This window comes from Trichosurus vulpecula, chromosome 9 (assembly GCF_011100635.1).
Source record: "Trichosurus vulpecula isolate mTriVul1 chromosome 9, mTriVul1.pri, whole genome shotgun sequence".
Lineage (NCBI taxonomy): Eukaryota > Metazoa > Chordata > Mammalia > Diprotodontia > Phalangeridae > Trichosurus > Trichosurus vulpecula.
In genome coordinates, this window is record NC_050581.1 from 17,056,043 (window position 1) to 17,128,131 (window position 72,089).

At 38.3% G+C, this 72,089-nt stretch overlaps 1 protein-coding gene and 1 pseudogene across 1 annotated transcript; both read left to right on the plus strand.

The window, feature by feature from the left end:
• The first annotated feature begins 18,495 nt into the window (after positions 1-18,495).
• On the plus strand, positions 18,496-18,779 carry LOC118830666 (small ubiquitin-related modifier 2-like). Its single transcript, XM_036737566.1, has 2 exons — positions 18,496-18,649; positions 18,703-18,779. Exons 1-2 carry the CDS (start codon positions 18,496-18,498, stop codon positions 18,777-18,779), a joined length of 231 nt encoding a protein of 76 aa, XP_036593461.1.
• Positions 18,780-40,094: 21,315 nt separating this feature from the next.
• On the plus strand, positions 40,095-41,309 carry LOC118832035 (annotated as a pseudogene).
• The last annotated feature ends 30,780 nt before the right edge of the window (positions 41,310-72,089 follow it).

The following is a 72,089-nucleotide window of genomic DNA, read 5'->3' on the forward strand; positions in this document are numbered from 1 at the left end:
AACAAAGTTTCAACATCCAGGTTTACAAGCTGGAGGGCTCCTTAACTACAGCTGCCCGGAGTCTCCTCATCAACACCATCTCCAGAGCCCCGCACCAATGGCTCTCTCCTCCCTTCTTATAGGGCTTCAGACAATAAACATCATCTGAACCACCAGAGCTCAGGCTCTGGTGATTGGTTCTTGAGTTGGCCCCTCCCCTTAGGACTCTGAGAGGTTCACATCCACATGGATTACATTAACACCTAATGGGGTTTGGGCCTGGGGCTTAGCACCTAGTAAAGCTCACTGAGATAAATTGAGTCACTCAAAGAAAACAAAGGCCATTCTGGTTACACTCCACCCCTTGTTCTAGAATACATAATCTAATCAGCCATGTATCCTAGAACATACATTGTGATCCAATTACAAAGAAAACTAAAACATATCGTTCACAATAAAGCAAAACATATCATTCAGTGACATTCCCAAATATTGGTTTACAATTCAAATGTGACCCACCCCTAGGTCCGAGCAAGATAATTTCTTCAATCAATCATTCCCAAAATAATTGTTAACTATTCAAATGTCCACCCCTAGGTCAAAGCAAGTTAATCTCTTAAGCTCATAAAGTGTCCAAATAAAGTGCTTCTTCAGCAGCACACTGCCATGGCAGGCTTCCACGTGGCACCCAAAGTCCCAATTTCAAAGAAAGAGTCCAAACAAAGTTCTTTTAGGATCTTTTCTCCCCATTAAGTTCCAGGCCCCGGTTGCAAGTCCCGAGGGTCTGCTGGGCAATAAAGCCAACAGGGTGGAGTCCCTGGGGGTCCAAGGCACTTCCCCCACCCCAACGAAAACAAATCCATGCCGCCCTCCTGGATCCCAAGCAGCCCAAGCTGAAGGGACCAAAAAGGCAGACTCAGTGCCTTGCTGCAAAGTTTTCATCTTGCCCCAGGGCTGGATTTCAGGCTCCTGGGTTCCAACTCCAGCTGGCCTCACCTGGCTTCTTCTGGAATCCTGATGTAGGTGGTTCCCCATCTTTGTGCTCACCTCACCAAAGTCAGCTGGAAAGCAGCTCACTGCTCTCACCTTTACAAAGTTCTTATGCAGGAAGTCTCTTGGATCAATATTTTGGCAGCCGCTGTCTGCTTCTTCTTTCTCCTCACCAGCCCCTCCTTCCAAATCTGTAGGAAGGCCATTCTCCAACTCTCCAAGGGCATTCTCCACTCCTGTTTCAAAACTCCATAAACAATATAATCTCAAGACTTTCACCCTTTCAGCACAGTCCTCCAGGGCCAGGTTTATCAGCTTAAGCCCTGGGAAGAAGGGATTATCTCCTGTTCGGGGCCCCTGGGAAACCATGCCCAGCACTTCCACCAGCCTGTTTTCCTTCAGGACTTTGTTGCTCCTGAGGCTGCACAGAACCATAGCCACTCCAAGTAAAAAGAGCAATCCAAAAACTGGGAAACATTCAACCAACCCAGTACCCCAACACACCATGCTTCCTTGTTAAAGCCAGATACTGCCGACTATGCCATATGTTTCAACAACCTGGCTAGCACCTTCTGTGGGGGTATAAGATTCACCCACAGCCAGCACCCAGAAAGCTGCTAACAGCACAGGTTCTTTCGATCTGCTTAAGCAAGGAAAGCAAGGTGAAGGGGTTGACAAGCTTACTTTTAATTCAAATATCATTCAGTTAGTTCAGGGGAAAAAACCAGCACCCTGAACTTCAAAACAAAATGCAAACAAATTACAGACATCAACAGACTTTGTCTGATTCAAGTCCCAACAGATAGTTACCAGAGTTCAACAAAGTTTCAACATCCAGGTTTACAAGCTGGAGGGCTCCTTAACTACAGCTGCCCGGAGTCTCCTCATCAACACCATCTCCAGAGCCCCGCACCAATGGCTCTCTCCTCCCTTCTTATAGGGCTTCAGACATTAAACATCATCTGAATCACCAGAGCTCAGGCTCTGGTGATTGGTTCTTGAGTTGGCCCCTCCCCTTAGGACTCTGAGAGGTTCACATCCACATGGATTACATTAACACCTAATGGGGTTTGGGCCTGGGGCTTAGCACCTAGTAAAGCTCACTGAGATAAATTGAGTCACTCAAAGAAAACAAAGGCCATTCTGGTTACAATGTCTCTCTTGAGTTTTCTATTTGAAGATCAAATTTCCTATTGAGCACCAGAAAGATCTGGAATTCCCTTATTTCACTAAATGTCCATCTCCTTGCCTGAAAAATTGTGCTTAATTTTGCCAGGTAGATGATCCTTGGTTGTATTCCCAGCTCCTTTGCCTTTTGCAATATCATATTCCAATTTCTCCTGTCATTTAATGCAGAAGCTGAGAGAACATGGGTGATCCTGACTGTAGTTCCACAATATTTGAATTGCTTCTTTTTGGCTGCTTCCAGTATTTTCTCCTTGACTTCGTAATTCTAAAATATGGCTATAATATTTCTTGGTGTTTTCAACTTGGGATCTCTTTCAGGGGTTGATTGGTGGATTCTTTAATGACTAATTTACCCTCTTGTTCTAGGACTTCTGAGTAGTTATCTTTGATAATTTCTTTGAAGGTCCTGTCAAGGCTCTTTTTTCATCTTGTATTTCCAATAGACCAATAATTATTAAATTGTCTTTCCTGGATCTATTTTCCAGGTCACTTGTTTTCCAATCAGATATTTCACATTTTTTTCTATTTTTTCATTCTTTACATTTTGTTTGACTAATTCTTGATGCCTCATGGAGTCACTAGCTTCCACTTCTCAATTCTAATTTTTAATTAGTTGCTGTCTTCCTTTTGCTTTTAAGTCTCCTTTTACAGTTGGTTGATTTTACCTCTCAGGGTGGCATTTTCTCTATTTAGATTCTGAATCTCTGTAGCCATTTCGCGAATCTTATTTTTTAAGGGCTTGATTTCATCAGTGTTTCTTTTTTCCATTTTTTCTTTTACCTCCCTAATTTGGTTTTCAAAATCCTCCTTTAGCTCTTCCAGTAATGCTTTTTGGGCTTTAGACCAGTTCACATTCCCTTTTGAGGCATCAGATGTGGGTATAGTGTCATCGCTATCCTCTTCCAAATTGGTATTTTGATCATGCCTATCTTCATAAAAACAATCAATGGTTCTTGGTTTTTTTGTGTTCTTCTTCACATTGGTTAGCCTTTTCCTGGCTTTAAAGTGAGTGTCTGCTTTTGGGGCTCAGGGCTCTCTGTCCCAGGTTTCTTATTCTAGGGATTGTGAGTCAAGTTAGTGGCTTTGTGTATTATACCCTTCAGTTTCCTGAGGTGTGGGGGAGGGGTCTGGCTGCCTGAAATCTCCTCTTCCTCTGAGGCTGCTCTCTAGCACTGTTGCTCTTCAGCAATGGTCTCAGCTGTTTGTTGTTTGTGCTGGTGTCTACCACTTCCCCTGGGGGTGCAAGGGTAGATCTGGGTTCCTGGTGTTGATCCCCACTGGGTCTGCCACTCTGGGACTCAGGAACTCCCACTGCTCAGCCCCTGAAGCACCACTTCTGTTTCCTCTATTTCAATGTTTTTTTTTTTTTTTTTTTTTTTTTTTTTACTGAGGAAGTCTCTGGGTCAAGAAGGGGAGGATTAGAACGGTTTGCCTGGCCATTATGTCTCCCTGTTTCATACCTTTGGGTTGCAAGCCTCAGGAGTTGATGTCTCACAGCCGGTGGTGTTGCCCTGCTGCCTCTCGTCCTATGTTGGGAGGTCTGGGGATCTCTGCCAGCTTCGGGCATCCAGCTTTCTCCCAGCCTGTCTTGCAGGTTGATTTCCACAGAGGCTTCCGCTTTGGTGCTGTCTGGATCAGCGCCACAGGCCGAGTGTTCTCCCAGCCTACAGATTTTGTCCCCTCAGCCTTTTGGATTCTCCTGGCTTGGAAATTTGTCCCACTCAGACTGCTCGCAGTTTCTAACTTTCTTAAGTCTGCTCAGATTCACTTTTTCATAGGAATCTGACAGAGCTTGTGAGAAAGCTCTGGTAAAACGCTGTTTTCACATGGCCATTTTGGCTCCTCCCTCGTTCCAAGATATCTTGCTGTTTTATGCATACCCAATGAAGCCTGACTGAGTCTCATGAACCAATGGAAAAACATTTCCTTTGTAGTAGTATTTCATTTCGTCCATGGCTTCCACTCTTTCTGAGCTGTTTAAGGTCTTTTCACACCTAATTTAATGCCTTTGGTTGATTAACTGATTCAACAGAAGGCTTTACCTTGATTAAGAGATTTATTTAATTGGTGGGATGACTGAGTGATTCAATCATTCCCTTTCCCTTTGATCAACTTAGAAACACATTGAACATTAACTGTTCAAATTATTATATTACTTTGTCATTTAGCCTTTAAATTTTATCGAACTCATTTTCTAAAATCCAATAAATAATAAAAGAAAAATATACTTGTATCTTACCAAGAGTAAATTGAAGTATGTGTGTGTGTGTGTGTGTGTGTGTGTGTGTGAGTGTGTGTGCATGGTGTTTGTGTATGTGTGTGTTTATGATGGTGATTTTTTTAATTGTCTTCTATTTGACACAAATCAAGAAAAGACAGTGAAAGAAACCATTAATCATGATTTCATAATTAGTTCATCATTTCCAAGTTCTATGATTTAGTTTTTTCACTTAATGAAACAACTTTGTTTTCTTTGAAATAACTGAAGAGAGGATTCTGGGAAGATGGCAGAGTAGTTTAGAAAATTCCAAGCTATCAAGACTTTCCAGCACAAAAGAGTTAAAATAGCACCTTAGGACAAACAAAGTGTGGGTGGAAATAAAAAAGAATAGGGGCACAACCAGGATCTTCCTGGGACAGTTTGAGAAGATCTGCAGAAAAATTCCAGGAACAGGTTTGGTCCCTGAGACTAGTAAACACCTCCAGACAAGGTTCTCTTTTAACGAGGAGCAGGCAAGCTGCTTAAACTACTAGCAGCAAGCCCTGGCGTTATTTGTTTTGAGAGGCTTCCTGAGCCTCAGCCACTGGAACACCCCAGGATAGTGAGAGGACTCATGAGTTTTAGCCCAAGAAGACTGAGGGAACCTCTGCTGATGAGGAGCACTAGACCCAGCTGTGCTGCAAAGAGCAGTGGGGGTGAGAAGGAACCAGCACATACCCCGTAAGCATAGAAGCAGTGGAGCAGAAAGCCCCTGGCTGTGGGCACTTACAGGAGGTTGGAGGTTTTGCTTTGATTCCAGGTTAGAGGAAAGAAATGAAGATCTGGGGCAGGAGGCACCATTTCCCATACCCAAGGGCTAGAGGTGATTACAAAAATCAAGTTATTACAAAAGAAAATGCACAGGTAAAGAGGAAAGGATCCGACCATAGAAACCTATTGCCTGAATAGGGATGACCCAGATTCATTTTCAGAGGAGGATATTGAAGTAAAGAAATCCCTAAAGAGCAACATCAAATGGTCACTTGACCAAAAAAAATTATAGATGATCTTTAAAAAAAGGACTTTAAAAATCAAATGACAGACATAGGGGAAAAATTAAAAAAATAAAAATAATCCAAAAAAAAAAACCCCAAGAAGGTTATGAAAGGAAAGTCAACCAATCAGAAAAGGACATCCAGAACCTTAGGGAGGAAAATGACACCTTGAAAATTAGAATTGGGCAACGTGAAGCCAGTGAAATTATAAGAGATCAAGAAATAGTTTAACAAAACATGAATAATGAAAAAGATAGAAGAGAGAGTGAAACATCATATAAGAAAAACAACAAATTTGGAGAATAGATCGATGAACTGGGTAAGCAATGAAAAAAGCTAGAAAAAGAAGAAATTAAAAATCCCCAATTAAATACCAAATCAGAAATTTTGAAAAACAAAAGATACTAATGAAATTGAAATTAAGAAAAGTATTGAATTAACAAATGTAACTGACAGCTGGTTTTATGGGGGAAAAAACAATGATAATAAATCTTTGGTTAATTTGTTTAAAAAAATAAAGGAGAAAACCAAATTATCAGTATCAAAAATGAAAAGGGTCAATTCATCACCCATGAAAAAGAAATCAAAACGATAATTAGGAACCATTTTGCCAAACTGTATGCAAGTAAAACTGAAAAAAAAAACTTACTGAAATACATGGATGTTTGCAAAAATAAAAATTGCCCAGATTAGCAGAAGAGGAAATATGGTATTCCACCCCATTTCAGAAAAAGAAATTGAAGTAGCCATCAATGAACTTCCTAGGAAAAAAACAAAACAAAACTGTATGGCCAGATGGATTTGCATGTGAATTCTATCAAACATTTAAAAAATAATTTATTTCAATACTATAAAAACTATTTAACAAAATAGGTGAAGAAGGACCCCTACCAAATTATTTTTATGATATAAATGTGGTGCAGATGCCTAAACTTGGAAGAAACAAAATAGAGAAAAAATTAAATACCAACTTTTCTAATGAATTTAAGATTAAAAATTTTAAATAAATTATTAGTAAAAAGATAACAGCAAATTATCATGGGAAGGATACACTATGACTAGGTAGGATTTATACCATGAATGTGGGGCTGTTTCAATATTAGGAAAACTATCAGCATAATTGACCACATCAAAAATAAAATTTATATAAACCATAAGATTTTCTCAATAGTTTCAGAAAAATTGTTTTCACAAAATAGGATATTCATTCCTGTTAAAAACACTGGAAAAATAAGAATACATGCTGTCTTCCTTAAAATGACAAGAAGCATTTATCTATATAATAGGGATAAGTAAGAAGCATTTCCAACAGGATCAGAAATGAAACAATTATGTCCATTATCACCACTGTTACGCAATATTGTACTAGAAATATTGGCTTTAGCAATAAAAGAAGAAAAAGAAAGTGAAGGAATTAGAATAGGCAAAGGAGAAGCAAATCTATCAATTTTTTTTTAAATTTAAATTTATTTATTTATCATATTTGGTTTTCAGCATTGATTTTCACAACAGTTTGAATTACAAATTTTCTCCCCATTTCTACCCTCCCCCCCACTCCAAGATGGCTTATATTCTGGTTGCCCTGTTCCCCAGTCAGCCCTCCCCTCTATCACCCCCCTCCCCTCTCATCCCCTTTTCCCTTCCTTTCTTGTAGGGCAAGATAAATTTCTATGCCCCATTGCCTGTGTATCTTATTTTTTAGTTGCATACAAAAACTTTTTTTGTTTTTGAACATCTGATTTTAAAACTTTGAGTTCCAAATTCTCTCCACTCTTCCCTTCCCACCCACCCTCCATAAGAAGCCGAGCAATTCAACCTAGGCCACAAATGTATTATTATGTATAACCCTTCCACAATACTCATGTTGTGAAAGGCTAACTACATTTTGCTCCTTCCCAACCCATCCCGCTTTATTGGATTTTCTCCCTTGACCCTGTCCCCTTTCCAAAGTGTTTGTTTTGATTACCTCCACCCCCATCTGCCCTCCCCTCCATCATCCCCCCCCCTTTTATTTTATTTTTTTTAATCTTCCTCCCTCTTCTTTCCTGTGGGGTAAGATACCCAACTGAGTATGTATGGTATTCCCCCTCAGGCCAAATCTGATGAGAGCAAGGTTCACTCATTCCCCCCTCACCTGCCCTCTCCCCTCCTCCCATAGAACTGCTTCCTCTTGCCACCTTTATGTGAGATAATCCACCCCATTCTATCTCTCCCTATCTCCCTCTCTCAGTATGTTGCTCTCTCATCCCTTAATTTCATTTTATTTCTTTTAGATATCTTCCCTTCATCTTCAACTCACCCTGTGTCTGCTCTCTCTCTTTTACATATATATATATATATATATATATATATATATATATATATATATATATATATATATATAAACACATATATATATACACATACATACACATACATACATATACACATAGATATATACATACATACACATTCACTTATATATATACATAAACATATATATATATGTGTATATATATATATATATATATATATATATATATATATATATATATATATATATATGCATATTCCCTTCACCTACCCTAATACTGAGGTCTCATGAATCATACACATCATCTTTCCATGTAGGAATGTAAACAAAACAGTTCAACTTTAGTAAGTCCCTTGCAATTTCCGTTTCTTGATTACCTTTTCATGCTTCTCTTGATTCTTGTGTTGGAAAGTCAAATTTTCTATTCAGTTCTGGTCTTTTCACTGAGAAAGCTTGAAAGTCCTCTATTTTATTGAAAATCCATATTTTGCCTTGGAACATGATACTCAGTTTTGCTGGGTAGGTGATTCTAGGTTTTAATCCTAGCTCCATTGACCTCCGGAATATCGCATTCCAAGCCCTTCGATATCTTAATGTAGAAGCAGCCAGATCTTGGGTTATTCTGTTTGGGTTTCCACAATACTCAAATTGTTTCTTTCTGGCTGCTTGCAGTATTTTCTCCTTGATCTGGGAGCTCTGGAATTTGGCCACAATATTCCTAGGAGATTTCTTTTTGGGATCTATTTGAGGAGGCGATCGATGGATTCTTTCAATTTCTATTTTGCCCTGTGGTTCTAGAATATCAGGGCAGTTCTCCTTGATAATTTCTTGAAAGATGGTATCTAGGCTCTTTTTTTGATCATGGCTTTCAGGTAGTCCAATAATTTTTAAATTATCTCTCCTGGATCTATTTTCCAGGTCAGTGGTTTTTCCAATGAGATATTTCACATTGTCTTCCATTTTTTCATTCCTTTGGTTCTGTTTTACAATATCCTGATTTCTCATAAAGTCACTAGCTTCCACTTGCTCCAATCTAATTTTTAAAGTAGTATTTTCTTCAGTGGTCTTTTGGACCTCCTTTTCCATTTGGCTAATTCTGCCTTTCAAAGCATTCTTCTCCTCATTGGCTTTTTGGAGCTCTTTTGCCATATGAGTTAGTCTGTTTTTTAAGGTGTTGTTTTCTTCAGTGTATTTTTCAGTATTTTTTTGGGTCTCCTTTAGCAAGTCATTGACTTGTTTTTCATGGTTTTCTCGCATCCTTCTCATTTCTCTTCCCAATTTTTCCTCTATTTCTCTAACTTGATTTTCCAAATCCTTTTTGAGTTCTTCTATGGCCTGGGGCCAGTTCATGTTTTTCTTGGAGGCTTTTGTTGTAGGCTCTATGACTTTGTTGTCTTCTTTAGGCTGTATGTTTTGGTCTTCTTTGTCACCAAAGAAAGAATCCAAAGTCTGAGACTGAATCTGGGCACGTTTTCGCTGCCTGGCCATATTCCCAACCAACTAACTTGACCCTTGAGTTTTTCAGTGGGGAATGACTGCTTGTAGACTAACGAGTTCTATGTTCCACGTTTGGGGGGGAGGTGCCAGCTCTGTCAGACCCGCACTCCTCCTTCCCCAATAACCCCCAGTCCAGACTGGGCTTAGATCTTCAGCAGGCTATTGCACTCCTGCTCTGATCCACCACTTAATTCCTCCCACCAGGTGGACATGGAGCCGGAAGTAACAACAGCTGTAGCTGCCCCACCTCCGCTGCCCCCCGGGGCTGGAAGCCGAACCACGAACTCCTTCCACTCCTGCAGCTTTTCCCACTAACCTTCTCCGCAGTCTTTGGTGTTTGTGGGTCGAGGGGTCTGGTAACTGCCGCAGCTCACGTAGTCAGGGTGCTAGGGCCCCCTCCGCCTGGCTTCTGGTGTGGATGGTCCACGCCACTCAGGCTGGGCTCTGCTCCACTCTGTTCCCAGCTCCCAGCTCCCAGCTCCGTGTGGAATAGATCTCACCCAGAGACCATCCAGGCTGTCCTGGGCTGGAGCCCTGCTTCCCTCTGCTGTTCTGTGGGTTCTGCCATTCTAGAATTGGTTCAGAGCCATTTTTTATAGGTTTTTGGAGGGACTCGGATATGGAGCTCATTCTAGTCCTTGCTTACCAGCTGCCATCTTGGCTCCGCCCCCTAAATCCATGACTTTTTGTAGATGATATGATGGTATAATTTAAGAATCCCAGAGAATTAAAAAAATTATTTCAAATAATAAACAATTTTGGCAAAGTTTCAGGATACAAAATAAACCCACACAAATTATCAACATTTCTGTATATTACCAACAGTCCAACCACAAGAAACAGAAAGAAATTCCACTTAAAGTTACTGTAGACATTAAAACGTATTTGGTAGTCTATATGTCAGAACAATTCCAGGAACTATATGAACACAATTACTTTTTTTTCTTTTTTTTTTTTTATAAATTTCCTTATTTATTTTTAGTTTACCACACACGGTTCTACACAGTTTTGAGTTCCAGTTTTTCTCCCCTCCCTCCCCCCTTCCTCCCCAAGACGGCATGGAGTCTCATATAACTGTCATGTATGACTTTGCATTGAATTAATTTATGCACTAGTCAAGTCGTGGAGAAGAATTTTGACCAATGGAATGAATCATGAGAAAGAAGAAACAGAACCAAAAAAAAAAAAAAAACAAACCCAAAAACAAAAACAAAAGAGAAGCAAAAAAGGCAAGCATGTAGTGTGCCTCAGTCTGTATTCAAACTTCGCAGTTCTTTGTCTCGATGAAGATAGTATTCTCCATCGTGAGTCCCCTGGAGTTGTCCTTGCCCCTTAGGTTGCTGAGAAAAGCGCAGTATGTCAGGGTTGGTCCTCACGGAATCCATATATCTGTGGCTGTGCACAACGCTCTCCTGGCTCTGCTCTGCTCACTCAGCATTATGTCGTGTAGGTTTTTCCAGGTTGTTATGAAGTCTGCATCTTCCCCATTTCTTATGGCACAATAGTGTTCCATCACCTTCATATACCACAGCTTATTCAGCCATTCCCCAATTGATGGGCATCCCTCTCAGAAGGAAATTTAATAAAATAAAATGATGACTATCTGTTTACACAGGGTCATCTTGGAAAATGGTGAAGAGGATTTTGTTGAGAAGAATGGGAGTGGGGTGTGATTTCTGCTTCCAGGAGCCAAGATATCAGGGTAAAAAAAAGTTTTTTCACCCTTCCTTTTCGACTTCTGAAAGCCCAAAAATATTGCCTCAGGAAACATCTGAACCAACAAAAAGATGGGGTGCAGCAGTTCTGTAGCCCAGGAAGCTTGGCAGATTAATAAGAAAGCCCCTCTCTTGCTCTAGGGGAGAGGTAGCAGTACAGGACAGGAGGCATCCCAGCAAGCCAGCTGCGAGCCCCACCTCAGCAAACTATGAGGAGATCTTGAGACCCAGGATGATGGAACAGGAAAGTACCAAAACCAGTTGTTGCTGACCCCAGCTCAATACCAGGTAAGCTGCCAGACCCCTACAGCCTCCAGTTGTGAGCAGCTAAGGCCACAGCACATGAAGACAGTGACCAGGTCCTGGGATCCAAGGACAAAAAACCCTTGGGTCCAGCAGGAGAATTTGACTTTAAAAGCCAGGAAATAGGCAAATACCATGAACAAGAAGCAGAAATAGACAATGGTCATAGATTCTTACTGTGGGATTAGGAAAAATATCAGCATAATATTTGATTCCTCCTAGAGTCATTAGCTTCTACTTGCCAATTCTAATTTTTAACGAATTCTAATCTTCAGTTAGCTTTTGTATCTCCTTTTTCATTTGGTCAATTTTTCCTTTTAGGGAGTTATTTTCCCCAGACAGGCACTGTACCTCCTTTTCCATTTCGACAATTTTTTTTTAAGAAATTGACTGATCTCTTCAGTGATTTTTTTTTCATTTTCTCATTTGTATTTTTTAAATCATTGATCAGTTTTACTTCTAACTCTCTAATTTGACTTTCAAATTCCTTCTTGAGCTCCTCCAAGAATTTTTCGGGGCTTGAGACCAGTTCCTATGCTCTTTTGAGGTTTCAAATGTGGGTATATTGTCAATGCTGTCATCTTTTGAATTCGTATTTTGATCTCCCCCGTGTTAAGATTCAATGGTCTTTATTTTACTAGTTTGCTTCTTATTCATGGTGGTTGCCTTTTTCTTGGATTTTAAAATGGATCTCTCCTTCTCTGGCACAGGGGGCTCTGTCACAGGCCTCTTGTGGGAGCTAGGTTATTGGCTTTATATGCTGTAGCCTCTGGTTCTATCAACGATAAGGTACACACACACATGCACACACATACACACATATGTGTATGTGTGTATATATATATATATATGTACATATAGATAGACAGACAGATAGATAGATAGATAGATAGATAGATAGATAGATAGATAATGCTGCTGCTCACCTAGTGCTGAGCTGGAGCTAGCTGCTGTGTGCTGAGGGCAGTTCTTTTTGCATTTCCCCGGGGTTACACTGAAGCTTGCAGCATGGAATGTGAGGGAGGGGTGATCAGGCTGGTGGAAGTCACCTCCTTCCCTAGGGCTGGATAGGCTCAGCCACTCGTGGATGCTGGCACTGGTGTTTGCCAATTCCCCTGCCTATGCAGAGGCATGCCTGGGGTCCTGGTGTTGGTGCTTGCCTGCTCCACCCCGCTGGGGCTCAGGATCTTCTGCTGTTCTGGTGAGGTGGGGCTTCCTGGTACAACTCTGGTCCTGCCCAGGACCCCTTTAGCTACCACAGGAGGAACGCTTCCTTTCTATCTCCCTAGCCTACTGAGCTAAAATACTGCTCTTAGAGATATGGATGAATATCTCCAAAAACATAAATTGCCCAGGCTAACAGAGAAGGAAGTGAAATTTCTTAATAACCCCATATCAGAAAAAGAAATTGAGCATGCCATCAATGAACTCCCTAGCAAAAAATCTCCAGGGCCAGATGGTTTTACATGTGAATTCTATCAAACATTTAAAGAACAACTAATTCCAATACTTTGTAGACTATTTGGGAAAATAGGTGAAGAAGGAATCCTACCAAATTCTTTTTATGACACAAATATGGTACTAATACCCAAACCAGGTAGAGTTAAAACAGAGAAAGAAAATTATAGACCAATTTCTCTAATGACTATTGATGCCAAAATTTAAAATAAAATATTAGCAAAAAGATTGCAGCAACTCATTACAAGAATAATACTCTATGACCAGGTAGGATTTATTCCAGGAATGCAAGGCTGGTTCAATATTAGGAAAACTATTAGCATAATTGACCATATCAACAACAAAACTAGCAGAAACCATATGATCATCTCAATAGACGCAGAAAAAGCCTTTGACAAAGTACAACACCCATTCCTATTAAAAACACTAGAAAGCATAGGAATAAGTGGAACCTTCCTCAAAATTATCAATAGCATCTACCTAAAACCATGGACAAGCATTATTTATACTGGGGATAAACTAGATGCATTCCCAATAAGATCAGGGGTGAAACAAGGATGTCCATTATCACCCCTATTATTCAATTTGGTACTAGCAACATTAGCTGTAGCAATAAGAGAAGAAAAAGAAATTGAAGGAATTAGAATAGGAAAAGAAGAAACTAAATTATCACTTTTTGCAGATGATATAATGATTTATCTAGAGAATCCTAGAGAATCAAGTAAAAAACTACTTGAAATAATAAACAACTTTAGCAAAGTCGCAGGATATAAAATAAAGCCACATAAATCCTCAGCATTCCTATACATTACTGACAAAGCCCAACAGCAAGAGATAGAAAGAGAAATTCCATTCAAAGTTACTGAAGGCACTATAAAATATTTGGGAGTCTATTTGCCAAGACAAACCCAGGGCCTATATGAACATAACTATGAAACACTTTTCACGCAAATAAAATCAGATCTAAATAAATGGAAAAATATCAGTTGCTCATGGTTAGGCCGAGCTAATATAATAAAAATGACAATTTTACCTAAATTAATCTATCTATTCAGTGCCATACCAATCGAACTACCAAAAAATTTTTTACTGAGCTGGACAAAATAATAACCATATTCATCTGGAAAAACAAGAGGTCTAGAATATCTAGGATATTAATGAAAAGACATGCTAGAGAAGGTGGCTTAGCCACACCAGATATTAAACTGTACTACACAGCAGCAGTCATGAAAACTGCCTGGTACTGGTTAAGAAACAGGGGTGTGGATCAGTGGAATAGGATAGGTACACAAGTAGGTGAAATCAACAAGTTTAGCAATCTACTCTTTGATAAACCCAAAGAGGCCAGCTTCTGGGCTAATAATTCACTATTTCACAAAAACTGTTGGGAAAATTGGAAAATGGTAGGGCAAAAACTGGGCATAGACCAATATCTTACACCATATACCAAAATAAAGTCAAAATGGGTTCATGATTTAGGAGTAAAAGCTGATACTATAAGTAATTTGGGAAAGCAAGGAATAGTTTACCTATCAGATTTGTGGAAAAGTAAAGAATTCATGACCCAAAAAGAGATAGAGAGCATTACAAAATGCAAAATGGATAATTTTGATTATGTCAAATTGAAATGTTTTTGTACAAAAAAAGCCAATGCAACAAGAATTAGGAGGGAAGCAGAAAATTGGAAGAAAATCTTTGCAACTAGTATCTCGATAAAGGCCTCATTTCTAAAATATACAGGGAGCTGAGCCAAATATATAGGAATACAAGCCATTCCCCAATTGAGAAATGGTCAAAGGATATGAACAGGCAGTTTTCAGAGGAAGAAATTAAAGCTATCTATAGGCATACGAAAAAATGCTCTGGATCACTACTGATTAGAGAAATGCAAATCAAAACAACTCTTAGATACCACATCTCTCCTGTCAGATTGGCTAAAATAACAAAACAGGAAAATGATAAATGCTGGAAAGGATGTGGGGAAATTGGAACATTGTTGCATTGCTGGTGGAGTTGTGAGCTGATCCAGCCATTTTGGAGAGCAGTTTGGAACTATGCCCAAAGGGCTATAGAAATGTTCTTACCCTTTGACCCAGCAATACCACTTCTAGGGTTGTATCCCAAAGAAATCACACAAGCGGGAAAAGGACCCATATGTACAAAAATATTTATAGCAGCTCTCTTTGTGGTAGCCAAGAATTGGAAATCAAAGGGATGCCCATCAATTGGGGAATGGCTGAACAAGCTGTGTTATACGAAGGTGATGGAATACTATTGTGCTATATGAACACAATTACAAACCATTCTTCACACAAATGAAGTCAAAGCTAAATAATTGGAAAAAAATATCAGCTGCTCAAGGGTAGGTTAAGCTAATGTACTAAAAATGACCATCCATCCTAAATTAATTTACTTTTTCATTGCCATAGCAATCAAAATACCAAAAATTCTTTAATCTAGCTATATGAATATAGTAGTAAGACAAGATTTATGATCTCAGAGAGGACCATGGGCATGCTTGAATGGTTCAGAATCTCAAAGTATAAGGAATCCTCTACATAGAAGGCAGAGGAAGTATAACATGTATTTAGACTCAGGAGGATCAGATTCAAAGACTAATGCCCCTAATTTGATATTGTGGCAATAATACTCCAAAACCGATAAGCCCACTTCACTGTAGTAACAAGGAATATGTAATAAAATGTTATCCAAAGAACCAAGCAATACTGTAGCTTCACTTCTATTCTAGGGCCTTCCTACAAAAAGATCACTCACAAATTCTAACTCTCCACTTCAGCACTCTCTTGCAGCTCTGTTGACTCTTTGTTTTCTGATCTCCCCAACTCTCTCTTTTTTAGCACTCTCCACTCTGCACTCTTGATGCTGGTTCGCCACTTCTGAATCCTGCTGCTCTCCTCTCTGCTGCTCCCAGTTCTGCTCCGCTGTTCCCAGTTCTGGGTTTTCTTTTTATGCTGTCCTAGCTGTCATCTGATTGACTAGAACTCAGTGTATGTACCATTGGCTCTGTTCTTAGCAACTGCCCTTAGGGCCCTGAGGGCTTCATCCCCACATCTACTTATCACCAAGTAAGTACGGGGTTGGGGCCTACTTATGAACAAAAATATAATCAGGCCTTCCCACCTAGGTCCACCTGAGCCTTATTGAGTGGGTGGGGAAGATCTTTGATCAGATTAATTCTACAATAAAATAACAACAAAATTCATCTGGAAGAACAAAAGATCCAGAATAGCAAGGGAATTAATGAAAAGGAATGTAAGGAAATGTGACCTTGCCATCCGAGAACTAAAAGTAGCAATCATCAAAATTACTTGATGCAGGCTAAGCAATTGAGTGGTGGATCTGTGGAAACGGTAAGATACAGAAGCCACAGTAATCAATGACTATGGTAACCCACTGTTTGACAATCCAAACAAAATCCAAACAAAAATTACTTGGAAAACAGGAAAATGGTATGACAGAAACTAGGCATGGAACACACCTTACACCATATACCAAGATAAAGTCAAAATGGGTACACCATTTAAATGTAAAGTCTGATACTATAAGCAATCTAGGAGAGCAAGGAATAGCTTACCTTTCAGATTTATGGACAAGGGAAGAATTATTTATTTATTTACAAAAGCTAGGGAACACTATGAAATGAAAAATAGATGATTTTGATTACATTAAATTGAAAAGTTTTTACATGAACAAAGAAAATGAAACCAAGATTAGAAGAGAAGCAGAAAGCTGGAAAACAATTTTTACAGCAAATATCTCTGATAAATGCCTCATTTCTACAATATGTAGACAAGTAAGTCAAATTTATAGAAATATAAATCAGTCCCCAATTGGGCAATGGTCAAGGGTTATGAAGAGTCAGTTTTCAGATGAAGAAATTAAAGCTACCTATAGTAATATAAAAATATTCTAAATCACTATTAATTAGAGATATGCTATTTAAAACAACTCTGGGGTTCCACATCATACCTATTGGCTAACATGACAAAATAGGAAAATGATAAATGCTGGAGAAAATGTGGGAAAATTGGAATACTGATGCATTGTTGAGGGATTTGTGAAGTGATCAAACCATTCTGCAGGGCAATGTGGAACTATGGCCAAAGGGCTATAAAACTCTGACTCCACAATATCACTTCTGGGACTGTATACCGAAGAAATCATAAAATTTGAAAAAACACCCATGTGAACAAAAATATCTATAGCAACTCTTTTTGTGGTGGCAAAGAATTGGAAATTGAGGGGTTACCCATTAATTGGGGAAGTGGATGAACAAGTTGTGGTATATGAATGCAATGGAATTCAATAGTATTCCTAGCTCCATAAGAAATGATGAACAGGCTGACTTCTGAAAAACATGGAAAGACTTATAAGAACTGATGCTGAGTGAAGTGAGCAGAACCAGGATAACATTGTACACAGTAACAGCCACATTGTGTGATGACTTTGATAGACTTTGCTCTGGTAATGCAAGGATCTAAGACAGCTCCAAAAGAATTAAGATGGAAAATGCTATCCACATCCCAAGAAAGAACTATGGAGTCTGAATGCAAATCAAAGCATACTATTTGCTCTCCATTTTTGTTTGTTTCTTCTTTCTCGTGGTTCCTCCCTTTGGTTCAATTTATTCTTTACAACATGACTAATCTGAAAATGTGTTTAATATGAAAGTATGTTTAGAGCCTATGTCAGAGCACACACCATTTTGGAGAGGGACAGGGAGAAAATTTAAAACTCAACTAAAAATCTTATGGAAGCAAATGTTGAAAACTAAAAATGAATGAATTGATTTTAAATAAATAAAAAAAATTAATTATACTAAAAGTTATTGTTTTTGGTAGTTCACTGCTTGCCTTTCTAAATCTAAGAATATTTTTTTTTGCTTCAGACTTATTTGTTAAATAGTTCATTCATATTCTAGAGTGGGTTCTCTAAAGAGATTTACACATTTGATTACTTTTAGAACAGTCTCTATTTTTAGAAAAACAATATATTTCATGTCGGGATCTTTGAAATGAATATGGATTTAATACTCATAAGAGATTCAAGAACAGGTCCGCAGATCTCTTTTGTGTTTCACAAGAGGATTCCTCGAAAGAGGAATTTTCTTTCCCCTTTCACTTCTTACTTACTATAGGGCAAATTGAGTATGTTATTCCTTCTGAGCCAAATATGATGAGAGTAAGGTTCAGATAAGGATAATCTCCCTCCCTTCTTTCCCTCAACTGTAATAGGTCTTTTTTCCTTTTCATGTGATGTAATTTACCCTTCTCTGCCCCTCCTTCCCTCTTCTCTCAGTACAATCCCTTTACAACACTTAATTAGATTTTTTTATTATCACATCAAAGTCAACTTATACTTATGCCCTGTAGCTATGTATATTCTCTCTAAATGTCATAATAAAGATACAATTCTCGAGGATTACATGTATCATTTTCCCATGTAAGAATATAAACACCTTGCCCTTATTAAATAATAAGTTGGTTTTCCTTTTTTCTTTCCTATTTACCTTTTTACATCTCTCTTAAGTCTTGTATTTGAAGATCAAATATTCTGTTGAGCTCTGGTCTTATGATCAGAAAGGTTTAGCTCCTCTTCCTCCTCCTCTTCTTCCTCCTCCTCCATTTTCTTCTCCTCCTCTTCCTCACCATCATCACCATCATCTTCTTCCTCCTTCTTCTCCTCCTGCTCCTGCTCCTGCCGCTGCTGCTTCTCCCCCCCTCCCCGTTCCCTTGGAGCGGACGATCCTGGTGCCTCTTTTGTGTAGCCGCGGCTGAGGAGACCGCGGGACTCGCCATGGCAGACGAAAAGCCGAAGGAAGGAGTCAAGACTGAAAACAACGACCACATTAATTTGAAGGTGGCAGGGCAAGATGGTTCAGTGGTGCAATTTAAGATTAAGAGGCACACACCACTTAGTAAACTAATGAAATCCTATTGTGAACTACAGGGTTTGTGAATGAGGCAGATCAGATTCCGATTTGATGGGCAACCAATGAAACAGACACACCTGCACAGTTGGATATGGAGGATGAAGACACAATTGATGTATTCCAGCAGCAGACAGGCGGTGCTTTCTAAAAAGAATCTAAAGCTCTTCTCCAGAACTGTGCTCCCAAGGAAAACAATACATTCACAATTAGAAACCAAGATTTGGTTCATCCACATTCTTACTACTGCAGTATAGTTTTCTCTCTTCTTTGATTCCCTTCCCCCGTTCCTTTATTGTACATAAAGTAACTGGTGTATGTGCACAGGCATAATCCGGGTTTTTTTTTTTAACTAAATGGCCGATGGTATGTTTTGATCAACATCAAATGGCTATGGGGAGGGGAAAAAACAAACTGGTTCTGTGAAAATATCCCTTTTCTCCGTTAGTGGCATGCTCATTCAACTTTCATCTTTATATTCCAGTAAGTTATTTTGCTCTCACTGTTTAACAACAACAACAAAAAACCCACAAAAAATCCTTGCATATATTGTTTGATTGGATAATTTCAATGTTTTTCTTTTATCATTGTAAAACCAAGGACGATTTGATAACTTTTTTGTATGTAGCTGTTACATGTAGGGCAATCTCTGTCTCTCAGTAGGGATAAATTAGTATAAAGAAATTGATCCTAGATAGTTTTCCCTTCAAGTCAAACATCTTGTTGTTTAAATAAACTTCTTGTTTAAAATAAAAAAAAGAAAGGTTTGGAAGTGTAGTATTTCACTGAGTGTCTTCCTCCTCTCTTGAGAGATTATCCTGAATTTCACAGGGTGATTGTTTCTTGGTTGTAATGCAAGTCCTTTACCTTACAGAATGGCATATCCCAAGCCATCTCATCTTTTAATGTAGAAGCTGCAAGGTCCTCTGGGATCCTGACTGTGGTTCCTTGATGTTTAAATTGGATCTTTCTGATGGCTTACAGTATTTTCTCTTTGATCTGATCATTTTGGAACTTGGCTACAATATTTATTTTCAACTTAGAATTTCTTTCAGAAGTTGATCAGTGAATTCTTTCAATGACTATTTTGCCCTCTGGTTCTAGATCATGGGGTAGTTTCCTCGATGATTTCTTTCTTTTTCTTTTGATGTATGTTAACTTATTAATTTTAGTTTTTGTCATTCATTTCCACAAGTCGTTGAGTGACAAATTTTCTCCCCATCTTTCCCCTCCCCCCACCCCAAGGTGACATGCATGCTGATTATCCCTTCCTCCAGTCTTCCCTCCCTTCTGTCACCCCATGCCCCCACTTATCCCCTTCCCCATTACTTTCTTGTAGGGAAAGAGAGATTTTATATCCCATTGCCTAAATAACTTATTTCCCAGCTGCATATAGAAACAAATTTTAACATTTGCTTTTAAGAACTTGAGTTCCACATTCTTTCCTTTCTTCCCTCCCCCCATATCCTCATTGAGAAGGCAAGCAATTTAATATAGGTTAAAGGTGTGTAGTTATGCAAAACACTTTCATAGTAGTCATATTGTGAAAGACTAATTATATTTTGCTACATCCTATCCCGCCCCATATTTATTCTATTTTCTTTTTTGACACTGTCCCTTTTCAAAAGTGTTTGCTTCTGACTATCCACTCTCCTAATCTGCATTCCTGTCTATCATTCCCCTCCCTTATCCCCTTTCCTCCTTCTTTCCTGTAGTGTAAGATGCCATATTAAGTGTGTATGTTATTCCCTTATTAAATCAAATTCAGTGAGAGTAGGGTTGCCTCATTCCCCTTCACTTTTCCCCTCTTCACTTCCATTGTAACAACACCTTCTTGCCTCTTTTAGGTGAGATAATTTATCCCCTTCTATCTCTCCCTTTCTCCTCCCAATATATTCCTCTCTAGCCTTTAATTTTGTCTTTTACATATCATCACTTCATATTCAACTCACCCTGTGCAACCCTCTGTGTGTGTATATATGTATGTATGCACGCATGTATGCATATATATGTGCATGTGTGTATATATGTGTATATATGTATATGTGTCTGTGTATATGTATGTGCATACACACATATACACATATATGTATGTGGGTATATATGTATATGCCTATATGTATATGTGTGTATATACGTGTGTGTAATGTGTATGTGTATATATATGCATATATATGTTTATGTATATGTCTATGCACATATGTATTATGCATATACACATATACATATATATATACATGTGTGTATATACATATGCGTATGTATGTATGTATACACATTGCTTTCAACTACCCTAATAGTGAGAAAGGACTCATGAGTTATAAATATCCTCTTTCCATGAGCGAATGTAAGCAACCTGATTTCCATAAGTCAAGTATGATTTCTCTTTCCTGTTTACCTTTTCATGCTTCTCTTCAGTCTTATATTTGAAATCCAAATTTTCTATTCTGCTCTGGTCTTTTCATCAAGAAATGCTTGAAAGTCCTCTGTTTCATAGAATGTCCATTTTTTTCCCCTGAAGGATTGTACTCATTTTTCCTGTATACGTGATTCTTGGTTTTAATCTTGGCTCCTTTGGCCTCTGGAATATCATATTCCAAACATTTCAGTCCCTTAATATAGAAGCTGCTGAATCTTGGGTTATCCCTGATGGTGTTTCCACAACACTCCAATTGTTTCTTTCTGGCTCCTTGCAATATTTTCTCCTTGTCCTGGGAACTCTGGAACTTGGGTAGAATATTCCTAGGAGTTTTACTTTGGGGATCCTTTACAAGAGGAAACTGGTAGATTTTTTTTTTCAATTTCTATTTTTCCTTCTGTGTCTAGCGTATCACAACAGTTTTCCTTGATTATTTCTTGAAATATAATGTCTAGGCTCTTTTTTTTGATCATAGCTTTCAGATAGCTTCCATAATGCCTGAACTATATCTTTAAGTTTAAGAATTAAACTCCCCCTTTTCCCTCCTGCTTAAACTTGCACATACACCACATATATTCACATCCTGCATACTCATAGGGTGAATACCACCTGTAGCTGCTGTCTGCTAGTTTGAGGTTAAGGTGTTAGATTAAGAATACTCTGAGCTTTTTTACTCTGTTTGCTCATTTTTCTAGCCAATTACCTGACTTTTGATCTCCTCTCAAGGGAAGATTCTGCTTCCAGAGTGGGGAGTACTATAGTTAGGTGGGCTTATTGATTTTGGAATGTTATTGCCAAAATACTGAATTTGGGGCACTGGTCCTTGAGCATGATCCTTTGGAGTCCAAATAAATGTTATTTTTCCTCTGCCTTCTACCTAAGAAATTTATTATACTTTGTGATTCTGAACCATTCCGGCATGCTCATGGTCCTCTCTGAGGTTATTAATTTTGCCTTACTGTATTAGGAGGGCAGAGTTTATAATCTCAAAGAGGATCATAAACATGTCTGAAAGGTTCGGAACCGCCGGATATAAGAAACTCTCAAAGTAGAAGGCAGAAGAATCAAAACATATATTTAGGCTCCACAGTAACCAACCCATGAACCAGCAACCCCATTTTGATATATTGATCAAAAGCTTCCAGGCCCAATAAGTACACCTTGAAAGAGTAACCAGGAAGCTACAGAGAAGCATGATTGCGTAAAGCAAAATCATGCTTCCCCCTCTATGGTAAAAAGATTACCCACTGGCCTGAAGTCCTTGTTCAGCTTCCTCCTGTAGGTCAGCTCTGTCACTGGCAGCTCCTGCTTCGGCTGTGGCTGTGGCTGTGGCTGTGGCTGTAGCTATAGCAGCCTCTGGCTCCAACGGGAGCTGCTTTTAACCATCTGGCTTCTGCGGGGGTGTAAGGTACGCCGGGGAAAGCACAGGTTCTTTCAATCTGCTTAAGCAAGGTGAAGGGGTTGACCGCGAAAGCACAGGTTCTTTCCATCAGCTTAAGCAAGGTGAAGGGGTTGACCGGGAAAGCACAGGTTCTTTCCATCAGCTTAAGCAAGGGAAGCAAGGTGAAGGGGCCGACAAGCTTACTCCAGTCCAACATACAAACAGTATTCAGTTCAGGGGAAAAAGCCAAACTAGTCAAGGGCACTTGTTGACTAAGTGCTAAGGAGCCCATTTTTGGTTGCCAACACACTTACTCATATATCTGGCAATGAGGATTGGATCACAATCTATAAAATCTCTGTTTAGAAGCAGAAGGACTTCAGAAGAAGAAATGAATATCCCAGGATGGGAGGATTCATCTTATTCCACCCTAGCAAAGGAATGGGCTAAAGGAACTGGACTCTGTGAAAACTGGGAACTAAGGCTTCAGAGAGGAAAGATGTTTGCAAGAGATTAAAATTGAGCCAGGGGAAGAATAGCTGTCATCACAAGTCAGTTGCTTTTTTCCAATGAAGTATTTTACATTTTCTTCCATTTTTTCATTCTTTTGACTGTGTTTGACTGATTCTTCATGTCTCATATAGATATCATTCGCTTCTGCTTCCCCAATTCCAATTTTTGACAAATGTTTTTTTTTTCAGGTAGTTTTTGTACATCTTTTTCCATTTTGCCCATTTTACTTTTTAAGGAGTTCTCTTCAGTCAGTTTTTGTGTCCCCTATTCCATTTGGCCAATCCTACTTTTTAAATTTTGTGTTTGTCAGTGTGCTTTTTTACCCCTGATTTGGCCAAGTGTATTTTTAAAGACTTGTTTTCTACAGTCATTTTTTGTCCTTCCTTTTCCAAGTTGTTGACTCTTTCTTGCATACCTCTCATTTCTTTCCCCAATTTTATTTCTACCTCTCTTATTTGACTTCTAAAATTCTTGTTGTTCTCTTCCAATAAGGCTTTTTGGGCTTGATAACAGTTCATATTCCCCTTAGAGGTTAGGTATATTGACAATGTTGTCCTCTTCTGAATTTGTGTTTTACCTTTCCTCTTCCCCAGAGAAAGAATTTATGGTCTTGTCTGTTTCTGATTTTTGCTCATGATATTTTCCTATCTTCTGATTTTTTTGGAGGGGGAGGGCAGGACAATTGGGGTTAAGTAACTTGCCCAATGCAAGGTAGTAAATGTGTCAAGTGTCGGAAGCTGGATTTGAACTTGGGTCCTCCTGACTCCATGGCCAGGGTTCTACTCACTGTGCCACCTAGATGCCCCTAATTTTCTGGCTTTTAAAGTTGAGTTCTCCTACTGGAGCACAGCAGGGCACTGACCCAAGCTTCTTGCACTGGGAGCAAGTGACCTCATTACTGGCATTCTATGCTGGGGTATCAGGTGCTGGCAGCTGCAGGCTGTAGGGGTTTGGTAGCTTACCTGGTGCTGAGCTGGGGTCAGCAGCACTGATGCTCTCTGGGGGTGGAGGAATTGTTTGGCCCCTGGAGGTTGCATGTTCCCCTGTCTGCGCTAAGCTAGTCAGGGGTTCTTGTCATCGGAGCTTCCCTGCTCTACCCCCTGGTGCCCGGGAGCTCCTGCTAGTTTGCTGAGGTGAGGCTTGCTGCTGGTTTGCTGGGTTGTCTAAAGTCCTCTACTGCTCCCCTTCCACCAGTGTTAGAGGGACTTTTCTTCTTAATCCCCCAACCTTCCCAGGCTGAAAGACTGGCTCAAGTGTTCCAAGATTTTTTCTGGGGCAATATTTTCTGGAGTATTAGGAGCCAATAAGGGAGAGAGAGAGAGCACCTTACTTCTTTCTCCACAGTCTAGGCTCTGGGAAGTGTCTCAGTATATTTTCTGAAGGAGAAAAAAAAAAACAAGCCCCAAATGATAAACATTCAAGGGATATGAACAAGCAGTTTTCAGATGAAGAAATTAAAGCTATCTATAGTCATATGAAAAAATGCACAAAATGATTGTTTATTAGAGAAATAAAATCAAAACAACTCTGAAGTACCACACCATATATATCTGATTGGCTAATATGATAAAACAGGAAAATGATAAATGCTGGAGAAGATGTGAGATAATTGGAATACTAATTCAATGTTGGTGGAGTTCTGAACTGATACAACCATTCTGGAGAGCAACTCAAAACTGTCCAAAGGGATAAAAAATGTGCACACCTTTTGACCCAACGACGCCACTTTTAGGTCTGTATCCCAAAGAGATAATACAAATTGGAAAGTGACTCACAGGTACAAAAATTTTTATGACAACTCTTTTGTGGTGGTGAAAAACTGGAAATTGATGGCATGCCCATCATTTGGGGAATGGCTGAACATTTTGTGGTATATTAATGTAATAAAATACTATTATGTTATAAGACATAATGAGCAGGCAGACTTCAGAAAAACATGGAAAGACTTGAATGAACTGACACTAAGTGAAGTGAGCAGAATGGGGAGACAGTAACAGCCACGGTGTTCAATGACTAACTTTGATAGACTTAATTCTTCTAACAATGCAGGGATCCAAGACAGGTCCAAAAGACTCATGATGGAAAATGTTATCCAGATCCATAAAAAGAATCATGGAGTCTGAATGTAAATTGAAGCGTATTATTTGCTCTTTCTCATTTTCTTTTTTTTTTTGTTTCTTCTTTCTTGTGATTTCTCCCATTGGTTCTAATTCTTCTTTACAGCATGACTAATCTGAAAATATGTTCCATATGAATGTATATGTAGAGCCTATATCAAATTGCATGCTGTCTTGGGGTGTTGGGAGGAGAAGGAAGGGGAGAAAATTTAATCAAATTAAGAAAATTTAATCAAATCAAGAAAATTCAATTGAAAGCAAAGATAGATCTAATTAAAAGAAATAAGGAAGGACATTCTATCCTGCTGAAAGGCACCATAGACAATGAGGCAATACCATTATTTAACATATATGCACCAAGTGGTATACTGGGAATTCTTAGAGAAGTTAAGGGAGTTACCAGGAGAAATAGACAGCAAAATTATGCTAGTGGGGAAACTCAACTTCCCACTCTCTGAACTTGATAAATCTAACCTCAAAATAAGCAGGAAAGAAGTTAGGAGGTGAATAGAATTTCAGAAAAGGCAGATATGATACACCTCTGGAGAAAACTGAAAGGGGTTAAAAAGGAATATACTTTTTTTTCTTAGTGATACATGGCACATACTCAATAATTGACCATGTACTAGGGCATAAAAACCTGCAGAAAGGCAGAAGTAGTCAATGCATCCTTTTCAGATCATAATGCAATAAAAAATAATTGTAATAAAGAACCATGGAAAAATAAACTAAAAATTAATGAGAAACTAAATAATGTAATTCTAAAGAATGAGTGGACCAAAGAAGAAATCAAAGAAACAATTAATAACTTCTTTCAAGAGAATGACAATAATGAGACAACATACCAAAACTTATGGGATGCAGTGAGATCCGTTCTTAGGGGAAGTTTTACATCTGTAAATGCTTACATGAATAAAATAGATCAAAAGGAGATCAATGAATTGGGCATGCAACAGAAAAAGCTAGAAAAACAGGGGGTGGAGTCAAGATAGCTACCTGAAAACAGAGTCTTACCAGAGCTATCTACAGGTTTTGTCAGATACCTCTAAAAAAGTGAATTTGAGCATTTTTGAGAGAGTTAAAGTCAATAGTAGACTGAGTGGAGCAAATTTCCAAGTCAGGAGAATCCACAAGGATGACAGGACAGATCTGGGAGATTGGGAGAGTGTCCGGTGCCCAGAGCTGCACCAGACCACACCAAAATGGAAGCAGCTGCAGAAACCAGCCAACAATCCAGGCTGGGAGAAAGTTGGGTGCTCAAAACTAGGGGAGATCACCAGGCCTCCCAACACAGGATGGGAGTCTGTTGAATCGGGGGGAGGCAGCATAGACAATTAAGCAATATCATTATTTAACATATATACACCAAGTGGTATAGCATTCAGATTCTTACAGGAGAAGGTAAGGGAGTTAGAAGAAGAAATAGACAGAAAAACCATACCAGTGGGGGACCTCAACCTCCCCCTCTCTGAACTTGACAAATCTAACCTCAAAATAAACAAGAAAGAAGTTAAGGAAGTGAAGAGAAATTTAGAGAAGGCAGATATGACAGAACTCTGGAGAAAACAGAATGGAGATAAGAAGAAATGTACTTTTTTCTCAGTGGTACATGGAACATACTCAAAAACTGGCCAGTACTAAAGCATTAAAAACCTCACAATCCAGTGCATAAAGGCAGAAGTTGTCAATGCATCCTTCTTAGATCATGACAAAATAAAAATTATTTCTAATAAAGGACCATGAAAAGATAAACAAAAACTAATTAGAAACTAAATAACCTAATCCTAAATAATGAGTAGGCTAAAGAACAAATAATAGAAACAATTAATAACTTCATTCAGAAGAATGACAATAATGGAAATAATATCAACATTTATAGGATGCACCTATAAGGGGTTGGTGCCGATCCTGGGGCTGTTAGCACCCTAGCACTTGGCCTGTTTCCTGGGTAAACCAGACAGGCTTAGTAGGGGTGGAACAGCAGGCACCTGGAGGAAGGGCCTCTATCTTTGGGAAGCCCCTGTAGTCGTCCTACACATGCAGACAGAGCCTGTCCATGAGGGACACATGAGCCCAGAGGAAGGGACCCAGGTGGCCATTACCTAATGCTCTTGAACCATTGCCTAACGCAGTGCCTTGTTACTTTACTTACCGGGACATCTTTGATACTTTACGGGAACATCCGGCCTCGTGTCTCATGTAGCCCATAAAGCCTAATACCTAATACCATATTGCAACATGCCCGAGCATTCCCATGCCCTCGTAGATACAACATCGTAGTGCAACATCCCTCCTTGTTCCCATACCCCTACAGATACTGCCTTGCAACAGTCCTGATCTTTCCCATACCTGTGTAGATACCATAGTGCACCATACATTGCAACAATCCAGATCCTTCCCATGCCCATACTGATACCCATACTGAAACAAAGTGCAACAGTATACCCGTACTGCAACAGTTCTATCCTTTCCCACTGCACCATTTCGTTCTTTCCCATGCTGTCATCCTCACACCCATTGGCCACTTGCTTATGCTCACGTAGTGCAAACCCTATAAAAATGGATGATTTCTCCCAATAAATTGGAGTCGCTTCCACCTTGACTCCCGCCTCATTCATCACATACCGAGACAGGTCCTTGCCGGTCAGGGACCCCAACATGCAGCAAAAGCAACTCTTAGGGGAAGTTTTAAATCTCTAAATGCTAACATGAACAAGATAAATAAAAAGGAGATCAATGAATTGAGCACGCAACTGAAAAAGCTGGAAAAAAGAACAAATTGAAAATCCTCAATTAGATACCAAATTAGAAATAATGAAAATCAAAGGACAGATTAATAAAATTGAAATCAAGAAAATTATTGAACTAATAAATAAAACCGAGAGCTAGTTTTGTGAAAAAAAAACAATACAATTGAAAATTGTTTGGTCAATTTGATTAAAAAGAAAGAAAAGAAAAAAAAATTACGAGTATCAAAAATGAAAAGGATGAATTCACCTTCAGTGAAGAGACAATTAAAATAATAATTAGGAATTACTTTGCCCAATTGTATGCCTATAAATTGGATAACCTTAATTCTATCCAACATTTAAAGAACAATTAATTTCCATACTTTATAGACTCTTAGGGAAAGTATGTGAAGAAGGAGTCCTACCAAATTCTTTTTATGACACGAATATTTAAATTTAGAAGAAATAAAATGGGACGGGCCTAGTGAGGGGGGAGAGGACAAGGGAGGGATTTTTAGAGGGGAGAATGTGGGAATAGGTGAAGTGAGTTTAGATTAATGGAAATGGGGGGCTACGGGAGGGATCCTTAGAGGGGGGAAGGCAAGTAATAGGAGGGCTGAGTGGTTGGTGGAGGAGGGGGATAGGCAAGTAATCAGAAGACAATGTAGTGGGATGAAGAAAAGTAGAGGAGACAGGAAGGATAAGAAACAAAAGATATGTAAAAACATAAAATACGAAGATCAGGATTAGATTATGTATATATACGCATGTATAAATGTATGTATATATCTGAATGTGTATGTATGTATCAAGAAATATATAAATTACATTGTACACAGGAGAGAACAAAAGAAAAGACAAGAAAGCTAAGAAAAGATGTATAATTCTTAACACAAGGTGTATTATTTATCATATTTATCATTCTTGAAATGAAAATTTATTGTTATATATTTTGAATCCTCTCCTATGTTTTGCTATGCACATGACATGCTTTTTTACTTTATTCTTAAGTTTCAATATTTAAGTTTAGGATACGTTTTTGTTTATTTTCTCTATTTTGTGTATGTGTTCTGATAAAATATAATTCAAAAAAAAATGTAAACACACAAAACGACAAAACCCCCCAAATTTGGTACTAATAACTTAACCAGGAAGAGTCAAAAGAGAGAAAGAATATTATAAACCAATTTCCCTAATGAATACTGATGCAAAAATTTTAAATAATATGTTAGCAAAAAGATTGCGGACCTAACATGCTAGGGGGGTGGAGCCAAGATGGAGTTTGGAAAGCAGGGACTTGCCTGAGCTACCCCCAAGGTCCCTCCAAAAACCTGTAAAAATGGCTCTGAACAAATTCTAGAACTGCAGGACTCAAAAATAGGAAAGGGAAGCAGGGCTCCAGCCCAGGACAGCCTGGATGGTTGCTGATTGAGGTCTATCGCACACAGAGATGGGAGCGGAATAGAGCCCAGCGTGGGTGGCAGCAGGATCAACCAGATCAGGAGCCAGGCAGAACAGGAACTAGCGCTCTGAATCAGTGAGCTGTAGCAGTAACCAGATTTCTTAACCCACAAACACCAAAGACAACAGAGAAGGTTAGTGGGAAAAGCTGTGGGGACGGAGTGAAAGTTCAAGGTTCAGCCACCATCCTGGGGGCAGTGGGGGTAGTGCAGCTACAAAATTACAGCTGCAGTTGCTTCCAGCCACAGGCCCAGCTGGTGGGAGCGGGAGTGAAGAGCTTGCTTCAGATATGAGTCAGGTCCAGGATGCTGGTTCTTGGGGGGACGAGGAATGGCAGAGTTGGCAGTATAGAAATACCTCAGAAAACAAAGATGCATCCCCTCAAGCTAAGAACAAGGTACTCTTTACTCTACAAGCAGTCATACCTCGGTGAAAAACTCAAGGATCAAGTAAGTTGACAGGGAACATGACCAGGCAGTGAAAACAGACTCAGATTCAGTCTTAGACTTTGGAATCTTTCTTTGGTGGTAAAGAAGATCAAAACATACAGCCAGAAGAAGTCAACAAAGGCAAAGGACCTACATTAAAAGTCTCCAAGAAAAACATGAATTGCTCTCAGGCCATGGAAGGGCTCAAAAAAGATTTGGAAAAGCAAGTTAGAGAAGCAGAGGAAAATATGGGAAGAGAAATGAGAATGATGCAAGAAAACCATGAAAAACAAGTCAATGACTTGGTAAAGGAGACCCAAAAAATACCAAAAAACATACTGAAGAAAACAACACCTTAAAAAATAGACTAACTCAAATGGAAAAAGAGCTCCAAAAAGCCAATGAGGAGAAGAATGCCCTGAAAGGCAGAATTGGCCAAATGGAAAAGGAGGTCCAATGGACCACTGAAGAAAATACTACCTTAAAAATTAGATTGGAGCAAGTGGAAGCTAGTGACTTTATGAGAAATCAAAATAGTATAAAACAGAGCCAAATGAATGAAAAAGTGGAAGGCAATGTGAAATATTTCATTGAAAAAACCACTGACCTGGAAAATAGATTGAGGAGAGATAATTTAAAAATTATTGGACTACCTGAAAGCCATGATGAAAAAAAGAGCATGGATATAATCTTTCAAGGAATTATCAAGGAGAACTGCCCTGACATTCTAGAGCCAGAGGGTGAAATAGAAATTAAAAGAATCCACTGATTGCCTCCTCAAACAGATCCCAAAAGGAAAACTCTTAGGAATATTGTGGTCAAATTCCAGAGCTCCCAGATCAAGGAGAAAATATTACAAGCAGCCAGAAAGAAACAATTTGAGTATTGTGGAAACACAATCAGAATGATACAAGATCTAGCAGCTTCTACATTAAGGGATCAAAGGACTTGGAATACAATATTCCAGAGGTCAATGGAGCTAGCATTAAAACTAAGAATCACCTACCCAGCAAAACTGAGTATCATGCTCCAAGGCAAAATATGGATTTTCAATAAAATAGAGAACTTTCAAGATTTCTCAGTGAAAAGAGCAGAGCTGAATAGAAAATTTGACTTTCAAACACAAGAATCAACAGAAGCATGAAAAGGTAAACAAGAAAGAGAATTCACAAGGGACTTACTAAATTTGAACTGTTTTGTTTACATGCCTGCATGGAAAGATGATGTATATGATTCATGAGACCTCAGTATTATGGTAGCTGAAGGGAATATACATACATACATACATACATACATACACATATATACATACATTTATATATGTGTGTATGTATATTATATATGTATATATACAAACATACATGTGTGTGCATGTATATGTATGTATATATGTGTGTCTATGTCTATCAATATACATATATACATACATGTGTATATATATATGGAGAGAGAGAGAGAGAGAGAGAGAGAGAGAGAGAGAGAGGGAGAGAGGGAGAGAAGAGGAAGGGGGGAGGACACAAGGTGAGTTGAATATAAAGGGATCATATCTAAAAAAAATAAAATCAAATTGAGGGATGAGAGAGAAATATATTGAGAGAGGGAGAAAGGGAGAGACAGAATGGGGTAAATTATCTCACATAAAAGTGACAAGAAAAAGCAGTTCTGTAGGAAGGGAGGAGGGGGCAGGTGAGGAGGAATGAGTGAATCTTGTTCTCTTTGAATTTGACCTGAGGAGGGAATAACATGCACACTCAATTGGGTATCTTACCCCACAGCAAAGAAAGAGGAAGAAGATAAAAAGTGGGGGGGGGGGGGACGATAGAAGGGAGGGCAGAGAGGGGGATGAGGTAATCAAAAACAAACTCTTTGGAAAAGGGACAGAGTCAAGGGAGAAAATTCAATAAAATGGGGATAGGTTAGGAAGGAGCAAAATATAGTTAGTCTTTCACAACATGAGTATTATGGAAGGGTTATACATTATAACATGCATGTGGCCTACATTGAATTGCTTTCCTTCTTAGGGAGGGTGGGTGGGGTGGAACAGGGTAGATAATTTGGAACCCAAAATTTTAAAAACAGATGTTCAAAAACAACAAAAGAAAAGTTTTTGCATGCAAGTAGGAAATAAGATACACAGGAAATGGGGCATAGAAATTTATCTTGCCCTACAAGAAAGTAAGGGAAAAGGGGTTGGGAAGGGAGTGGGGTGACAGAAGGGAGGGCTGACTGGGGAATGGAGCAACCAGAATATATGCCATCTTGGAACAGCGGGAAGGTAGAAATGGGTAGAAAATTCATAATTCAAACTCTTGTGAAAATCAATGCTGAGAACTAAATATATTAAATAAATTAAATAAATAAATAAATTTAAAAAAAGAAAAAAAATAAGAAAAGAACAAACAGAAAGTGATTAAATATTTTTGCTTATTTTAGGATGGTGCCCAGGTGGGGGGAAAAATCTTCTCACCAAATTATGGGTCCCCCGAAGACCGGGTTTGCCCAAAATTGAAATCTTTATGTAAATTCAGTAGAACCTTGCAATGAGGAAGAGAGTTCCTAAAGGGCTGTTTGGCTGCCTCCAGGAGACAGTTTGCAGTAAAAGAGAAAAAGGAGCAGAGGGAGGATAAGAATCCCCTCACTCCCTAGAACCCTCTTCTTGCCCTCTTTCCTCCTTAGGCCTCTCAGTGGGCTCCCACCCTGGCATGGGCACAGGCTTCTGCGTTCCCCCCTCCACCCCCACCCCTCTTGGAGGTGCAGGGGATGGTGACGATTTGATTGATTGAGCTCAGCAGTCCAGGTAGAGCCCCACAGGCCCGCTCCCATCAGAATTAAAATAAGTTAATTAAGGATCAAGAGAATTTCCCTTTCCCTGGGGCTACTAAATTATTCCCTTTGAGGGAGGTTCCTCTCAGTCAGGGAGGATTAGGTTATGTTAATGCCCCAATCAGTAGCTCCAAAATTAAGAATTTTAAAAAAGGACATTAAGAAGCTTATAGAAAACCCCTCCAGGGCTGCAGAAAAATTTAATCAGTTTTTAGGACTAAATTTATATTCTTGGAGATAGGTGGTAGCTAGTTTAGATATCTTGTTCACAGGAGAGGAACAGGGACAGATTAGAAGGGCTGCAATGAAAGCCTTGGATGACCACCAGTTATCCCAAGGTGATCCGAGGGGAGAAGAAAAGTTCCCCCTACAAGACACTAACTGGGACCATACAATGCAGCCCACAGAGGAAACATGACAGAAAATAGGGAGATTATAATTCAGGAAATTAGTAATGCAGTACCTAAAAGTCAGAATATGAATAAAGTTATTGAAATTCAACAGGAAAAAGAAGTGACCCCTTTTGCCTTCCTAGATAGATTGAAAGAAAACATGAGAAAGTTTTGAAGACTAGAACTACAAGATCCCACTGCACAAAGCCTGCTCTGCTGGATGAATTATAAAAGCAAGTTATGATATGAAATAATTTTTTTCTCTAATTTTACTCATGACCAGGCAAATATTTTTAATAACTAATCCAGAGGCAACAATTGGCTCAGAAGAAGAGCTGTTCAGTGCTAATAAATAAATAAAATGAATTTAAGATATTAATGAATTAATATATATGTTATATATGTATTAACATACAAATACCAGAAGTAATAGGATCAATAATTTCTATATATGAAAATCTGAAAATGTAATTGAAGTCATCTTATTTCTAAATTGTATTTTTAGAGTTCTCTTAGATTGTAAAATTTGAGAGACTGCTGTTCAGTAGAAATGTGTTAAAAACAATTTTAATCTTGTTTTTGTTATATATGAATTGATCTTAAAAAAGAGGTGTGATAAAAATGTGATAATTTGAAATTATTATATTTGATTACAAAAAAGTAACATTACAGCAGACTTTCTTTTTGATATCTGGGTTATTTATGAAAATGTATGCAGTGGTTCAGGGTGTTAATCTCCACATGTTAATGAGATGAATGACTTCCTCTGTAAGAAGACTTAGAAATGTATTCACCTAACCTGATGAGTAGTTTGACATTTTAAATACATATAAAAGATTTAAGGTATTATTACATTCATATGGTTTAAATTTTGATAAGAATTGTACTATCAGAGAAAAAATGATGAAGGGATTAAAAAATTGTTATTGAATTGCTGAAATCAAATTTTTCTCAATCATGTACAGAAGAGTTTTGCCACTATTTGGCACTTTGTGATATCTAGATATTCTGTGATAACAAGGAATTCAGTTGTTATAACACTTTGTCAACTTGTGAAAAAGCAATTTTTCCTATAATCTAGATGTTAGGCTAAGAATTATGCAAATACATACATACGTACATATATATATATACATATATATATGTGTGTGTGTGTGTGTGTGTGTATATATGTATATATGGAAGCATGAACAAATTAGCATAGACTTACAAATCCTGTCTATATTTAAGTTCTTATAAACTCTGTGCAAAGGATTTAGGTGTTGTAGAATTCCTGTTGTGCAAATGAGAACCCTTGGAGTGTGATTTTCAAGCCTGTATCATCTAAAGATATATTTATGTATGTGAATCTGGAGGTTTATGGACTAATTTGTGATGGCACTGTGGGAATTTGTGAATGAATCCCAATGTTTAAAGCTTTATTTTTGATTTAAGGAGGAGAGGGACACATATCATTGTAGAGCTGTCCAATGGATTTTCTTCATGAAAGTATAGTGACTATTCCTCTTAATATCAGGATAGATTTTCAAGATAATTTATTACTAAATTAATGTAATGATTAGTAAAGCACAAGAGACTATATTATGAAGGCAGAATTTATGATTTCAATGAAAATCATATATATATGCCTGAATGGTTCAGAACCACAGGATATGAGGAATTCTCTAAGTGAATACCAGGGTCTATTCTCAGTGGGCCACATAGAATCAGTAGCATATCGCTTATTATATCCCTCAGTGGCTAACACCAACAGAGTAGTCTTGCTAGCACCATTCCTTTCCTGATGATGTTCCCTAAATGCTTGCTGAACTGGAGGATTGTGGCTGATACCTATAAATCTCATACAATCCATCCTATCTACTAATATTCCACTGGCCCCTTGATCGCTGAGTCTTACTATCCAAAATATTAACGGTTCGCCCATTCTTTGGGTGAATCTACTCAAAATGTCCGTGACCTCTTGCTGTGAAAAATCTTCCTGAATTTCCCTCATAACTGAACTGTCACCTCGGGTTTCTGTCTTCCTCCTTTGTATGGGACGAACATCTGTCTGAGTATTTAACCATCTCTCATCCTCCATGCAAGGTTATGACTTGAACCCTAGTAGCATTTTGTGCCTCAGGCCATGACATTGTCTCATTTTCTCTCCACTCCTTTCCCCTGCCACCATGGCAAGGACAAAGCAGGCAGTCAGGCTCGACCTGGGCTGAGTTGAAATGCACTCTTGGATTATTTGGCCTCCTGTTGCTCCTAGCCACATTAATGGAAAAATTCTCATTTGAATCAGTAGACTCTTGAGCAGCAGTTTGTTCTCCTGCTATCTGGGATTCCCCTTCTTGCCATGGCATAGGAGTGCCCCCATCTCTTTCACTTCATCTCAATCTTTCATATACTAGCCGGTAGGCTGATAATACTATCCAGCTTTGCCTAGATAGTGATGTCCCTGACTGAATTCCAACCTCTTGTAAACACCTTTCCAAATACCTAGGATCTCCTCTCTGGAGCCTTGGTTCCCAGTTTTCACAGGGTCCAACTCTTTTAGCCAATTCCTTTGCTAGGGAGGAATAAAATGGATCCTCCCACCCTGAGATATTCACCTCTTTCTCTGAAGTTCTTCTGCTTCTAGAGATCTTATATCTGGTGACAACATGGCTGCCTCCTCCTTGGGCTGCTTGGGATCCAGGAGGGAGGGGTGGATTTGTTTTTGGAACATAATGGGGAGAACAGACTCCAACAGAACTTTGTTTGGACTTTGGGTGCCAAGTGGAAGCCTGCAATGGTAGTTTGAGGAGAAGGAGACATCCCCAAGAGAACTCTATGTATTTGCTTGCTTGCTTTAGGACTTTACCAACTAGGGTACAGGAAAAAAGCCTGCAATGGATGCGTGCTGCTGAAGAAGTACTTTATTTGGACAGTCTGTATTATCTAAAGAGATTAACTTGTTTTGACCTAGGAGTGGGCATTTGAATTGTAAACAAGTATTTTGGGAATGAGTGATTGAAGAGATTAACTTGCTGGGACCTAGGGGTGGGTCATATTTGTATTGTAAACAATTATTTGGGAATGACACTGAATAATTTTGCTTTCTTGTGAATGATATGTTTTAGTTTCCTGGGTAATTGGATCACAATGTATGTTCCAGGATCTATGGCTGATTGGATTATGTATCCTGGAACAATGGGTGGAGTGTGTTGGTAAGCAAAATGGGCTCTGAGCACTCAGTTCAACCAAGTGCCCTTGAAGAGTTTGGCTTTTGTTTCTTTTGATTAATTCAGTGCATTTCATTGAATCTTACTAAGTGCTAAGCCCCAGGCCCAAACCCCTATTAGGTGCTAAGCCTATGTGGGTGTGAAGCTCCCAGGGTACTAAGGGGAGGGGCTAACTCAAGAGCCTATCATAGAAGCCTAAGTTCTGGTCATTCAGATGATGTTAGATGATATCTGAAATGCTATAAGAAGAGAAGACAGAGCCATTTGCTCAGGGCTCTCACTCTTGGTGGCACGAGCTGCTGCAGAGACTCTGGGCAGCTGTAGCTAAGAGCCCTCCAGCTCATAAATGCAGATGTTGGGACTTTGTTAAATTCTGGTAACTACGAATTGGGATTTGAATCAGACAAAGTCTGTCTGTCGATGTCTGTAATTTGTTTGTATTGTGCTCTGAAGTTCAGGGTGCTGGCTTTTTCCCTTGAACTAAGTGAATGCTATTTGTATGCTGAATTAAAGTAAGCTTGTCAACCCCTTAATGTTGCTTTCCTTACAAAAGCAGATGAAAAGAACCTGGGCTTTTGCAGCATGTTGATAGCGTGCTTGTTGTTGGGCTTGTGTTGGTCTTTCACCCCCACAACTGCTGCTAGTCAGATTGCCAAACAGAGACCTTGCTGGCTTGCTCTGAATTTTTAGCCATGGCCTAAGCAAGGGTTAAAATTAGTGTTTGAACTTATTATACATAAAAGATTTGATTGCTAAAGTATCTCTTCCAGACAGAGTATAAATAGAAAAGGGTAAAACAAGCTTGAGAAACAAAGATGTATTCTATTCAGTAGTGAGATACGAGTAAGGAATCTCTTTTGTTTAAGGCAGGTAAGAAGTTTGGGGACAAACGGGGGTTATCCAAGCCCCTCCTGTTCTTATGTAGTTGTGAGGAAGTGTTAGGAAGTATTTTAGAATATTGAAAAATTATGCAATTTGATTTGATAATTAATAGCTCAATTAAATTTGGGATGGCCTTATCTGAAGTATACTAGCCCATACTTATTTGCTATTTAAGACTTTATGGGACTGCAATTAAGTATTGTTTTAAACTCTTGTTGCAGATATAGGTGTCATAAAGCCAATAGCAGAATGACATGTGCTGCAGGCTGGGAACTGCTAAAGGTAGATATCTGTGCCTGGTAAGAGTTTTGAAGACAATCTTGTATACAACTTAGGTAGGATCTTCCTGACTCTATTTCCCAATTTTGCTATTTCCTTCTTTAAAAGGAAAATTCTCCACCTGGTTACTTTTAAGCCCTGCTTTCAGCATCTCATGACTATATGATGGGCTGTCAGAAATGACTCGTGTCTGGAATCAAACAGACCTAAGGAAGTTCTTTCCTTCTAGTAAGACATATGACATTGTCCTTTGTTTTACAGCAATTTTATATTATCAAAAAATTTTGTAAGCACAGTGCTAAATCTATTAGGTGATAGATGGATATTGGAACATCTTAGGTTAATATAAGACTGAGCTTTTAGGTTTCGGATTTTTAGCCCAAACAACTGGTTAATTAGAATTGATATGCGTTACCAGTATGTATAAGTATATGTTCCTGTATAAGCTAGGGTCCTTTATAAGGGCCTTATATAGAGTCTTGTATGAGTTATGTTCTTTTAATTCTTGGTAATGGTACAGAGACTATTAGGTCAAGGGCTTGTGAGAATATTATTTTGTTATTTGGTTAACATCATGCATGTCTAAAGTTTCGTTACAATTAGTAAAGTTAAAAGATGAATGGCTTGTGGTTTATTTTGTAAATGCCTTAAAAGGAATATGGCATGACTTTAAGTATATAAGGTTACATGTACTATGTCAAAGATTGATTATTTAATGTTTTTACATATGTACTGCAGCCTGTTGTCAATTTCTTAGTGAAATATCAACCTCCTAGTGAGGAAATTAATAATGGTTAATGTAAAGTATAAGAAGCTGGGTTCTGATGTGAATTTCTTAAACATGAAAATTGGTCAAGTTTCCAATTTTGAATTTGTAAAATTATCAGGATATAAGGATTAGAAATGGCACAGGGTGAGTTGAATACGAAGGGATGATATCTATAAAAATAAAATAAAGGGGTGAATATGTTTGGAGAATGAGAAAGAGTGAGATAGAAGGGGTAAATTATGTCACACAAAATTGGCAAGAAAAAGCAGTTTTATTGGAAGGGAAGAAGAAGCAGGTGAAAGGGAATGAGTGAATCTTGCTCTCATTGGATTTGACTTAAGGAGGGAATAACATACACACTCAATTGGGTATCTTACCCCACAGGAAAGTAGGGCGGAAGGGAATAAGAGAGGGGGGTGATAGAAGGGAGAGCAGATTAGGGGAGGAGGTAATCAAAAGCAAACACTTCTGAAAAGGGATAGGGTCAAGGGAGAAAATTGAATAAGTGGAGACAGGATAGGATTGAGGGAAATATAGTTTGTCTTTAACAACATGACTATTATGGAAGTGTTTTACATAATGATACATGTGTCGACTATGTTGATTTGCTTGCTTTCTCAAGGAGGGTTTGTGGGGAGGGAAGAAGTAAGAGAATTTGGAATTCAAAGTTCTACAACAAATGCTCAAAAGAAGTTGTTTTACATGCAACTGGGAAATAAGATAAACAGGTAATGGAATATAGAAATCTATATTGCCCTGAAAGAAAGTAAGGGGAAAGGGGATAAGGGTGGGGGAAAGTAAGGGGGAGGGTAGAAATGGGGAGAAAATTTGTAGCTCAAAATCTTGTGGAAATCAATGTTGAAAACTAGAAATATTAAATAATAAAAATATGAATACAGAAAAAAAAGGAAAAAAAAGGATGTGGATTTTGAACCTCTGTAGATATAGTTAAATATTCTAGTCTCAACATACAATTTTTGTTTTTGTTACACTTGCGTGTTTGCATGAGTTAAGAATTTTCCCTAGACATGTACTTATTACTCATCATAAAATAGATCCCTTTCACGCCCTCCTTGCTTAAGCAAATTGTCTGTGTTTATTCAGTGGAATTCAGCCAATCACTATCCAGTGATTATTTTAAATTTCTAACTGGGAAGAAGAAATTAGTTGCACTCCCATGGCTTTTTTAGGCAACATTACCGACATTGTAGAAAACAATATAGGGATAAAAAGTGACTTTAATGTCATAAACAATTCGAATTTAATGATAAAGTATAAGAAGACTTCTCTAATAAAATTGGATAATTCCTGTTTCCAGCAGTGTAATTTACAGGCAGTGCTGTTGTAATTTAATGATTATCATGAATGAACAAAGAGCTTAATATGAATTTAAAAGTAAAGATGTACCATTTTAGGTAGTCAATTAGATTCATTTCCATTAGTAATAAAATAATAAAACATGTGAACATTTTACCCTGGCATGTTTTAGTTCAAAAATAAGAATAAACTACTCTAGGAAAGATTTAATTACATTTGAAATGGATAGTTTATACTTTGTGAAATTGCTAGCTTGAATCTAAATAATAAGTGAACACTAATGAACTTAATGCCAAATTAGGGACTAAAAAAGATAAAAAAAAAGAACTTAACAAAATCTTCTCAAAAAATACCTTTAATTTGATGGAGATTTAGTAATTTTTTGGTATAACAAGAAAAGGGGAAAAAGAAATTTGCTAAATGCAGTAGCAAATCACATAATTTATTTATGCCATACCATTATTGCTCCCAGTCCATCTTTCTTGAGTTCCCTTGTTTATTTTCAATGGTTTATTTGAAAATACTTTAGGAGTGATAATGTGAGTCATGATGGTGGCAACCAGGCCCTGATGAACTATCTGATTCACTCACTGTCTCCTAGACTTGCCCACAGCTTTTGAGGACAGACTCCCTGCTGGCCCCATGCCTTAGAAGGAGAGGCTGCCCCACAGGGTGAATGTGATCAATCCCACAAGCCACTTCAAACTTTCTCGAAGTGGGCTGAAGAGACCAACAGAGCCCATAGGAATGATCGTGTCTGGGGGCAGTGACACCATACAGATCACTCTGAAAACAATCCAGCAACCGATCTTCAAGTTCCACGTCAACCCTGAGGAGATGCTTAAGGCACTGAAAGAGAAGATTGAAACTAAAAAGGGAAAGGATGCCTTTCCAATAGGAGGCCAAAATTAATTTATGCAGGCAAAATCCTCAAAGATGATACTGCTCTCAAAGAAAACAAAATTGACGAGAAAAACTTTGTGGCATTTGTGGGGAAAAAATCCAAAGAAGCACCTACTTCAACACCATCACCAGCTACAACTCAACAATCAAATCTTGCTACAACCGCTACAGTTAGTTCATCTATAGTAACATCTGTGGCTCAAGCCCCAACTCCTTCTTTCTTGGCTCCCACCACTATACCAACATCTGTCCCCCCCACTCCTAAAGAAGAGAAACCAGCAGAGAATGCAGTAGAAGGTCATATTGGTATTAGTCCAACATCTTCTGACAGCACACTGGGTGACTCTTATCAGGCAAACCTTTTTGAAATTGCAACAAGTGCTCTTGTGATGGACCAATCCTATGAAAATATAGTGACTGAGATCACATCAATGGGCTATGAGCAAAAGGAATTAATTATTGCAGCCCTGAGAGCCAGTTTCAACAACCTTGGTAGAGCAGTGCAATATCTCTTAATGGGTATTCCAGAAGATAAAGTCAGGCTGTGGTGGATCCCTGCCCCCCAGGGTGCCGGCACAGGGTCTGCTTAGTCTTCAGCAGTGGTAGAAGCTGCAGCCACATTAACAGCAGCAGCAACAACTACTACTACCTTTCAAGGACATTCAGTTGAATATTTATGAAACCAGCCCAGTTCCAGGAGATGAGAGAAATTACTCAACACAATCCTTCCTTCTCTCAGTCTTGTTACAGCAAATAGGACAAGAAAATCAGCACTTATTGTAGTCCTCCAATGCACTGCAGCACATCAGCCAACATAAAGAGTATTTTATTCAAATGCTAAAAGAAACATTTGAAGAATTTGGTGGTTAAGGAAAGGGAGGGGGCAGTGGAGGAAGAGCTGAAGTTGAAATTGGGCTCATTCAAGTAACGCCTCAAGAAAAAGAAGCTATTAAAAAGGTTAAAGGCATTAGGATTCCCTTAAGGACTTATTTTGCTTGCAAGAAGAATGAAAATTTGGGTGCCAATTTTCTTCTACATCAGAACTTTGATGAATATTGAAAGGAACTCCTTTTCAAATCTCATACTTCATACCACTGCATTGAACTGACTTTGTTCCCCAGGTTGTCGATCCATAACATTTGGTATAAGGTAATTGGGGGTGAGGTAGGAGGGGATATAAGCAATAGGGCAGGAATAAATACACTGCATGTCTGCTTATAATTAGCAGATGCAGAAAATCCACACAGGGTAAAATACTATATAAGCAAAAGTCAGCTTTTGTAGATATGTACGTCTTTCTATAAAACTATAGATGTTTCCTATGTTTTCTATATTTTTTTTAGTTTACAACAGTCGGTTCTGCATAATTTTGAGTTCCAGATTTTCTTCCACCTCTCCCCCTGCCTCCTTCCCCAGGACGGCATGGAATCCGATATATCTTCTATATATAACTTCACATTGAACTTATTTACACACTACTCAAGTTGTGAAGAATTATGACCAATGGAATGAATCATGAGAAAGAAGAAACAGAACTGAAAAAAAACCAAAAAACAAAAACAAAAGAGAGAAAAAAATGGGGGAAAAATGGTGAGCATAAAGTGTGCCTCAATCTGCATTCATACTTTATAGTTCTTTCTCCGGATGTAGGTAGCATTCTCCATCGTGAGTCCTTTGGAGTTGTCTTTGCACCTTGTGTTGCTGAGAAGAGCAAAGTCTATCAGTGTTAGTCCTCACGGAATCCATATATCTGTGGTTGTATATAAAGTTCTCCTAGTTCTGCTCCCTTCACTTAGCATTAAATCATGTAGGTTTTTCCAGGTTGTTATGAAGTCTGTATCATCCCCATTTCTTATAGCACAATAGTATTCCATTAACTTCATATACCACCACTTGTCCAGCCATTCCCCAATCGATGGACATCCCCTTGATTTCCAGTTCTTGGCTACTACAAAAAGAACCTCTATAAATATTTTTGTATGTATGGATCCTTTTCCCAGAGGCTCTATAATAGTTAATAACAGTATTTTATACAGCACTTACTATGTACCAGGCACTGTGCTACATTGTGTAAAACGATTATTGTATTTGATCCTCACACCAATCCTGTGTAGTGGGTGAGGAAACTGAAGCAAATACAGGTGTTCTGCCCAGAGTCACACAGCTAATGTCTGTGACTGAATTTGAAGTCATGTCTAACAGAATTCTATACACTTGGCCACCTAACTGAATAGTATTGATATCTGTTCCCAATCTCTCAGCTTGAGATGCCTGAGTGGGTGCTACCTCAAAATTTAGAGCACTGAACCTCAGAGTTTCTGGGACATAGCGGTAAATGAAAGAATTTGGGTGACTCAGGGTAAGAACAAGCAGGGTATACTATCCCACCTAAAAGCCCAACAGAGTTTCAGTCTGGCTCTGGCACAAAAACTCAATTCAACAATTAAGGTTGGAGAAATGAATAATTAAAGGAAAAGCCTTAACAGTATAAACAAATTGTAAAGATAATTCAGTAAAAACTTGAATCAGAATCTCAAAGGGAAATAAAAGCCATTTTTCATAATAACTACATGAACACGTAAAAATGAAGCTAAACATAAAAATCTCTAAAGGAAAGTATTGCTAAGTGGAAAATTTCTTTTGTGTTTAAAGAAGGTGATAAATGTTTACATGAATAAAGGATTCTCATAAAACTAGAATACTCTAAATAAAAACCAAGAATTTTATGAGACAATAAGAAAGAATAAAATTAAAAGTTTAAGAAAAGGGGGCAGAGCCACGATGATAGTTAGAAAGCAGGGACTTGCTTAAGCTGCCCTCCAAATCCCTCCAAACACCTGTAAAAATGACTCTGAACAAATTCTAAAGCTGCAGGACCCATGAAATAGCAGAAGGAAACACGTATCCAGGCCAGGAGAGGCTGGATGGTCACTGGGAAGGGTCTATCGCTCAATGCTGAGTGGAGAGGTGCACCGAGTGGGACACACTGGGATAGACCAGACCTGGAGTCAGCCAGCCAGAACAGGCCTTGGGGCCATTAAACCGTGAGCTGTGGCAGTTACCAGACTTCTCAACCCACAAAAGCCAAAGAGCAGGTTAGGGGGAAACTGCAGGATTGAGTTGAGAGCAGTCTGGCTGCCAAATTTGGGGTGGAGGAAGTGGTGTAGCAGTACCCACAGCAGCAGTAGGAAGCTCCTGAGATAGCCTCCAGAGCACCAGCATCAGCAGCTTTCCAAGTCTGTGGCTCACAAGGTGGGAGGAATCTAGCAGAAGATCAGAGCAGGAGTAAAAGGAGCGCTTTGTGGGCACAAAGGCAGATTCCCTTACTGTACCCTTCTCAGATCTGTATTGCGGTCCTGCTTGGAGGTTTTGGGGGGAGGAGGAACGCTGCAGTGACAGAGCCTGGGGTGACTGTGGAATAGAAGTAGCTCTGAAAGCAGCAGTACTTGGACCCTAAAGCTTCAGACAAAGTACTCTCTACTCTGCAAGCAGTGATATCCTGACAAAACAGCTCAAGTGTCAAGTAGTTGGCTGGGAACATGAACAGGCAGCAAAAATGAACTCACACTCAAACTCAGACTCAAACTCAAACTCGAGATTCTTTTTTTGGTGACAAAGAAGAGCAAATATGCAACCAGAAGAAGTCAGCAAAGTCAAAGAGCCTACATCAAAAGCTTCAATGTGAAATATGAATTGGTCCCAGGCCATGGAAGAGCTCAAAAAGCATTTGTAAAAGCAAGTAAGAGAAGTAGAGGAAAAATTGGGAAGAGAAATGAGAGTGATGCAAGAAAATCATGAAAAACAAGTCAACAACTTTGTAAACGAGGCCCAAAAAATACTGAAGAAAATAACACCTTAAAGAATAGACTAACTCAAATGGCAAAAGAGCTCCAAAAAGCCAATGAGGAGAAGAATGCCTTGAAAGGTAGAATTAGCCAAATGGAAAAGGAGGTCCAAAAGACCACTAAAGAAAACACCACCTTAAAAATTAGATTGGAGTAAGTGGAAGCTAGTGACTTTATGAGAAATCAAGATATTATAAAACAAGCCAAAGGAATGAGAAAGTGGAAGACAATGTGAAATATCTCATTGGAAAAAGACACTGACCTGGAAAATAGATCCAGGAGAGATAATTTTAAAAGTATTGGACTACTCAAAAGTCACGATCAAAAATGGAGCCTAGATATCATCTTTCAAGAAATTATCAAGGAGGACTGCCCTGATATTCTAGAGCCATAGGGTAAAATAGAAATTGAAAGAACCCACCAATCACCTCTTGGAAAAGATCCCAAAAAGAAAACTTCTAGGAATATTGTTGCCAAATTCCAGAGCTCCCAGATCAAGGAGAAAATACTGCAAGCAGCCAGAAAGAAACAATTTCAGTACTGTGGAAACACAATCAGATAACACAAGATCTAGCAGCTTCTACCTTAAGGGATCAAAAGGCTTGGAATATGATATTCCAAAGTTCAAAGGATATAAGATTAAAACCAAGAATCACCTACCCAGAAATTCTTAATAATGTGATATTCAAATGCAATTTCCTTATCAAAGAAAAGATACATACTGAATACATTGAGAAAAAGGGGATTGACATTCCAATGAATCATAGCCAAAATCATTCAAAACTTGGTAACTTCTACTAAAAATGAAACACACAGATCTTGTAGCAATATATTTAAAAGGTAAAAACTTATATAGATTTATGATCAAGGGGAATGCATCCTGAAAAAGAAGTATGATTTGTGAGGTCGGGGAAGGTGATAGGACTTTAAATGGAATAAGTACAATATTTTTGAGAAACCTAAAAAAAGTAATTTCATTTTGTCTTTGGAAGGGGCTGGATGGTGCGATAGTACTAATTTGCTTTTCTTCCTTCTGGATGCTTGTGATACTTTATCTTTAATGTGGGACCTTTGGATTTTGGCTACGACAATTCTGAGAACTATTCTTTGGTTTTGCCTTCAGGATGCAGTTAGCAGATTTTATCTTCCCTTTGGCTATTGGTCTAGTTGCATTATAGCTATCAAGACTTCATAGCAATAATATGTAAATGGATAATAAGAAAATGGTAGTGATTGGTATATAATAATGACATTTTTGAAATCAAAAGCAAGAACTTAAAAGGAGGATATGCTTTGAAAAACACTAATATTTGCTTCAATTGAAATTTGTTATGCAGTTACTGATATTAGAGGATTGAAATAGCCATATATGCACATATTATATATACACATATGTGCACATATAGACACATGTGTACATGCATAGACATCATGACCCTTTATCTTATGGAGCTTTTGCAATAATGGGGGAATAGCACACAAACATAGACTTCGAATACTTCATGTAACATAATGAATGCCATAATTAATTGTCAAACATAATGTTATTTAAGGTCAAAGCAGAACGTGGTCCAAGTTTTAGATTTTGCATGTAATTACATTCTGATTTTTTAGCCATCAATTTTAAATATAAAATAGAGATAAGAATACTTGGAATACATAAATAATAGATTTGTTACAGAGAAAGTTTTTCTTAAATTTTAAATTGCTCTATGTAAATATGAGCTATTATGGTTATACCTATTTAGGAAATAGTGGTTTAAAGTATACAAGTTTATTTCTGAAAATTCTAAGAATTTTTCTATTTAATCATAAATTTTTATATAGTACTTTTGCATCCCTCTCACTTAATTATAGGATAGCAATAGATAGTGGTATATGAGGGTACGAAGCCTATAATAATAGAATGTGTTAAAAGCAGATCATTTTGAGAAGTAAAGCATGATCCATTTAGTAAGTATTATTCTAATGACAGTCATTTCTAAAGAGAAACTTTTTAAAACGTCTATACATCTTAGAATTCTTCAGCACGTTAAAATTTAGGTTTATTTTCAAATGACTTTCATATACGCTAGTTATTTTGATCAGGCATACATGCAGACACACACACATATCAACCACTATATAAAATTATTTAAAAAAATATTAATTTAATAGTATTACTAAGAGAATGGACACCTCGGAAGTGCAGCAGATGCAGGATCAGGACTGGAATCAGGAAAACCTGAGAGCCAATCTGACCTCAGACTGACTAGCTTTATAATCCTGGGCAAGTCACTTAACCTTGTTTGCCTCATTTCCTAATCTGTAAAATGAGCTAAAAAAGGAAATGGGAAAACATTCCAGTATCTTTGCTAAGAAAACACCAAATGGGATCATAAAAAGTCAAATGCAACTGAAATGACCGAAAAAAAGCGTTACTAGGGGAACTTTATACATTAGTTACATATTTTGAAATGGCCATCTACCATGTTTGAGGAGAAACTCAGAAAGTAAAACATAGAAACAAATGTTGCAACAACAACAAAAAATATTTCACATGAGTAGGTTGTTGTAGGAAACTTCTAAAACACAATATCAATGAACGTGAAAGTTTAAAAGATATATTTGACAACATGGAAACCTTTAATTATCTAGACTTCTGTAGGCATGTACTAATATTGTCTTGTCAAGATATACACAATTTATCTAAGGAGTCTCAAAGTTCTGCTCATTATACCTTCCCCAAATCTCTTGCAATCATTCTTTTATTTCAAATTTATCAATTTAGTGTGGGATTTTAATAACTGGTACATGGCAATTTCAAAGCCTTTTCTCTTCTTTAGCCTCTTTACTTACTAAACTAACCTATCTATATGTCACTTACAAATTGATATTTGCAGGCAAAAATTAGAATCACTTAATTGAATTTGTGTAATGGAATTAAATTCCATTACACAAAAATTGTCAGTGCCTCCTCATTCCTTACTGAATGAAGACTAAGTTTCTCAATCTGGATTTTAATTTCTTTCTTGATTTGACTTCCATATACATTTCCAGTTTTTGTCTTATGCTGCTTTTCCTAAATATTTAAGTAAAGCTAAATGATGCACTATCTCCATAACAGAAAGGAATGAAATAGTAATCCAAAATGTGTGTGGTTCAATCCCTTCTCATATATTACCAGTGTAATAGTGGCATGACCCCAGTTGTCACTAAACTACTTAGCGCCTCAGTTTCTTCCTTTGTTAAGTAAGGCGATCGCATGCAATTTCCTCAGAAATCTCTTCTAATTCTAAATCTATAATTCCATTATTCTATTTTTATATCCTTTCTCCCACTGTGGGCCACACCTTTAATAGACTGACTAATATTTGTAAAATTTGTAATTCTCTTGGAAGGCTTAGTTCAAATACCACCTCAGTAAAGGAGCCATCCTTGATCATCTTCAAGTAGAAGTAATGCCTGTTTTTATTTGATCTACAAATGCTTTATTTTTTATGTTTAATATTTCCTAAAAATTTATATTTAACTGTACATATGTCTTAACTCTTCTTAAGATTTTAAACTTGTATGGTCAAAGGGTATAAAAAGGCAGTTTTTAGAGGAAGAAATTAAAGTATCATTTGAGAAAATGCTAACCACTATTGATTATAGAGATGCAAATCAAAACAACTCTGACGTACCACATCACACCTCTGAGATTGGCTGACATGACAAAATAGGAAAACGATAAATGTTGGAGAAAGTTGGGACACTAATTTATTGTTGGTGGAGCTGTGAGCTGATCCAACCATTCTGGAGAGCAATTTGGAACTGTGCTCAAAGGGTTAAAGAAACGTGCATACAATTTGACCCAGCAATACTACTTCTAGGACTGTATCCCAAAGAGATAAAAAAATGGGAAAAGGAGCCATATGTACAAAAATATTTATAGCAACTGTTTTTATGGTGTCCAAGAACTGGAAATTGAGGGACTATTCATCAATTAGAGAATGGCTGAACAAGTTGTGGAATATGAGTATAATGGAATACTATTATGCTATAAGAAATGATAAGCAGGAGGATTTTAGAAAAACCTGGAAAGCCTTATATCAACTGATGCTAAGTGAAGTTAGCACAACCAGGAGAACATTGCACACAGTAACAGTCACAGTGTGTGATGCCTGATTTTGATAGACATAGCCCTTCTCAGCAATGCAAGGACTTAAAACAGTTCCAAAGGGCTCATGATGGGAATGCCATCCTTATCCAGAGAAAGAACTATGGAGTCATAATGCAGAGTGAAGTACATAATTTTCTTTTTGTTTGTTTGTTTTTTTTTCTTTCTCATGGTTTCTCCCATTTGTTATATTTCTTTTCTACAGCATGATGAATGTGAAAATATGTTTAGTAGAAATGTATACGTAAAGGCTATATCAGATTGCAGGCTGTCCTGGGTAGGGAGGCTGGGAGGAGGAGAAAATTTATAACTAATGGAAGGGAATGTTGAAAACTAAAAATAAATAAATTAATTTAAAAAATTAAAACAAATTAAAAATATTTTAAACTCTTGAAGTCAGAGAACATATCTACATTTTTTGAAATTATCAGTTCTTAATATTTTTATTGAAAATTATTGAATTTTTTTATTAAAATTTACTGAACATAATTTCATTCACTTTATTCTCATTTTCTTTTAAAAATATACTCATGTCATTGCTTTTATAGCATAATTATTGCCCAATATTTCTTCCTCAAACTTCTTGAAAGTAGAAGTTATATTGTTTTACCTTTCTTTGTGTCTTCGAAATTATCACAATACTTGCCACATGGTAGATATTTAACAAATGTTTATTGACTGACGGTGATGCCTTGAATCCCTGCTGTAATAAAGTGTGTGTGTGATGGGGACTTATATAAAACCCAATCAATAAATCAATTTCATCTGAGAGTACATGCACATGAGTTTTTACATCTGCTGAGATAAGGAAGATGAGGCAAGTGTGACTTATTAGTAGTTCTGTCTAAAAATATTAATGTAATTAAGTTTAGATTTTTTCAAAGCTATTTTCATTGGTATTTTTGACTTTATGTATACTATCTTTGCTTGTTTTTTTTAAGTTGTCCCCTTAACTAGTTTCTTTGATTTATGTCAGACAATAGATGTGATTCTATTTCTTGTAAATTTTTCTTATACCACAATAGTATTTATTAAAATGCATTCAAAACCACCAATAGTTCAGCAATTTCCCACTGTATCAGTTCCCATATTATTTTCAGAATATTTTCCCTAAGAAAAAGAGGGGTATTTTGAATATTTTATCATATATCTGACTTTTAGTTATATATGTCAGCTTTTTAATTGGATATAAAAAGTTCAATAATATTTTTCTATAAATAAAATTTGAATCTCCACTCGTCCTATCTCCCCAGTGACATTCATACATTGATTATTTCTATTTCTTCCTCTTTTTCTAATTTCCTGGCTATAAAGTGAAACCTCAAAATTGTTTTTAGTTTATTTTGTTAATAATTAGCTATAAAATTTTCCTCCTATTGTTACTATTTTGCTTTTTTTTTCAAAAGTTTTCATGCATGTCTTTCATTTACATCCCTTGTTCTTATGTATTTGGATCATTTTGGTGGAAAATAGATGGTAGCTGAAATATCTGAATCTCCTAATTTTAAACTTTTTTATTTCATTTAATCAGACTCGTCTATTTTATTTTATGATCACTTTTCTATATATTTCATTAAGAATTTTCTATTATCCTCCTAGTCAATATGGCATGATATATTTCCTTTCATTTCCCCCCTAATTTTGTGACCTTTTATATTTCATTCAGTTATACCTTGGAAGGTTTTGTAGTATATGGTTTAAGATGTCAGTCTAAATCTGTTTTCTAAAAATATACTTTACATTTTTTCCAGCAGGTCTTATTGAATATGTAATTCTTCTCTCAGAATATTGTTTTCTCATGAAACACTGGGTTTAAGTGTTCAGTTGTTCCTGTTCTTATTTTTTTTTTTTACCGATACTAAAAAAATTTGGCAATTAGTGATTTATAACATTATTTGAGATCTGGAAATGCTTTTCCCTCTTCATTTATACTTTCTTTCCTGCCATTTTCCCATGATATTCTATTATGAATATACAAGTAAACGAAATTATACTTGATTCAATTGAGGTATAAAAGGTAATAATGGCTGTGATACAAGACTGTATGGGATAGTGAGTAGAGAAATGTCATTAATCAGGAAGACAAGTTTAATTTCTGTTTCTGATTCTCACTGAGTATGTGACTCTGAGCAAGTAATTTACTATCTAAGGGTTCCAAGTAATTCCCATAGATTACAAACTGCAGAAGTTAAATATCTTCACAGCAGATCCCTATCTAAGTAAAAACACTAAACATATGGAAGGGAGGCCCCTCCAAACAGTAGAGACAGACAGAGACAGAGAAGGACAGAGGCAGAGAAACAGACACAGAAAAGAGAGACAAGAGATCCATAGACACACACACACACACACACACACACACACACACACTAAGAGACACACACAAGGAAACAGTGACAGAGAGAGACAGAGACAGACAGACAAAGATCATAAGAAAAATGCAAACATTTAAAAAGAAATACCACTATTTTATTGGCAAATAATTGATCATTCAAAATTCAGGGTAACATAATTTTGTTATTTTAAATTGATTAGCATTCAATTTGTAGAAAGAACATACATTCAAATCCTTGGAGCTTTTTCTCTGTTTGTGATATTTCAGTAATTAGGAAAAGAAATATTATAGAAAGTTTGAAACCATCACAGAAAATAATTCTTGCTTTTTATCATGATAACACTAATTAGGTCATGAGAGATGTGAAGCTGTTGAGATGTGTGAAGTCCTTGGGACCTGAAAAAGGTTATATATATTCTGAGGGTAGCCCTTAAGCTAGAACTTTCAGAACTGGGGCAGGGGGGAGCGGTTTTGCTTTGGGTGCTTACTCATTGAAAAAATGTTCACGTGGAGACTATGGGTAGACATTAAGGAGCCCTCCCCCTGCCCCCAGCTTTGAAAACCCAGATGTTCATGCCTCTCTCTCTGATAAATGTGTTAATTGCTATGGTCAGACAGTTAGAAGCATGTCTGTGGATTTCTGCTTATTTGTTCTGTTTATATAATTTCTGCTTGTAATTTCTGTTTGTGTTTTCTATGAAGTTCAGGGTGCTGGCTTTCCCCCGTGAACTAAGTGAATGATATATGTATGTTTAATTAAAGTAAGACAACGTAATGGTAATCAGGGTGGAGCTTATTGCTGTTCTTCTATTAAGTGCCTTAATGATTCTCTGCTGAAAGGGTGAATGCATTTGTTTGAATGGGGCTGGTAAAGTGGTATCTTGTCTTGGAATGCTTTTCAGCAGTAAGACAACTGGAAGTCATTGACAGAAAACCCTGTATATGGTGGTACTGGAGTTTAACTAACTTTCCCACACCATAAATTGGACTTTACACCTTTCTTTTAGTGCTTCTAACACTGAGGTAATCAAGTGCCCCAGGGCCCTGAAATGGGTATATAAGATCCGAGGTTGTTATTTGACTTTTGGGGCTACACTCACTGAAAGAATGTGGGTGACAAGACTCTGGCCAAGCTGTTGAACCTACACCTCCCCGGGTTTGTAACCCAGATAGACATTGGTGATTCTTTGGCAACTATGAATTATGATTCGTAGGTCTATGAATTATGATTCAAGGTCTGTCTGTTGATGTTTATAATTTCTGTTTGTATTTGCTTTGAAGTTCAGGGGGCTGATCTTTCCCCCAGAATTAAGTGAATGATATATATATGTTTGATTGAACTGAGATTGTTAACCCCTTAAAGTTACTTTCCTTAGAAAAGCAGATCAAAGAACCTGTGCTAGCAGCGTTCTTTTTGTTGCACTTGTGTGGTTCTTTCATCCCTACAATGGCTGCTAGTCACATTGTTTTTCTAGATTGTTAACACTGTAAAGTTACTTTCCTTAGAAAAGCAAAACAAAACCCCTGTGCTACAGCCCTTCTGTGCACTGGTGTTATTGACCTTACACAACCACAGTAGCTGCAAACAGCATTGTTTTTAAATCATCTTTAAGGTATCTCCATAAATTTGTCTTGAAGAATGGAATTTCACTTACCTTTCTGCCCCACTCCCTAAACTTTTATACCAGTACAATCCCAAGGAGAGGAGATATTCTGGGAGATAATAGATTCTAGTGACACTGGAATATCCTTTTTCAGCATCCTGCTTCCTAAGTACAAATGTGTTCATGTTTTAATAAAACTAGCACAATAGACAACACACACACACACATATACACACACACACACATGCACACACACACCTGACCCCAAATGCCCTTCCCAAAAATCAATGGAACTTACTGTGGAATCCATGCTTACCATAACAATTTCAGTATTCATCGAGCTACAGCCTTCTTTCCATTATCACATTACTTTAGTACAGCAATCTTTCACCAGAATTGTATCAGCTCTCAAAAAATAAACTAGCTTTGACCTTTGGAGGTGGAGCCAAGATGGTGAAGTAGAGAAAGCTGAGCTCTCCCTACAATCCCCTCCAGACAGCTTTAAAATCACCTCAAGTAGAATTTTAGGGTGGCAGAGACAAAATAATTCAAAGTGAGTCTTTCTTCTGGCATAAACAACACAGAATGTTAGGAAGAGAGATTTACATCATGAGGGTGTAGGCTGGCCCAGAACCCAAGTGCATGAAATACCAGTGGTGGGAATAAATGGTGGAAAAAGAAGCAGTAGTAACTTCAGGAGTTGCCAAATCAGAGGTGGTAAGGGGATCTGGCAACATCTCAGAAAGAGATTTAAGAAACGTTTTACATTTCATTTAAGTTTGATGAGTATTATATTCCATGTTCTAATTTTCTTGTAATATCTTTCCTTATATCTGGGTCACGTATCGATTTTGACCTTATCTTGGTAAATGCTATGAGATATTGGTTTATGCCCAGGTTCTGTCATACTGCTTTGCAGTTCTCCCAACAATTTTTACCAAATAATGAATTCTTATCCCAAAATCTTAAATCTTTCCACTTGTCAAATATTAGGTTATTATATTTATTTGCTGCTGTAAATTACACCAAAAATGTACCCAAGATCAGAAGGAAGACAGAAAATTAGAGAATATAGTTAGTTTCTTAAACAAAGGTCTCATATTTCAAATATATGAAGAACTTTTGTCAAATCTACAAGACTGAGTCATTCTCCAATTGATAAATGGTCAAAAGATATAAATGGACAGTTTTCCTTTGAAATATCATTTTATACCTATCAGGTTGGCTAAAATGATTGAAGGGGAAAGCAACAAATGGTGTTGTGGAGTTGTGGGTGGGATGTGGATGTTGCGTGTTGGGGGGAGATGTGGAAAAATTGGGACAGTAATTGTGTGTTAGTGGAATTGTGAATTGATCTAACAATTTTGAAGAGCAATCTAGCATTATGCCAAAAGAGTTATTAAACTGCCTATACCATATCACCCAGAATTTAATATTATAAAATGCTTAGAGAATCTTTTTGTGGTTGCAAAGTACTGGAAATTGCAGGGATGCCCATCAATTGGGGCATGGCCAAACAGGGTACTGTAGCATATGATTATGATGGAACACTACTGTACTATAAAAAATGATGCAACAAAATGGATAGGCAAAAACTGCATTGGGGGGAAGGCTTGAGAGAAGGATGAAGGGAAGGGAAGAATGAAGGGAAGTACTTCATGTAAAAGAGGTACAAAAGAGCTTTTACCTTGGAGGGGAAAATAGTAAGAGGAGGCAAGCAATGCTTGAATATCATTCACATCTAAATTGGTTCAAAATGGAAAATATGTTTAAAAACACAATTTGTAATAGAAATAGTTTTTTATTCTACAGGGAATTAGGAGTCATAATGGACAAGAGAAAGGAGTGATTGATTAAAGAAATCTATGCTCAGAAGCAAAACAGACTTTAAAGGAAAGAAAACGACAGACAGAGAGAAAGAATGAGAAACAGAAGAAATTGGGTAGAAGGAAAAGCACAATTGGTAATATTATCTGTGAATGCTAATGGCATGAACTCTCACATAAAATAGAGGCAGATAGCAGAATCTTAACTAGAACCCAACAATATGTTGTTTACAAGAAAATCACCTAAAACAGTGAGACCCTCAGAGCATTACAATAAGATTCTGGAGCAGACTCTATTATGCTTCACCTGAAGGGAGAAAGGCAGGTGCTGATAAGATCTGAGATAAAGGAAAACCAAAAATGGATCTACTTAAAACAAATAAGCAGAGTAGCTACATTTTTCTAAGGGGACAATGAAGTAATATTAAAACTAAACATACATTCAAAAAATGTCATAGTATCCAAATTATTTAAGGAAAAATGAACTGTAGTACAGGAGGAAACAGACTATACCAGTGGGGGACTTTAACTTTCCCCTCTCAGAGCTAGATAAATCTGGTCAAAAATGAATAAGAAAGAAATTAGGGAAATGAATAGAATCTCAGAAAAGTTAGGTATAATAGAACTCTGAAAAAAATGAATGGAAATCAAATGGAATATACCTTTTTTCTTCACAGTGCTTGCCACCTACAGCAAATTTGATCATATATTAGAGCATAAAAACCTGAAAAGCAAATGCAGAATACAAGAAATATGAAATAAATACTTTTCAGATAATAAGGCAATAAGAATTACACCTGGGGTGAGTCTGTGTCAGTGTGGCCCACGCTGCACTTCACTCCTTTCCCAGCCTGGTGCAACAGACCTTTCCTGGCAGCCTCCTGGGTTGTCTGGGGCTGGAAATTTTATTTCACACTATCATTTTGTGGGTTCTGCTACTCTAGACTTTTTTTAGAGTCACTTTTATGGGTATCTGGAAGGGTTGAGGGAAGACCTCAAGTGAATCCTTGCTTTTATTCTGCCATCTTGGCTCTGCCCGGAAATGGGGATGTTTTTATGAAGACTTGTGTCTATTGTTTTTTATTTTTTTAATTTTACACAAATACTAGAACTTAAACACATAATAATAAATGAAACATATTAACTTTAAAGTTAAATATTAACTTTAAAATAAAAAAACTTGTGATGTGCACAGCAGAACACAGGACATTCAGAACATATAGCAATAACTTATCATTTCAAAAAAGTGTGTATATTAAGTACTGTGCAATATGTTGAAAGCTGTCTATTTTTATTTGCTTCCTTGTAGGTTTTCCCTTGTTCTCTGCTGTTCTCTTTTTACTTGGTTTCCCGCCCCCCCCCCCCCCCGTACCCCTTCCCCATCACCCAAAGGCTACAACTGAGGATTGATATATTTTTATATAGGTATTGATATATACATATACATATATAAACATAATACAGATGTGTATATATGTGTGTGTACATATATACATATATATGTGTGTCTATTGATTTCAGGTTTTTTTGAATGGAGTCTTAGGAGCCTCATAGTTCATTATATATCCATTTTTTTTCATTCAGAGCTATGCTTAGCTTTGTTGGGTATGATGTTTTTTTTTTAGCCAGAAACCCAGTTGTTCATCAATATATACTGTTCACAAAGTTCCAATCTTTTAGTGTTGCCAGCTCTAGGTCTTGTGTGATTCTAATTGTGGTACCATCATATGGAAATTGTTTTTTCTCTTGTTACTTGTAATATTTTGTCCTTATTCTGGGGGTTTCAGATTTACTATATTATTACTGTGAATTTTCCTTGTAGCATCTCTTTCAGCTGGTTATCAGTGGATTTTTTTCTATTTCTACTTTTACTGCTTGTTCTAATGCTTCAGGACAATTTTCTTTAATTATTTTTGTATTATTGTTTCAAGATTCTATTTTTTAATCTGAAATTTCAGGTAGCTCAATTATTCTTAGGTTTTCTTAATCTGTTCTCTAAATCTGTTTCTTATAAGATGGTTCACATTCTCTTCTACTTTTTTCCGTTATATATATACATACATCTATCTATATGTATATGAATATGTATATATATATATACATATATACACTTTATTCATATCTTTTAACTTCTCTCACTTCCCTTTGCCCAAATCTGATTTTCAAGGAGTCATATTCTTTCTTAGATTCTGTATCTCTTTTTCTAATTGGTCGACTTTCTCGTTATAATCTTCTTGTTTTTCTTGTATTATACATATTTTTAAAAAAATTTTGCTCAATCTCTTTCATTTGATCTTTAAAGTCTGTTTTAAGTTCTTCAGTGAATTCTTTTGGGGCAGGTTATAATTTGACATTACTCTTTGGGGTAAAAGAGGGTTTCTTTGCTTCAGTATTATCTTCTGAAGATGACCCATGGTTTTCTCTGTTCCCATAATAGCTCTCTATGGTTGGTTTCTTTCTCCTTTGCCTGTTCATTTAAAAAAATGTTTTTTTTTCTATAATCACCTCTAGTCCTGGAGTATGGAAGATGGTGGCTTTGGCCTCTTATCTTCCTCAGTTTTCCCTCTGACTTTGAACTCAAACCAAGACCTTTAGCCTCTTGTAAGTGCCCACAGCCAAAAGCATCCTGCCGCACCGATTCTTCAGTCAGTGGTATATGCTTGTTCCTTCTCACCCCATTCACTCTGTGAAGCACAACTGAATCTGGCATTCCTTGTCTGCAGAGGTTACCTAGATCTTCCCCAGAATAGAAACATAACTCTCCTCACTGTCCAAGGGGTAAAAGTTACTGTGGCAGAGGCCAAGACAGCCTCACAACCCAACTAACCCCTGGGCTTTCAGATTATTGTTTAAGGAGCTTGCTCCTGGGTATGAAAGTGAACCCTATCCTGGAGGTGTTTACTCTTCAAAGTCTCCTCCTAAGATTTTTCTTTAGGTCTTCTCTGATTGTTCCAATGGGACCCTTGTTCTGCTCCTTTTCTTAATTTTTTTCACTGCTCTATGTTTGCCCTGAAGTGCTATTTTGTATCTTTTGTTGAGGAAAAACTTGAGAGCTTGGAATTTTCTGACTAATGCTGCCATCTTCCCAGAATCCTCTTGGACTCTATCTTCATTAAGAATTAATAAATAGTAGAATTAATAAAACAACTTTTTTTAAGACTGGAATTCTTGATCTTAAAATTCATCATCATTTTTTTTTGGTTGTAGAGTGTTCACAGACATTAGTTCAATTTAAGATTCATTTCTTAATGTTCTACTCTGTCGTGAACTATGTGCACAAATGATCATGAATACAGAAACAAAAACACAATAGCCTCTAACCTGAAAGAGTTTGCTTTTTACTGTGCCAAATGGACAAGTAAATGTAATTTGGGAACAGAATAAATAGAAACTCATTTCAAGGTGGGAAGTCCTAACAAGTAATTTGGGGAATAAAAAAAGTATTTTTAAAGGCTATGAAACATAAGTTAACAACCCCTCTCCCAAAGAAATTTAAGTATTCTAAGATATTGAGGTGAGAAAGGGAACACTGCAGATATGGGAAGAAACTGGGTAAAAGTAGAGGTAGAAGATGGAATGTTGTATAAAAAGAAAATCAGGCAGAACAGAACAGAGTGTTCGTAGAATGGAACTAATTTTAAAAAAGTCTAGGAAGATAATTTGGATTCAAATTTTGCCAAAGTTAAATGCCCAAAACAGGATGTATTCTATTTTAAAGGTAATAGGTAGCGACTAAAATTTCCTGAGCAAAGAAGAATTATGCCAACATATGCTCCAGTTCTATCAGCTTAGCACTTGGGTGAAAAATGAATGGGCAAAAGGAAAAGCTTGTGGCATAGAGATCAATTAGGATACTACTGCAGTAGTCCAAATGAGACTGACTGAAATAGGGACTGTATTATGGTGGCATCCATGTGAGTAGAGATAAAGATACAGATGAAACAAATGTTAAGAAGGTAAAATTTATAAGACTTTATGAGTGTATGGTGAGAAGGTTCAAGGAGAGGGAAGCATCGAGAATGACTTGGAGGTTGTGTTGGTAAACAAAATGGGCTCTTAGCACTCAGGTCAACCAAGTGCCTTTGAAGAGTTTGGCCTTTGTTTCTTTGATTAGATTTGGCAGTCCTTGGTGACCTCCTTGCCTCAGGGGAGGCCCTAGTTTACACATGAGTTTGAGGGACATGTTTGGGACATCAGAGGCTTTTTGACCACATGGGTTTAAGTTGCCTCTTTGTGACAATTCTAAGTCACATGGGTGAGTCACATGTGTGACTCACCCTGGACCCTGAAAAAGATACTGTTGTTGGGCTTGTGTTGGTTTTTCACCCCCACAACAGCTGCCAGCCAGATTGTTGAAAAAATAGTTCATGGACTTGCATGAATGCTTCAATGTTAAAATAAATGGAGGTGTTAGAAATATGGATTAATTTATTGGGAATGATTATAAATTTTGTTTTGGGCATTTGAGCTTGAGATATACCTAGAAGATTTAGACGAAAATGTTCAATAGGTAGAGGTGATGAGGGATTCTAATTCAGGAGAGAGAAGGGAGCTGCGTACAAAGATCTAACAGTTGTTTGCAAAGGTATGATAATTTAACTCATGTGCACTAATGAGATCACCCAAATAAATAGTATAGAATCCAGAATAGAGCTCTCCCATGAATGGAGTAAGGTCATGAATGCTGATCTGCTACAGGACATCAAGATTCAACAGCCAGACAAGTAGAAGTAGAACCTGTTGAGAATAGTCTTATGAAAAGCCCAAAGAGAAAATGTCTTTAGGAAAGAAGGGTGTTCAGCAAATCAAACATTGTAGAGAAGTCAAGAAGTATGAGGACTAAGGTAATTGAACTGAGCAATTAATATATAATTCATAACCTTAGGGAAAGTTTCAATTTAGTGGTGATTGCAGATCTTGACAACAAGGAGTTGAGGACTAAATGGAGTATGAGGAATGAAAAACAAAGTGGGAAATAGCTTCTTTTTCAGTAGTTTGGCTATGAAAGGAAAAAATGAAGCAGTTTGCTGGGATAATAGTGTAAAGAAAAAAAGATATCTTGTTTTTATTTTTAAAGAATTTGAAATCTGGATATACATTTAAGTGTCAGTAAAATACCTAGTAGATGAAAAATAAGGGGGACTGAGGAATTAAGCTCGCAGAATAGTGAAAAGGAGAAAAAATAGACTAAAAAAACAGAGAAATATCTGGCTTGGTAGGAGAAGGTCCAACTCTTCTAACATTAGAGTAAAAGGGCAAAGAGCATAAGATGATGTTAAGTGTCCTTGAAGTATAGAATTGGAGAACAGCAAGAGGTCACAGTGTATGGACTCAGTTTTTTTCTTCTGTTTTGTTTTGTTTTGGTAAAATACGAAGAAAGGTCTTTTGCTGAGAGAGATGGGGAGAAACAGAGTTAGTGGCCAGAGGAAACCAAAGTATGGGAAATATGCCATCAGAAATGAAATAAGGAGGGTGGAGCCAAGATGGCAGCTGGAAAATAGGGACTTGTGTAAGCTCCCCGCCATGGCCCTCCAAAAACCTATGAAAAATGGCTCTGAACAAATTCTAGAACTGCAGAAACCACAAAATAGCAGAGGGAAGAAGGGCTCCAAACCAGGACAGCTTGGATGGTCACTGGGTAATGTCTATAGTACACAGAGCTGGGAGCAGAAGGAGCAGAAGGAGCAGAGCCCAGTGTGGGCCCCGAACCAACCAGATTGGGAGCCGGGCGGTACAGGCCCTAGCATCCTGAATCAGTGAGCTGTGGCAGTTACCAGACTTCTCAACCCACAAACACCAAAGACAACAGAGAAGGTTAGTGGGAAAAGCTGTGGGGACATACTGAAGGAGTTCGCTGTTCAGCCACAGCAACAGGAGCAACAGGGGTGGTGCAGCTACAGAAATAAAGCTGCAGTTGCTTCCAGCCCCAGGCCCACCTGGTGGGAGGAGTTAAGTGGTGGATAAGAGCAGGAGTGCAGAGTCTGATTAAGATCTGAGTCCACTCCAGGTTGGCAGTTCCTGGGGCAAGAGGAGCACTGGTGTGGCAAAGCTGGATGTATAGAAATATCTCTGAAAACAACAGCACATCCCCTCAAGTTTGGAACAAAGTATTCTCTACTCTACGAGCAGTCATACCCCCACAAAAAATTCAGGGGTCAGGTTAGTTGGTTGGGAATATGGCCAGGCAAGAAACACAGACTCAGATGCAGACCCACACCTTGGAATCTTTCTTTGGTTACAAAGAAGTCCGAAACATACAGCCAGAAGAAGTCAACGAAGTCAAAGAGCTTACATCAAAAGCCTCCAAGAAAAACATGAACTGGTCTCAGGCCATAGAAGACCTGGAAAAGGATTTGGAAAAGCATGTTAGAGAAGTAGAGGAAAAATTGGGAAGAGAAATAAGAGTGCTGCAAGAAAACCATGAAAAACAAATCAATGACTTGTTAAAGGAGACCCAAAAAAATCCAGAAGAAAACAACACCTTAAAAATAGACTAACTCAAATGACAAAAGAGCTCAAAAAAGCCAATGAGGAGAAGAATGCCTTGAAAGGCAGAATTAGCCAAGTGGAAAAGGAGGTCCAAAAGAACACTGAAGAAAATACCACCTTAAAAATTAGATTGGAGCAAGTGGAACTTAGTGATTTTTTGAGAAATCAAGATATTATAAAACAGAACCAAAGGAATGAGAAAGTGGAAGACAATGTGAATTGTGTGTATTATTATGTATAACCCTTCCACAATACTCATGTTGTGAAAGGCTAACTACATTTTGCTCCTTCCCAACCCATCCTGCTTTATTGAATTTTCTCCCTTGACCCTGTCCCCTTTCCAAAGTGTTTGTTTTGATTACCTCCACCCCCATCTGCCCTCCCCTCCATCATCCACCCCGCCTTTTATTTTTTTTATTTATCTTCCTCCCTCTTCTTTCCTGTGGGGTAAGATACCCAACTGAGTATGTATGGTATTCCCCCTCTGGCCAAATCTGAAAATCTGATGAGAGCAAGGTTCACTCATTCCCCCCTCACCTGCCCTCTCCCCTCCTCCCAAAGAACTGCTTCCTCTTGCCACCTTTATGTGAGATAATCCACCCCATTCTATCTCTCCCTATCTCCCTCTCTCAGTATGTTGCTCTCTCATCCCTTAATTTCATTTTATTTATTTTTTAGATATCTTCCCTTCATCTTCAACTCACCCTGTGTCTGCTCTCTCTCTTTTACATATATATAAACACATATATATATATACACATACATACATATACACATAGATATATACATACATACACATTCACTTATATATATACATAAATATATATATATATATATATATATATATATATATATATATGCATATTCCCTTCAACTACCCTAATACTGAGGTCTCATGAATCATACACATCATCTTTCCATGTAGGAATGTAAACAAAACAGTTCAACTTTAGTAAGTACCTTGCAATTTCCGTTTCTTGATTACCTTTTCATGCTTCTCTTGATTCTTGTGTTTAAAAGTCAAATTTTCTATTCAGTTCTGGTCTTTTCACTGAGAAAGCTTGAAAGTCCTCTATTTTATTGAAAATCCATATTTTGCCTTGGAACATGATACTCAGTTTTGCTGGGTAGGTGATTCTAGGTTTTAATCCTAGCTCCATTGACCTCCGGAATATCGCATTCCAAGCCCTTCGATCTCTTAATGTAGAAGCTGCCAGATCTTGGATTATTCTGATTGGGTTTCCACAATACTCAAATTGTTTCTTTCTGGCTGCTTGCAGTATTTTCTCCTTGATCTGGGAGCTCTGGAATTTGGCCACAATATTCCTAGGAGATTTCTTTTTGGGATCTATTTGAGGAGGCGATCGATGGATTCTTTCAATTTCTATTTTGCCCTGTGGCTCTAGAATATCAGGGCAGTCCTCCTTGAGAATTTCCTGAAAGATGGTATCTAGGCTCTTTTTTTGATCATGGCTTTCAGGTAGTCCAATAATTTTTAAACTATCTCTCCTGGATCTATTTTCCAGGTCAGTGGTTTTTCCAATGAGATATTTCACATTGTCTTCCATTTTTTCATTCCTTTGGTTCTGTTTTATAATATCCTGATTTCTCATAAAGTCACTAGCTTCCGCTTGCTCCAGTCTAATTTTTAAAGTAGTATTTTCTTCAGTGGTCTTTTGGACCTCCTTTTCCATTTGGCTAATTCTGCCTTTCAAGGCATTCTTCTCCTCATTGGCTTTTTGGAGCTCTTTTGCCATTTGAGTTAGTCTGTTTTTTAAGGTGTTTTTTTCTTCAGTGTATTTTTCAGTATTTTTTTGGGTCTCCTTTAGCAAGTCATTGACTTGTTTTTCATGGTTTTCTTGCATCCTTCTCATTTCTCTTCCCAATTTTTCCTCTACTTCTCTAACTTGCTTTTCCAACTCCTTTTTGAGCTCTTCCATGGCCTGGGACCAGTTCCTGTTTTTCTTGGAGGTTTCTGTTGTAGGCTCTTTGACTTTATTAATTTCTTCTGTCTGTATGTTTTGGTCTTCTTTGTCACCAAAGAAAGAATCCAAAGTCTGAGACTGAATCTGGGTGCGTTTTCGCTGCCTGGCCATATTCCCAGCCAACTAATTTGACCCTTGAGTTTTTCAGTGGGGTATGACTGCTTGTAGATTATAGAGTTCTATGTTCCACGTTTGGGGGGGAGGTGCCAGCTCTGTCAGAGCCGCACTGCTCCTTCCCCAAGAACCCCCAACCCGGACTGGGCTTAGATCTTCGGCAGGCTGTGCACCCCTGCTGTGATCCGCCACTTAATTCCTCCCACCAGGTGGGCCTGGAGCCGGAAGTAACAACAGCTGTAGCTGCCCCACCTCCGCTGCCCCCGGGGCTGGAAGCCGAACTGCGAACTCCTTCTACTCCTGCAGCTTTTCCCTCTAACCTTCTCAGCAGTCTTTGGTATTTGTGGGTTGAGAAGTCTCGTAACTGCCTCAGCTCACTGAATCAGGGCACTAGGGCCCCCTCTGCCTGGCTTCTGGTCTGGATGGTCCACGCCGCTCAGGCTGGGCTCCGCTCCACTCCGTTCCCAGCTCCCAGCTTCCAGCTCCATGTGGGATAGACCTCGCCCTTAGACCATCCAGGCTGTCCTGGGCTGGAGCCCTGCTTCCCTCTGCTGTTTTGTGCGTTCTGCCGTTCTAGAATTGGTTCAGAGACATTTTTTATAGGTTTTTGGAGGGACTCGGTAGGGAGCTCATGCTATTCCCTGCTTACCAGCTGCCATCTTCTTCTTTCTTTTTTTTAAATCAAATTTACCAAAGGTTTATCAATTTTGTTTTTTTTTTTTTCATAAAACCAGCTCTTGGTTTTATTTATTAATTTTTAGCTTTCTTTGTTTCAATTTTATTAATCTCTCCTTTGATTTTCAGTGTTTCTAATTTGGTGTTTAATTGGGGATTTTCAATTTATTCTTTTTTCTAGCTTTTTCAGCTGCATACCCAATTTATTGATCTCTTTTTTTATTTTATTCATGTAACTATTTATAGATATAAAACTTCCCCTAATAACTGCTTTTGCTGCTTTCCATAAGTTTTGGTAAGTTGTCTCATTATCATCATTCTCTTGAATGAAGTTATTAATCATTTCCATAATTTGTCCTTTGGCCCACTCATTCTTTCTAATTTAAGTATTTATTTTCCAATTAATTTTTAGCTTACTTTTTCCTGGTTCTTTATCACAAATAATTTTTATTGCATCATGATCTGAAAAGGATTCTTTGACTACTTCTGCCTTTCTGCACCAGAGTATGAAGTTTTTACGCCCTAGTACATAGTCAATTTTTGAGTATGTGCCATTTACCACTGAGAAAAAAGGATATTCCTTTTTATCCCCACTCAGTTTTCTCCAGAGGTCTATCTTATCTGCCTTTGTTAAAAGTCTGTTCATCTCCTCTATCAACAATCTGGCTAGCAGCTGCTGTGAGGGTGTGAAGCCAACAACAACCAGCCCACAGAACGCTGCAAACTCGGGTCCTTTTCATCTGCTTTACTAAGGAAAGCAACATTAAGGGGTTAAAAATCTTACTTTGATCCAGCATACAAATATCACTTACTTCGTTCAGGGAAAAAAGCAAAACAGACCCTGAATTACAGAACAAATACAATTCGTAGTTATGAACATCTGAGTTTTCAGCTGCGGAGCTCATTACAAGGGCTGGCCCAAAATCACTTGCCACTTCTGCTGTGGCTCAGAGCTCCAAGAGAGAATGCTAACCTCTGTGCTTATATATCCTCTTAAGGCCCTGAGGGCACCGACCTCACCCAGGCTTGGTGTGGAAAAGTTCCCCACCCTCAGTACCACATCAGATAGAATTAAGTGGCTCCCAATTGTCTCAGTGCTGAGAAATACAAAAACATCCCACTTTATCTACCCATTCAAACAAAGGCCAGAATCATAAAAGGTCGACAGTGAAAAGTCCCACATTAATTGCTATTACATTTGGACTAACAATATCTAAATTAAATGGCCATGATCCTGGAACAAAATAGAAGCATTATACATTGCAGTCACATTCAGGGAAATACAACAAAACATATCACTCACAACAAAGCAAAACATATCATTCAGTGCCATTCCAAAATATTTGTTTACAATTCAAATGTCCACCTCTAGGTCCCAGCAAATTAATCTCTTTAAGCAGTGCAGAATGTCCAAGCAAAGCTCTTCTTGAGCATCATCCACACACAGAAGTTGCAGGCTTCCTGCTGCTACTCTCAGGTACCAGCATGCTTTAATTAGCAAAGTCTCAACCAAACATCCAAACTGATTTCTTTTGGGGATGTGTCCTTCTCCCCACACTGCTCTAGCACTCTACTTCTGAGTCCTGGGTGGCAGCTGGGCAACAAAGCCAACAGGATGGAGTCCTTGGGGGTCCATGACACTTTTCCCACCCCACCATAGATGAATCCACCCCTCCCTCCTTGGTCCCAAACAGGAAGGCAGGAAAAAGACACACTCAGTGCCTTGCTGTAAAGTATTGATCTTGACCCAGGGCCAAACCCCAAGCGCCTTGGTTCCTAGTCTTCCAGCTCTGTCAGGCCGTGCCTGGCTTCTGCTGGAATCCTGATGCAGGTGGTTCCCTGCCTTTGCGCGCTCACCTCACCAAAGTCACTGGAAAACAGCTCATCACATGGAGGCAGTCTTCTCCTCTGTCTGGGTCAATATGTTAGTAGCCACTGTCTGCTTCCTCCCTCTCCTCACTAGCCACTCCTGACAAATCTTCAGGAACACCATTTTCTGCTTTTCCTCTGAAGTGTGTCGGAAGGCATTTCTCTGCTCCTCCTCTTCCAAAACTCTGCATACAATATGATCTTAAAGCATTCACCCTTTCAGCACAGTCCTCTGGTGCTAGGCTTATCAGCTCAAGCCCTGTCTCTGCCCATGCAACCCTCCCCCATGCCTCAGCTTGTTCTCCTCCCACAGCCTCTGCTCTGGCCTCTCACCTCTGGAATGCTACTGGAGTAGGGAGACGGAAGGAGATGTTATCTCCCAGAGCCCCTCCTGGGTTCCTGGGAAACCACTCCTGTTTTTGCCACTTGCCTGTTCTCCTTCAGGCCTCTGGAGCTCCATAGAGCCATAGTCACCACAAGTACAAAGAGCAATCCAAAAACTGGGAAGCATTCAGTACCCCAAAACACCATACTTTCCTTTTAAAATGCAGATCCTCTTCGTGAGGCCATTTGTAGCAACAATCCAGCTAGCAGCTGCGGTGAGGGTGTAAAGCCAATAACAACCAGCTCACAAAATGCTGCAAGCCCAAGTCCTTTTCATCTGCTTTACTAAGGAAAGAAAAGTTAAGGCGTTATTCTTACTTTAATCCAGCAAACAGATATCATTTACTTAGTTGAGGGGAAAAAACCGGCACCCTGAATTACAGACCAAATACAATTCGTAGTTATCAATATCTAAGTTTTCAGGCAGGGAGCTCATTACAAGTGCTGGCCCAAAATCATGTGCCACTCCTGCTGTGGCTCAGAACTCTGAGAGAGAATGCTAACCCTGAGGCCACTGACCTCACCCAGACTGGGAGTGGAAAAGTTCCCCACCCTCAATATCACATCAGATACAATTAAGTGGCTCCCAATTGTCTCAGTGCTGAGAAATACAAAAACATCCCGCTTTATCTGCCGCATTCAAACAAAGGCCAGAATCATTAAAGGTCAAAAGCAAAAAGTCCAGCCTTAATTACTGTTTCACCTCCTTAACTTCTTTCTTGTTTATTTTGAAGTTAGATTTATCAAGGTCAGAGAGGGGACGTTTGTTATAGTTTGTTGTCTATTATTATAGTTTGGTTGTCTATTTCTTCCTGTTACTCCTTTAACCTCTCCTCTAAGAATTTGCGTGCTATACCATGTGGGGCATATATGTTAAACAATGATATTACTTCACATTTATGGTGTCCGTTAGCAGGATTTATCCCTTCTAATTAGATCTATCTTTACTTTTGCTTTGTTTGAGATTAGGATTGCTACACCTGCTTTGTTTTTTTTTTTTTTTTTTTAGTATTACCTTAGCTGAAGCACAATACATTCTACTCCAGCCTTTTACCTTTATCCTGTGTGTATACCCCTGTTTCAAATGTATTTCGTGTAAACAGAATATTGTAGGATTATGGCTTTTAATCCATTCCGGTATTTGCTTTCTTTTTATGGGAGAGTTCATTTCATTCGCGTTCACAGTTATAATTTATATGTGTGTCTTTTTCTCCATCCTATTTCCCCCCCACCCCGTTTATGCTTTTATTTCTCCCTTTCCACTCCTCAACAAAGTTTTGTTTTCACCACCACCTTCCTCAGTTTGGCCTGCCTTAGTTTACCCTCCCTCTTGCTTCCCCTCCCTTATCTTACTGTTTTTCACTTGGTACTTCTTTCCTCCCTTCTGACCACCCCCTTCCTTTTTTTCCCCCTTTCTCCTCCTACTGCCTGTAGGACATGTTAGATTTCTATACTTAACAGGGTATGTTATTCCCTTCTTGAACCAAATCTGATAAGAGTAAAACACAGATACTGCTCTTCTCCCTCTGTATTATGAAGGCAGAATTTACGATTTCAAAGAGAACCATATATATGTCTGAAAGGTTCGGAACTGCAGGATATAAGGAATTCACTAAGTGGAAGGCACAAGAATTAAAGCATGTATTCAAGCTCCAAAGTAACAGACCCATGAACCAGAGTCCCCATTTTGATATTTTGATCAAAAGCTTCCAGGCCCAATAAGTCCGCCTCACAAGAGTAACCAGGAGGCCACAGAGAAGCTTCTTCAAGCTTCTCTTCAAGATCAAAGGATCTTCAAGCCATCTTCTCTCCTCTTATAGAGTTTTTGACATCATCAAGCATCGCCTGAAAGACCAGAGCCCAGGCTCTGGTGATTGGCTCCTGTGCCAGCCCCTCCCTCCAGGACCCTGGGAGGTTCAAATCCACATAGACCAGGTTAACACCCAATAGGGCATGGCTCTGGAGTTAACACCTCCCCCCCCCAGCCAGCCCCATGAATGGTCACAAAGAGGTGGACTTAAACTCACGTGGTTTAAAAGCCTCTGCTGTCCTAGACATGTAAACTAGGCCCTCCCTGGAGTTGGCCCTACCTTGGGCCCCACCCCAGTCACCAATGCACACCCACTAAGGTTCTACACCCAATAGGGCTCTGGGCCTGGGGCCTAGCACCCAGGAATGCTCAATGAGATAAACCGAGTTACTCAAAGAAAACAAAGGCCATTTTGCTCACCAACACACTTCATCCCTTGTGTTCTAGGATACATGACTGATTAGATTATGCATCCTAGAACACACATTATGATCCAATTACAAAGGGAACTAAAGCATATCAGTCACAATAAAGCAAAGCATATCATTCAGTGACATTCTCAAATGTTGGTTTACAATTCAAATGTGATCCACCCCTAGGTCCCAGCAAGATAATCTCTTCAAACAATCATTCCCAAAATACTTGTTAATAATTCAACTGTCCACCCCTAGATCTTTGTATCCATTACATAGGATCAATAATATCATAACAATAAAACAATACAGGAAGGATAATACAAAATAAGTACACAGAATAGTGTCATCATTCACCCCCCCCCTCGAATGATTGGGGCTCAAAATCTTGGGGTAAGGGGGGAAGGTCTCATTTTCCATAGCTTCTTCTTGCTGAAATTGGACATAGAGCTGTCCCTGCCCCAAGAGTCCCATTCCAGAGGTCAGTTCTTTAGCGAGCTGGCAGGAGTTCCAAGAATGCTACGTGCTTAGGCAGTCACCGGAAAGTGCAGGGTAAGCCTAAAGGAGGCAGAACTAGGAACAAGGTTAACCAAAACAAAGAACAAAAAGAGCAGGCAAGTACGGGCTATTATCCTTCAAATAAAATTATCTCCAGTTTGATTGAGATTCCAGTTATGCAAAGATCCAATACCAGAGCCAAACTCAGGTGGGAAATGTTTCTTTTCAAAAGGAACATCAAGAGGATCCCATCCTAGATAGAGACTAAGATTGTCCTCCCAACCTTTCCCCAGAGGTACAAGGGAACACAATGGGAAAACTAAACCAAGAAGATCCCATCCTAGATAGAGACTAGGATTGCCCTCAAAGCTTTTCCCCAGATACAAACTTTCATCCGTTAAATCACACAAGATCACCTTCCCTCTGAGTGACTTGTGGCATTTATCAGCATCAGCCATACTTGTGGAGTCTGTGAATCAATTATTATATCAATTATTATATTATTATATCAATTATTATATTATTATCAATTATTCACGGTAAAATATATGGTTCAGGGGTACGATTTGGTAGTTATCTTCCCCTGAATAGACAACTGTTACAGTGTTGTCCTTCCCATGGGCTATGACTGCTGCAGCCTTTGGAATATCATCTGGCTTCCGTTTTACCCATACCTTAGCTCCCAACTTTATTCTTTCAATGGAGCAAGACCCTTTTGCCCCTCTAGTAGTTATTTTGGGAGGAGGGCCAGTTTTCACAAAGGGTATTTTTTCACAGGGGATAATAATCACTTGAAATATCCTATCATTTCTACAAAATTGTACAGGTTTTTCACCCAAATTCTGGAGTGTCACAACAATTTCTTTTTGATAATTAGAATCTATCACTCCAGCCAATACATGTACTCCTTGAGCTGCTAATCCTGGTTTAGGTAATATCCATCCAAAATGATTCTTGGGGATTCTCATACATACTCCAGTAAGGGTTTTTTCTTATCTCTTTCCTATTCAACCTAAAATTCTCTATACAGTGTAAATCATACACTGACGAACTAGGTGTTCCCTCACAGTCCAAAATTCACTATTTTGGATCTCATATGTTTGCTGTTCTCTAATCTGCAGATTTGGGGTCATCATTCTGGCTAGAGGTGTCCTCCCTCTTAAGAGCTTATTATTCAAATTACGTAAGGCAGTAGACAAAGTATCCTTCCAGTGTCGATATGAATTATTAGAGATTAATTTTCTCAGCTGTTCTTTCAACAATCCATTCATTCTTTCAATTAGCCCAGATGCTTGTGGGTAATATGGAATATGATATATCCATTCTATATTATTCAACACACAATATCTTTTCACTTCTTTGCCCTTGAAATGTGACCCATTGTCACTTTGAATCTGCATTGGGGTTCCATAGTATAAACTTACAATATCTAGGGTTTTACAGGTGTTTTTCTGAGTTGCATCCTTATAAAGACAAGCCACTAGTACACCTGAATAGGTGTCAACACACGTACATACATATTTACATCCTTTATCCTGGGGTAGTGGGCCAATATAACCTATCTGCCAAATTTGGGCTGGAACTTTTCCCCTTGCTATTTCTCCAGTTACTATCCTAGGAAGAGATCGTTCTTTTTCTAATTGACATATACAACACCCCTCTGTTATTTGTTTTAACAATGCATGAGAGATACTGATACCCCGATCCTGTGCCCATCGGTGGGTGGCCTGGACCCCTAAATGGCCGGCGGTCTGGTGGACCCATCTTGCTAAGGCTGAGTCATCAGTTGGAGTTGGAGTAGGGACAATACATTCAGTGGCAATCTTTGCTAGTCGATCCGCGTGTGCATTGTACTCACGCTCTGGTGTGGTCAGGGTCGCGTGAGCATCAACATGAAAAACTGACAAATCCGTAACCAAAGACATGTCCCATATATTTTCCCATAACTCTTTACCCCAAACTTGTTTGCCATGAATCTCCCAATTCTGATTCCTCCATATAGGCATCCAAGTAGCTAATCCATTAGCTACCGCCCATGAATCAGTAAATATATGACACTGTCCTCCCTTCTCCATTCTGATGGCCTGATGTACTGCCATCAGTTCAGCATATTGGCTACTTCCCCCTATCCCAGAACTTTCCAGAGTTCACCTAGTACAGGGGTTATAGGCTACTGCTTTCCAATGTCTCTTCTGTCCTAAATAGTTTGCTGTCCCGTCAGTAAACCAAGCGTGTTTCTTCTGTTCTACACTTAGTCCATCATACCCATTATTCCATTTCACTAAGGATGGCACCATCTGTTGCTTAGATTCAAGGGGTTTTTCATTTCTCTCAGTGCCAATGTTCACCACCGATTCATGTAAAGCAGAAACTCCACTTTTGCCTGCTCTGGACCTATTCTGAATATACCACTTCCATTTGATTATGCTTGCCTCTTGTGCATGTCCAATTCTGTGAGAAGCTGGGGTACTCATTACCCAAGTCATAATTGCAATTTCAGGCCTTAATACCACTTCATAACCCAGAGTTAGTTGCTCAGCTTCTGCTAAAGCCCAATATGCAGCTAACAGCTGCTTCTCTAAAGGTGTATATTGCACTCCAGATGAGGGCAGTTTCCTTGACCAAAAGCCTAAAGGTACACTTCGGCTCTGTTGTTTTTGCCACAGACTCCAATTCGCATAGTCATCTTGTGCAGTTACTTGTAACTCCACTGGCCCATTTTGCATAGGCCATAAATCCAGAGCTAATTTTTTTTTAATTTTTATTTATTTATTTTTAGTTTACCACACATGGTTCTACATAATTTTGAGTTCCAGATTTTCTCCCTTCCCTCCCCCTTCCCTTCCCAAGATGGCATGGAATCTCATATAACTACCATGTATAACTTTGCATTGAATTAATTTATACGCTAGTCAAGTTGTGGAGAAGAATTATGACCAATGGAATGAATCATGAGAAAGAAGAAACAGAACCAAAAAAAAAACCCAAGAACAAAAACAAAAGAGAAGCAAAAAAGGCGAGCATGTAGTGCGCCTCAATCTGTATTCAAACTTCACAGTTCTTTCTCTGGACGGAGATAGCATTCTCCATCGTGCGTCCCCTGGAGTTGTCATTGCACGTTAGGTTGCTGAGAGGAGCAAAGTATGTCAGGGTTGGTCCTCACGGAATCCATATATCTGTGGCTGTGCACAACGTTCTCCTGGCTCTGCTCCGCTCACTCAGCATTATGTCCTGTAGGTTTTCCAGGTTGTTACGAAGTCTGCATCATCCCCATTTCTTATGGCACAATAGTATTCCATCACCTTCATATACCACAGCTTGTTCAGCCATTCCCCAATTGATGGGCATCCCTTTGATTTCCAATTCTTGGCTACCACAAAAAGAGCCGCTATAAATATTTTTGTACATATGGGTCCTTTTCCCGCTTGTGTGATTTCTTTGGGATACAACCCTAGAATTGGTAATGCTGGGTCAAAGGGTATGAACATTTTTATAGCCCTTTGGGCATAGTTCCAAATTGCTCTCCAAAATGGCTGGATCAGCTCACAACTCCACCAGCAATGCAACAATGTTCCAATCTCCCCACATCCTTTCCAGCATTTATCATTTTCCTGTTTTGTTATTTTAGCCAATCTGACAGGAGAGATGTGGTATCTAAGAGTTGTTTTGATTTGCATTTCTCTAATCAGTAGTGATCCAGAGCATTTTTTCATATGCCTATAGATAGCTTTAATTTCTTCCTCTGAAAACTGCCTGTTCATATCCTTTGACCATTTCTCAGTTGGGGAATGGCTTGTGTTCCTATATATTTGGCTCAGTTCCCTGTATATTTTAGAAATGAGGCCTTTATC

Excerpts from the sequence above, each read along its gene's own strand:
- LOC118830666 (XM_036737566.1), top strand. The coding sequence starts at position 18,496 with ATGGCAGACGAAAAGCCGAAGGAAGGAGTCAAGACTGAAAACAACGAC. Across the intron at positions 18,650-18,702 it reads ATCCTATTGTGAACTACAGG|ACACACCTGCACAGTTGGAT; the intron begins GTTTGTGAATGA and ends CCAATGAAACAG.